The 71,895-nt window shown below is 45.0% G+C and overlaps 2 protein-coding genes across 2 annotated transcripts in view; one reads left to right on the top strand and one right to left on the bottom strand.

Moving 5' to 3' along the window:
- The first annotated feature begins 12,740 nt into the window (after positions 1-12,740).
- Positions 12,741-57,839, top strand: FNTB (farnesyltransferase, CAAX box, beta). The gene is made up of 12 exons (XM_056850863.1): positions 12,741-12,860; positions 22,983-23,047; positions 32,718-32,790; positions 33,452-33,543; positions 39,682-39,828; positions 48,077-48,160; positions 50,771-50,857; positions 51,039-51,168; positions 51,929-52,061; positions 53,859-53,970; positions 55,482-55,596; positions 57,425-57,839. The coding sequence occupies exons 1-12, from the start codon at positions 12,741-12,743 to the stop codon at positions 57,533-57,535; spliced, it is 1,269 nt and encodes a 422-aa protein (XP_056706841.1). The 3' UTR covers positions 57,536-57,839.
- Positions 57,840-66,968: 9,129 nt separating this feature from the next.
- The window catches only part of MAX (MYC associated factor X), a 21,540-nt gene continuing 16,613 nt past the window's right edge, over positions 66,969-71,895 (bottom strand). The window contains exons 3-4 of the mRNA XM_056851495.1: positions 70,057-70,180; positions 66,969-67,573 (exon numbers count right to left, since the gene is read on the bottom strand). Of these exons, the coding sequence (XP_056707473.1) occupies positions 67,386-67,573; positions 70,057-70,180 (312 nt within the window). The 3' untranslated portion in view covers positions 66,969-67,385. The remainder of the gene's footprint in view (positions 67,574-70,056; positions 70,181-71,895) is intronic.

The raw sequence follows: 71,895 nt of genomic DNA, 5'->3' as shown, positions 1-71,895 counted from the left end.
GAGATCAGTTCACCTGGAGGAAATGGCCGCTTTGGCTATAGGACCCTATGTGGCATTGAAGTCTCTCCCCTCTCCAAACCCCACCCTCCTCAGGCTCCACCTCAAATATCTCCAGGTATTTCCCAACCCGGAGCTAGCAACCCTACAGATGGATCAAGGAATTTCAAATACTTTTGTGCCTCAGTCCTTTGGTTTTAGAAATCAAAATAGGTTGTGCAAAATAAGGAGGAAAGTGCCTTTTATTAAGCCAATGCTTGTGGAAAAGGCAACCATTCTGAGTTACAAAGCATTTCCATCATTAGACAAACAGTACCCTGCAAGTAGAGAGCCCTGTGGCGCAGAGTGGTAAGCTGCAGTACTGCAGTCCAAGCTCTGCTCACAACCTGAGTTTGATCCCGACAGAAGTTGGTTTCAGGTAGCCGGCTCAAGGTTGACTCAGCCTTCCATCCTTCCGAGGTCGGTCAAATGAGTACCCAGCTTGCTGGGGGTAAAGGGAAGATGACTGAGGAAGGCACTGGCAAACCACCCCGTAAACAAAGTCTGGCTAGTAAACATGGGGCTGTGACATCACCCCATGGGTCAGGAATGACCCAGTGCTTGCACAGGGGACCTTTACCTTACCCTGCAAGTGGGAACCTGCAATGACTTGTGGGTGGCATCTCATTTCCTCCCCCCCCCACTATTTCCTCTTTCCCTTTCCTGAAAGCCCTCATAGCATCTCCAATTTCCTGCTTATTCTCTCCTTTCCGCCCAGTAGCCAACCTATCTTTACCTGCCCTTCTGTCTTCAGCTTTCCCTCCCGCCTCAGCCACCTTTACCTAGGAAAACTATGGCACAGTTGTGTGGTGCAAGGCACTGGGCTGGGCCCACTTGCATGGCAGGGAACCCTCAAAGACTCGTAGGGGGCACCTCATTTCCCTCAGTATCCTCCTCTCTGCACTAATTCCTCTTTCTCTCCTCCTGGCAACCACCATATCCTCTCCCCTTTCACCAACCTATTTTTCTCTGCCTCCCATTTCAGCTATATTTATTATTTATTTACTTCATTTCATCAACCAAAAGGGAGACTGCAGCCAAGAAATCAGAAGGAGATTGAGACTGGGAAGGGCAGCCATGAAGGAGCTAGAAAAGGATGTGTAAGGATGTGTCACTGGCCACCAAGATTAGATTAATTCATGCCATCGTATTCCCTATTACTATGTATGGGTGTGAAAGCTGGACAGTGAAGAAAGCTGATAGGAAGAAAATAGATTCCTTTGAAATGTGGTGTTGGAGGAGAGTGTTACAGATTCCGTGGACTGCCAAAAAAACAAATCAGTGGGTTCTAGATCAAACCAAGCTTGAACTGACCCTAGAAGCTAAAATGATTAAACTGAGGCTGTCGTATTTTGGTCACATCATGAGATGACAAGAGTCACTGGAAAAGACAGTCGTGCTAGGAAAAGTTGAGGGCAGCAGGAAAAGAGGAAGACCCAACAAGAGATGGACTGACTCAATAAAAGAAGCCACAGCCCTCAATTTGCAAGATCTGAACAAGGCTGTCAAAGATAGGACGTTTTGGAGGACTTTCATTCATAGGGTCGCCATGAGTCGGAAGCGACTTGATGGCACTACACACACACACATCATTTATACCCCATCTTTCTCGCAGTGGGGACCAAATTAGCTCGCACCATTCTCTTCTCTTCCTCTTTATCCTCACAACCATTCTGTGAGGTCAGTAAGGCTGAAAGTATGTGACTGGCACAACATTGCCTAGTTAGCTTCCATTGTAGACTGGTGATTTAAACCCAGTTCTCCCAGACCCTACTCTGAAGCTTGAACCACCATACTGGCTTTCATAGGGTGGCTGATATTGAACAGTAGCAAGCAGGCAGGCCTAGCTGAGTCATGTAGTCAGGTGGTATCAAGTCACCTATGGAAATTGCAGCCAGGCCTGGCCCCAATGAGTCCTCCCTCAAAGGCCAAAACAGCTGGAAAGGGCCCTCCCCCTGCCTTTTACTGACAGAAATCAAGCCTAGAGTGCTGTGATTGCTTACAACTGCCACTGAGGGTTTTAATTTTAATTTAATTTCCCTCCCCAAATGCTGCCCTTCCCAGATTCTACCCCCAAATCACAAGAAATTGCCCAACCTGGAGCTAGCCAGGCATGCTCCCAATGAGTCCTCCCGCAAAGGACACAACAGCCCTGGACAGGATGCTGCCTCCTCCCCCTGTATTTTACTCACAGAAAGGAATCCTGGAAAGGTTTGGTTGCCTTGCAGCAATCTCTGAGGGGATCCGTTTCTTAAAACTACGGGTGTTCCTTTCGTCATTTTTAAACCCCCAATGTATTTTTTTAGATTTGACATTTTTCTGCAAACCTGGGGCCTTTTTCAGGTTTATAGAAAGATCTGTCTTACCCATGCACACCTCCAATCACCAGATTTAAGTATCCTTACATTTGGCTGACTTGGCTATTCCTTTCCTTTTATCCCTTAGAAGCTCCTTGATCCATTATCTTGAGCAGCTTATATCTAGTGTCTGAGGGACATAAGGACTGAAACAAATCTTGCCACTGACAATGTAGCCTTGGGATCCCTATCGCTTAGTAAAAAAGGCATTATGTCAGACACAGAGGCATTAGATTTGTATGTTAAAAGGGGGGAAATATAATGTGATCGAAGTTCCTCATAAAAGCGGCATTCCAAGAGGGCATGAGCTAGTGAATCGACAGAGCCAGAAGAGCAAGGACAGATCCTGCCTGGATATGGTATATTCAAAATTCTGCCCTGCATAACCATAGAGGGTTTAGCATTCAATCTAGCTAAACAGAAGGCTCTAGAAAGATGAGTTGTCAAATAATATGTATAAGCAGGCAAACCACATGGTGGTGGTATTCCGAAGAACTGGGATGAACAAATGCAGTGGAGCACGAAAAGTAGTGCTGTTATAATCAAGCTCTTTAATGCGCTTTTTAATTTTGGTGAAAGCTTCAGTTTTCCCAAGATCTAATAACATATCCTGTGAGAAACCCAACAATGACAGTTTCTCATCTAAGATTGACTTGGCTATTATAATATACAAGGGACCTCCCTTGTATATTAAATGTGTATTTAAAAAAACCTCATTGGGGGAATCCCACCCTGTCCCAACTACTTACCAGCAGCCAGGCCTAAAGTGGCTCCCAGCACTATGGTGACAGCTGAGCCCAGAACAGCTCTCAGTGTCCACCCCCTGCCAGGCCTGGAGCAGTTTCCAGCGTCTGCTGCCACCAGGCCCAGAGCATGTGCAGACAACACTGTTTTTTAAATCAGGGGAAATTTAAATTTCCTTCCACATACATCATAAGTTCCCTCTCTCCACTACCTTATACTAGGTAATCATAACTAGTATGCAAGAGTGATGTAGTGGTTAAGAACATAAGAAAAGCCAGCCAGGCGCCTCTAGGAAGCCCACAAACAAGACAACTGCAGCAGCATTGTCCTGCCTGTGTTCCACAGCACCTAATACAATAGGCATGCTCCTCTAATCCTGGAGAGAATAGGTGTGCATCATGACTTGTATCCATGAATAGCCCTATTCTCCATGAACATGTCTGCTCCCCTCTGAAAGCCTTCCTTTAAAAAAATAGTTTTATTGAAATATGCAAAATATTACAGAATATACCAAAATATACAAAACATGCAAAAAAACATAGTATACAAAAAAGAAAGTGAAGAAATGAAAGAAAAAGTGTGTAGGGCCCCAGGCCCTCCTTGGCGCCCCCTTGGGGCGGCTTCCCGGCGGACCTCTGTTCTAACCGAGTTTCCTCGGCCTCAGACCACTCATTTGGAGATTCAGAGCTGTCGTCTCCGTCTGAGTCGGCCAGGGTTATGGGCCTCACGGAGGTTGCCCAGCCCTGGCTCGATCCTCCCCGGCCTCCACTCCCTTCTGTCTTATATAGGAGCTCTTCAAGCCCCACCCCCGCACTATATACAGATGGAGCTGGGACTTCTGGTAACCCCGCCCGTCTCCCCCTGTCACGCCCCCTTCCGGGACGGTTTCGCCCGCCGCTCAGCTGGCCGGCGGGCCACATGGAAGGTGCTGGCACTGGACCCCGCCCTCTGTAGGGCCCTTCCTGGCCCGTTCCTGGCCATTCTGGGGGTGGCGCGCTTGCCTCCCGAGTAGGCCCCCTGTGAGAAAGAGAGGAAGCGGCGGTAAATGGACAGACGGCCCCTCGCCTCTCCCAAGTCTCGCGCCACTCCCTCTTCCCCCTCTCGCCGGAGACGACGGCTGCGGTGGGGCCTTGTCTGCCTGGCTGTCAGCCCACCCCTCGCCGGGTGCCGACGGCGACGGGGTAAGTGGAGCCGGTGGGAGAGGGACCGCGACCGCCGCGGGTGTAGGCGTCGCGGGCATTGCGGGACACAGTTAAATATAAAACAATACAGAAACTGACTTCCAACTCTCCTCATACAGAACAGAATATTGTATATATTATTTCTTTTGTGAATAACACTTTAATTTTAACTGTTTTTACTTTAGTTATTATTTAGCTATTTTCGTCTTAGTGTACAATTTAGTAAGTTTAGGTTCTAAAACCTAGGGTCATTTTTCTATCCCTAAAATACTGATTTATATATACTGACCATACCTTCCAATCTATATTAAAGACAGAAACACAGCTATCTTTTATATATTTACTTAACTTGGTTGTCTTGGCCAACTCCATAACTTTCTGATGCCATTCATGCAATGTGGGTGTCAGGCTCAGGCATCTGCCCCTAGCATCCCATAAGCAAACTCAGCCAGGCAGGAGCAAAAAGACAGATTAAAGAACTGACTGCTTTACACGCAGGTAAGGCTAGTAATGGGGCAACATAGGTAGGTTACACGTTTAAAGGTAATCCAGGCTGTGAAAGTAAACATGGCGAAGCAGTCCCGAGATAAGCAGTTCCCAGGAAAGGGAGACTAAACACCAGCACAGCTGTGGCAAACAGGACGAACAAAACTGTACACAGATGCTACTGGCATGAGGACCAGGGCTTGACAATGGAGCCAGAAACTGGCCTAACTCATGTCAAGAGCCTTTACTCCTGGGGATGGGAGCGAGGCCTGACAGTGGGTATTTCTTCTGTTCTCCATTTTTTCATCCATATGATTCTTGCCACTGTTGTTAAATATCTAAAGATATCGCCCAACTGTTTTTCTAATGTCCTATCTAAGATATCCAGTAAATATATTTCTGGTTTAAGTGGGATTTTTACTCCAATAACTTTAGAGATTTCCTCATGAATACCTATCCAAATTTCTTTTTGCTTTACTACAACTCCACCATTGGTGGAAAAAGGTTCCCATATTACTTTGACATTTCCAACATTTCTCTATTCCCCTTCCATTCTTCTTCATCTTTGATATTTTAAAAAGTGTAAAATACCATCTGTAATGCATCTTATAATAGTTTTCTTTCATATAATAGCTAGATGAAAATTTGAGGCCCCTTCCCCATGTATATTGCCAATCTTCTAATTGAATATTATGTCCCAAATTTCTTGCCCATGACACCATAAATTCTTGAACAATCTCATTTTCTGTGTCTAATTTCAAACATTCCTCATACATCCTTCCAATTAAATGGTCATCTTTTAACAATTGATTTATTAATGTAGTTGATTTTAATTCAAATCCGTATTCTTTTTATCTTTAATATATCTGTCTCTTAGCTGGGCAAAAAGCCACCATTAGTTTAGCTTATCCTCTTTTACCAACATTTCCAATGTTTTTAATTTGTATACTATATCCTCCCTGCGGTTTCAAACAATGCCAACGGCTGTCCGGGCGTTATTGCCGAATTCCAAAAGACCAACATTTTTGCATCTGTGGAATATCTGCTTTAGAGGACTTATACTACTACTTACTTGAATGCCCTCTATATGTGGAACCCAGGGCTAAATTTCTTGCCGGGTTGGTTTCTGGCCTAAACACCTGTCCTAGAGCTGAGAAACTAGTATTTTTGTTAAAAGATACAAATGGGTTTGTCTCTTATAGGACTGCCCTGTAGACTCTGGCAGCAAAGAAAATAAGGGCCAATATGGCTGCTAAGGGAATAGATCCTCCAAGTTGATTTTAATGGTCGCTAGGTCTCATTGGCCGAATGGGACACCACCACAGTTTTTAGCTATTATTTTGTTGTTTTGTATGCATCGATTTAGCAAAGTTTTATTATGTATATTTATTATTAATCCAGTATGTTATTAATCTAATATTTTATTATGATTTTGTGGTATCCTTGATATGTTTGTAATGGCCTATAGCTAAATGCAAATAAAACCATTCATTCATTCAATACTACTCTATCCTTTTCAATAATTTCTGATAATAAATTCTTATATGTAAGCCAATGTTTTTCTGTGCCTATTCTACTCTTAAATAGAGCCTCATGTGGTGAAAGCCATAAGGGGATCTTATCCATTAATTTCTTTCTATATCTATTCCACACCTTACTTATTGCAAATTTCAATATATGATGACCAAATCTTTTATTTATTTTTTCTTTTCCATACCAAATATAAGCATGCCAACCAATTGTTATTCATTCCCCTTCTAATGTCAAGAGTTTTAAATTTCTTAATGCAATCCATTCTTTGGGTACTTTCAACCCTCCTCTGTCTTTACTATCGCAAAGGGTTTTCATCTTTATTCTTGCTTTCCGTCCTTGCCAAATAAAATTTGCAAGTTCTCTCTGCCAAATAATTAAAGGGCTATCTAAGTTTATGATGGGTATATTTTGAAAAAGAAATAATATTCTTGGCAATATATTCATCTTAATAACTGATATTCTGCCTAGTAATGATAAATTCAAATTTTTCCATTTCTTCATATCTTCTTATTTTTCTCCAAACAGTTTCATAATTATTACAGAAAAGTGTCAGATTAATATTTGTTATCGTAATTCGCAGCCATCACCACATCCTGGGGCAGGGAGTTCCACAATTTAATTATGCTTTGTTTGAAGAAATACTTCCTTTTATCTGTTTTGAATCTCTCACCCTCCAGCTTCAGCAGATGATCCCACCCACATTCTAGTATTATGAGGGAGAAAAGCTTCTCCCTGTCCACTCTTTCCATACCGTGCATAATTGTATAGACCTCTATCATGTCTCCCCTTAACTGCCTTCTTTCCAAGCTAAACAGCTAAGCGTTTTAACTGCTCTTCATAGGGCAGTTGCTCTAGCCCAGCGATGGCGAACCTTTTAGAGACCGAGTGCCCAAACTGCAACCCAAAACCCACTTATTTATTGCAAAATGCCAACACGGCAATTTAACCTGAATACGGTTGCTAACTCCAGGCCGGGAAATTCCTGGAGATCTGGGGGACAGTGGAGTTTGGGGAGGGAACTGATCTGTGTAGAGCGGCGGTTGGTTGTAATCCCGGGAGATTCCCAGGCCCCAACTGGAGGTTGGCAATCGTGTGTGTGTGTTAAGTGCCTATGAATCAAAGTCCTCCAAAAAGTCTATCTTTGGCAATCGTACCAGGGGAGGAATCCCTGCGACGGCAGGAAAGCAAGGGGACGTTGCTGTGTTACCTCAGGATCGCCCACTTACGGCAGCCTCGGGGAAGTTGGCCAGGCTGCACAAGCAGCAGCAGTTCTGGGTGAGAAGCGAGGGTGGAGGTTGCCCTGGCGGGACTCCTCCTCCGAGGGCAGGGCAGGGGCGGCACAGGCAGCCAGAGCCAGCTTCAGTCTCGCCACCGCTTGCGCCGTGCGGGACAGACGCTGAAGGCACAAAGCAGGAGCAGCGTGGCTGCTCCCGCTCGAGGAGAGTCCGGACAAGCTGCCAGCCATCCCGGCCGGTCCTGGCCCCTGGGGGGCAGCCGCAGCAAGGTTGCTCTGCACCGCCGAGGGGGAGAGAGAGGGAAGCTCGCAGGCGCCCCAGCGACGGTGAGAGGACCCGGGGAGCTCAACTTTCTCCCCCCCCCACCCCTCCCCTCATGGCTGCGAAAAGAAGGAGAGGAGAGAGGCTGCCCGGTGCAAGAGCCGGGGCTGCGGGCAGGGGTCGCCACCATGAGGCAGCTTGGGGGATCCCTCCCGCCACCTTTCCTGCTGCTGCTGCTGGGGCTGCTTTTCTGTGCTGGGGCGACAGCGCGTGTGCCCACAGAGAGGGCTCTACGTGCCCCCTCTGGCACGCATGCCATAGGTTCGCCACCACTGCCCCTTGATCATTTTGGTTGCTCTTTTCTGCACCTTCTCAAACTCTGCAATATCCTTTTTTAGGTGTGGTGACCAGAACTGTACACAGTATTCCAAGTGTGGTCTCACCCTAGATTTGTACAAGGGCAGTATCTTTGCCATCTGCCAGAATCCTAAACACACTTTACAGGGAATAAGCACCACTGAACCCAGTGGAATTTCTTCTAAGTACACATTCTTAGGATCATGCTATATAAGTTATCTGCATGGTAGACTGAGAGTTGTTTTCTCAAGGCTATGCAGCAAATCTGTAGCAAGATGAACACATTTCCCTGTTTGTTACAGAGTAATTTAACAACAACAGGACCCAAAACCAGGGCCAAACTAGTCCCACTGGCAGGACTAGAGGAAACACAGTTCTGTTTTCTATATAGGAAGCTCTATAACGACGTACACGTGCATTCCTTCTTGGAGTCTGTCAGTACTCACATTGGTTGCTATGGCAGGTCTCTATGACAGTGTCCTCATTTCCACTGTTCTCTGAGCTGCTCAATGTATACAAGCAGGTATTTACCTTTCTGCTTCAAGCAACATGGCATGTACACTAGTCCTAAGAAAATATACAGAGAATGTCAGCTCCTTGTGACTGACAGGGTGCAGGAGAACAAATGACACCACTCTTACATTGCTGCCCTAGTTTTGAATGGATTGTGTCAGATTGCTAAATGGGAAGGAATCAAAGTAGATGGGAACTGCCGTGATGATGGTAATACCTAATGCTTCAGTATGCTATGCACAGCCAGCACATAACCCTATTTATCCCAAGCATTCCAAGTCAACACTAGAAAAATACAGCTTCTTTGACTGAGAAAACTCTGAATGCATCTATTCAGACTGTGCCACAGTTCTTGAAGAAGCCAACTCGCTTCACACAGAAAATGGAGATAATAGAAATGTACTTTCACACAATATCTCAAGGCTCCCAGTTGAAAATGCTTACATTGAGCATTGTTATTATTGGCCATTGTGCATACAATCTGAGTGAGACATGATATAAAAAGTCGAACAGAAGACGCTGCTTTGTACACTCCTATATGCCCCAATCTCTGCTAAGGTAAACAGATTCTAACCTCCTCACCATGGTACGTGTCAGAACCTTGATAATTAGCATAGTATTTCAGGAAGGGTCTTGCTTTATCTCTGAAAATTCACGCAGGTTTTGTTAAAATATATACGGTGAGGTTTAAACTAGAAGTGAGGAGGACGATCAGATTTCTTGTTCACATGTTGGCAACACCATGTTTATAGGAGATGCATCCACTTTTTATACTTCAAGGGGCGCACAGATGAGGAGAGCTGAACACAATCCATTGCTGAGGCATTTTCCTTCCAGCTCAGCTCCAATACTGTTAGTGAAGTGGACTGGGAGGAAGAATACCTGAAGCAACAGAGTAATGGGGGTTAGGATTCAAAATACCTTGCCTTCAGCCATCTTGTAATAAGACTGCACTCATCCTACATAATATGCAAGTGAGACAGGCCCATGAATAAAGAAAGGTAACTATCCCATCATGTCTAATATCTTAGTTAACAGTACTTTAACTACTTATGGAACTGTAAGTTTCATGAGAAGACTGGTTGAAATTAATTATTTTTACCACTGACAGAATAAATACGGGAGACAGATTCTTCATGTTTAGATGAAAAAACCCCACCCTTGATTTACTAAATAATTTCACCTGGGGGAATTGACACAATGTCTACTGCCCACCACTGGCAAACCACCCCGTAAACCAAGTCTGCCTAGGAAACGTTGGGATGTGACGTCACCCCATAGGTCATGAATGACCCGGTGCTTGCACAGGGGACCTTTACCTACTGCCCACACTGTAAAGAGGGTTTACAAACTAATTTTAATTTCCTGATTATGAACAATAACAATGCACCATTGATTTTCAAATGAAATAGCAAACTCCTCTTCAGTGTAATTTTCTTGTTTCCCTCCTCCACTTTAGAGCAGTGAGTTGTCATTTTATTGTATCTGGATTATTTCATTTTGCTGCTTTTGAGAAGTGTATCAAGGTAATTTAAATTTTCAGGATACAACTCCACCCCTTACCATTTCCCAGTATGATTTCTCTCTCCTTTCTTGTGTTTTTCTTCTTAAGGCTGCACTCCTATGCATTGCATCCCAAATGAATTCAATGGAACTTACTTCTCAGTAAGTGTGGTAGATAGCATTGGGCTCCACATCTTCCCCTGATGGGAGATATTTCCTAGGTCTAAGAGTTGTGAGTTTCTATTAAAAGGAAGGTGCAGTTTGGTGGGAAGGATGTCTTTATGCTTTTTGATTTACAGCACAGTGTACACTTACCTAATATTGTGCTGCAGCTGAAATATTAATAGATCCCAGATCCAACTGATCTGTGTGTATCTTGCAACACAATCCTAAACACATCTGCTGTCCCATTGAATTCAACAGACCTTTCTTTCAGAAAAGTGAGCACAGAATTGCAGCCTAACTGCTGCTGGCTTAGTTTGGTAGGTCATTGTTCTTTCACTCCTGTTTGTGTAGATTTTCAACAACACATTTTCTTCTGTGTGCCTAAGAACTTCCCTTTCTCCTCTAACTTATGCTATGTTGTTTTATTTAAACAGCCAGTGTTGTATAGTGGTTAGAGTGTCAGTCTAGGATCTGGAAGACCCAGGTTGAAATCCTTACTCTTCTGCCATGGAAATCTGTTGAGTGACCTTGGATCAGTCAGACACTCTCAGCCTAACCTGCCTCACAGGTTTGTTATGAGGATAAAATAAAGGAGAAAAAAGGGGACCTCTGTCCCCATTTCGGAGAAAGGCAGGATCTAAATGAAGTAAATAGTTGCAAATCCTAAAAATGCAAAACAAGGCAACGAAAAAAGACTTGTTACAACACTAATTACATGCTAATAACTAAACATACATGAAGGACAAAATTCCTCTAGCACTTAAAAGCTAAAAAAAAGTCATATTGCAGCATAAGCTTTTGCAGGCTACCAGTAGGGTTGCCAACCTGCAGGTACTAGCTGGAGATCTGCTATTACAACTGATCTCCAGCAGATAGAGATCAGTTCACCTGGAGAAAATGGCTGCTTTGGCAATTGGGCTCTATGGCATTGAAGTCCCTCCCTAAACCCCGCCCTTCTCAGGCTCCACCCCCAAAATGTCCCGCCAGTGGCAAAGAGGGACCTGGCAACCCTAGCTACCAGCCTCCTTCCTAAGCAAACCTATTTGTTCAGGTAGTAGAAATCTAAGGTCAGCAGCACCCAATGTGTGGAAGATAAAAGAAGCACAATAAATTATAAGGCGAAAATTCACAGTGGGTCGCCGTGTTAGTCTGTTTGCAGTAGTCAAAAAGGGCAAGAGTCCAGTAGCACCTTAAAGACTAACAAAAATATTTTCTGGTAGGGTATGAGCTTTCGTGAGCCACAGCTCACTTCTTCAGATACAGCTAGAATGTGAATCCATCGGTCTTTAAGTAGAGGAGAGTGAATTCAGACAAGCATTAGTATGTAAATGTTACCAGTATGTAAATGTGAATAGCAGGCGTCATGGGATTAGGTGTGGTATGCAGGAGAGTCTGTGATGTCCAGGGGAAAGATGGGGGTGGGGAAATCAGCATTGGTAATGGGCCATGAATGCAAGGTCTTTATTCAGCCCAGGTAAATGCATTGACTTTAAGTTTGAATATCAACTGTAATTCAGCAGTTGCCCTTTTTGACTATTATAAGGGGAAAGTGTCAGAAAACCTTTTGAAGCCCTGCAAATCAAGGGCTGGCCACGGCTTGAAGAAAAAATGTGGCGACCTTTGAAGAGGGATTTATTTTACAGGTGAAACTTTCCATGGCATAGAGGAAAGTAATATCATCTGCTAAATAATATTCTGTTAAGGAGACATCTGTTGAAGAAGCAGGACGTTTTTTTCCTGCAGGTTGTTAGCAACCCTAAACACAGAAAGCACCGTAGTGGCAGAATACGCTGCAGTCTGCTAGGAAATCCTCAGCTTTGTAACGAAACGAACAAGATTTCCCCTAAGGGAGAAAACTTCCGTTACTCCACAGTTTCTACCTCAGCCCACCTGAGGTGATATTGTTAACAAGGTCAGTTTGCAGCACCGTCGTAAAGTGGCTCCCCCCCCTCCCCACCAGCAAGCGCCACGCTTGGCCGCAAGGGGGAGATGTGTTGCCCAGACGTTGAGGCCGCTCATCGTGGTCGGCTTAAGCCGCTCCGCAGAAAAACGGCTAAAAAGTAGTCAACCGCCTCCCCCGCCGCGCCGCTCATGAAACAGGGCAGCTTGTGGCGGGAAAGTAAGGAGTAATTGCGTCGCCAAGTCCTGAGGCGAAGCTCCACGGAGAGAGAGAAGACGAGCGCTTTACGGCGGCGGCGTCAGCGCGCCACTGACTCCCGCCCCCGCTCCAAGGCGCCTTTCGACCCGCTGGAGCGCGGAGGCGCTCTCGGAGGCTTCGTGTCCTCCCCGCGTTGCCGTAGCCGCGCCTTCGCCGCCGCTCCTCGGGCCGCCATTGGTCGCCGCGCGGATTGAGTGACGCTCCCTGAGTCATGGCGGCCTCCGCTGACACCGGCCCGGGCGCTGACGGGCGACGCCACTGCCGAGGCCGGGAAGCGGGCCGGGAGAGGCTGCAGGACGACGGCGTGCAGACCCTCACTTCGGTGGAGCAGGTGGGGCGGGGAGGCGCCGCCCCTGCTGGGCAGCGGGACTACAAGTCCCGTCGTGCACAGCGCATGCCAGGGACTGGGTGATGGGGGGGGTCGGTTGGTTACTCTAATCGGCAGGGAGTGATGCCCCGTTGCGTTGCACAGTCGTTGTGTGTGGTACCTTGGTAATTGTGCGTGCGGGGAAGGGGTGTAGGGGCGCTTTTGCTGTTGTTCTTCTTGTTCAGTTTATATTATCTCATCGTAGCCCACTTTCAGTAGGCACTTGGCTAAGAAAGTTCATGTGATAATAAGTTCATGTGATAATAAGATAAGATAATGTGATAATAAGATAATGTGATAATAAGATAATGTGATAATAAGATAATAAGTTCATGTGATAAGAAAGTTCATGTGATAATAAGCCAGGTCATTTCTTAAACATCACCGCGTTTCCCGCTTTCTTTTCCCATCGTTTTTGCCAGTTAGACATATCTGGAGTTACCAGGTTGCTCTCAAGGTGGAGCGAACTGTCTGTACATCCCGGATTATAGTTCTGTTGCATTAGAGCACTGGTTCCCCCAGGGGTCCACGAGAACTAAATTAAGGTCCCCGAAACAAAGTTATAAACCCATAATAAATTAATATTTTAATTAAAAGTTCTCTTATTATAAAATATATATATATTCAAATATTATTCTAAGTTTAATGTTTAACTAACAGTTATGATTAAAGTTTATTTTCAAATTCTCAGAATTTTTATTTTGAACCTCGGGGTCCCTGCACCAAACAAAAAAGTCCTAGTGGTCCCTGGTCAAAAAAAGATTGGGAACCACTGCATTAGAGGTTGTCTATTCCTGCCCAAGAAAATGTGTTCGAGAAGAGCTTTTCTTTGAGGAAAATATATCCTGATGTCTCCCAAACATATAACATTCTGAAACTGCTCTACCTTGTGGTCTACCTTCCGAGTTACTTGTTTGATAAGTGTTCAGAGGTTCTTAGGTACAAGTACATACATTCTGGTGCTGCAGGTAAGAAACAATGAATTAATGTACATACATAGAGATCCAAGATGTCTTTAACAGAAGTGCTGGCTGCTCTAAAATATTGTCGAAGGCTTTCACAGTCAGAGTTCATTGGTTCTTGTGGGTTATCCGGGCTGTGTAACCATGCTGTGTAACCGTGGCCTTGGTATTTTCTTTCCTGACGTTTCGCCAGCAGCTGTGGCAGGCATCTTCAGAGGAGTAACACTGAAGGACACTCTCTAGAGACGCTCTCTAGAGACACTGTCCTTCAGTGTTACTCCTCTGAAGATGCCTGCCACAGCTGAGGGCGAAACGTCAGGAAAGAAAATACCAAGGCCACGGTTACACAGCCCGGATAACCCACAAGAACCAGCTGGCTGCTCTCTTTGCCTTTATTCTACTATAAGTTTACTGCACCTTCCATGGAGCTTGCTTAGTTCCTTAGTACCAGAGCTAGCTGCTTTGTTTTTAGAGAAAGTTTCTAATTTTGTAAACAAAACAAAAAATACTCCTACAGTTGACTTCTCCCTTTGTGTCATTTTAGTAAAATGTATGGTTTTAAATGTGACTTTGATATCTTTTATTTTAGGCTGGAGGTGGTGCTGCACAAAACTTTATTTTTCTGAACTGTGTGTATGTTAAGTACCTTCAAGTTGCTTCCAACTTAGAATCATAGAGTTGGAAGGGACCACCAGGGAAATCTACTCCAACCTCCTGCACAATGCAGGAAAGTCCTCCCCCCCCCCCCGCACACCCAGTAACCCCTACTCCATGTCCAGAAGATGGCCAAGATGCCCTCCCTCTCATCATTTGCTTAAGGTCATAGAATCAGCATTGCTGACAGATGGCCATCTAACCTCTGCTTAAAAACCTCCAGGGAAGGAGAGGTTACCACTTCCCAAGGAAGCCTGTTCCACTGAGGAACCGCTTTAACTGTTAGAAAATTCTTCCTAATGTCTAGACAGAAACTCTTTTGATTTAATTTCAACCTGTTGGTTATGGTCCGACCTTCTGGAGCAACAGAAAACAACTCAGCACCATCCTCTATATGACAGCCCTTCAAGTACTTGAAGATGGATATCATATCAAATATTTCTCAACCACAATAAAAATGGTAAAGATAACATTCAAGACATTTTTTATTTTTTATTGTGGTTGAGAAATATTTGATCTCTGGTCCTTTTTCCTATTCCTGGAAGAGTAGGATCATGTGGTACACTAAAGCCACATCATTGTAAGGGTGGCACTGAAACAGTTGTCTCAGTCAGCAACCTGCATGTTGTGGGTCTTGTAAAGGTTATGGCATTGCCATTACTTGCTGTTCATAAGCAACTGAATCATGTATACCAAAAAGGTGAAGGGGGAAAAAAAAGAATAAAACTATAGAGGAACAAGGGAGAGTGGGGTAACAATAGGCATGGGGTCCCGGGGGGGGGGAGAAGGGGGAAGGCAAGTAGTTGGGTGGCCCTCAGTCTTTGGTGCAAGAAGTTGATATGTACATTTTTAAAAGTAAAACTGTTTGCATGTTGCAAACTGTTTGCATGTTGCAAACAAGGCTGGCTCCCCCTTTTTTCCAGAGTGTCCTTCTGTTTATATATTTATCCAGTACATTTTATCACATCCTATCTCCAAGAAGCTCAGGGGAGGAATACTCAGTTCTCCCTTCCCTATTTTATTCTCTGAGGGTTAAGTCTGAGTGTGTGACTGGCCTGCAGCCACACAGAGAGATTCATGGCAGTGTGGGGATTTGAACCAGGGTTGATACATAATCACTGCACCATGCCATACTGGCTGTAATGAGTGTGGTCCAAAGGATAATGTATGAAATTGAGGGACAGAGGGATGGTAAGTCAACTGGGCAGCTTCAGTTGTTCTAAGTGGGATATGGAGCAACTGCAAGCAAGGTTGTGATACTCTCTTCCTATCAATCATGTTTAATAAACAATGTTTTCAGCAAGTTGACCACTGAAACATTTCCATTAATAGGACATCAGTGTTCTTTCACAGATCATAATTGTCCCAACTCTGTAAATATTTTCTACTGTTGAAGTGGAAATATCTTCACTATAAAGTCTTAACCAAGTAACTTTCCCCATCCCCATAGGTGTTATTTCCTGCCACTAGTGGTACTGTACTTGATGATAAACATCCACTATTTTGGCTTCATGCCCTGACCTGGATGGCCCAGGCTAGCCTGATCTCGTCAGAACTCAGAAGCTAAGCAGGGTTAGCCCTGGTTAGTATTTGGATGGGAGACCACCAAGGAATACCAGCGTTGCTGTGCAGAGGAAGGCACTGGCAAACCACCTCTGTTAGTCTCTTGCCATGAAAACCCCAAAAAGGGGTCGCCATAAATCGGCTGCGACTTGAAGGCACTTTACACACACACATTTATGCTCCATAGGATTTATATTCCAAGACTGCTAGTCGTACAAATTCCAGCATATAATCTGGCATGTTTGAGGGGTTTTATGTACTAAATAGATGGCAAGACCCAACATTAACCACAACTTTATTTAATTTGGATTTTCTTGTAAATAATCAAACTCTTTAATCCCATAAATACTGCTTCCTGATTATTGAACTGTGATTGCTGCTAGTCCTTTAAAAAAAAAAACTGCTTCACAATCCAAACCTTGATACCCTGTGCATATCAATAAATGAGAGACTGGTTTTCTTTGCGTGAGATAACTGTATTTACCTTGTGTACTAAAGCAGTATTAAATTGTTGATTATTGTTATAGTGATGCCTTATATGCATCCAGGATACTTTTTGAACGGTCCCTCTAATCTAGTGGTGATATCATACTGGTTTGTTCCCTGTGAAGAATATTTCACTTTTAGGCCTGTAAACATAGGGAGCTGTAGGTTAGTTGGTAGCACACTTGTTTATCATATATAGACCCTCAAGGTCAGTTTCTGGCATTAAGCAAAGTCGGGCAGGGCTGGTCGACTAGGTGGGTGGTATTGTATTTTAAGTTGAAAGAATTGTGAAAATCTGTGTAGGTGGACCCACTGCTTATGATTATCAATACTGTAGATACTTTCAGCTAGGCATAGATAACCACTGTACTGCTATTTGTAATCTAATGTCTCAAATACATTTTCATCAACCCCTTCCTCCAAGGAGTTTAGGTATACATGGCTTTTTTTTGGCTTGTTTTATTCTTAGAACAGCCCAGTGAGGTAAATTTGTTTGTGCGTGTGTGATTAGTCCAGGGTCACCCAGTGACATCATGGCAGTGTGGTGATTTGAACCCAATTCTCCCCAGACCTAGTCCATTCAACACTCTAATTACTACACTTCACTGGCTCTCCTGTAGATATAATTACATCTTTATGACCACCAAGCGTACTGATAAATTGGGTACTTGAAAGCCTTCCCAAGCTGCAAGCCTCAAGTAATATATGAATATATGTATCTGTCCCTGTTGACTTGATTGGAGTAGACACTGCCTTTTCTGCTGTAATGAACACTTGCAGTGCTGTTTCCATCAAGATAGCATGTTTTGTTACTTTTCACAGGCAAGTTAGTTGATGCCCCATCTTGACTCAGTAAACCTTAGGGGTCAGGCTGTGAGTTTGTACTCAGAATACTTCCTAGCTTGCGTATACAAAGGTTCTGGAATATTGGCACATACTGTCAGGAGCAGGCCATGAGGATGGTATGTGGTAGTGCTGGTGTGCTGCTTCCAGGTGCTGTTGTGCTATTCTGTCCAAGGCCAGTCTATGCCCCGTGTTTAGTCTTCATAGATTCCCATAGTGTGGGAATCGTCAAGTGCTCCTTCCTGCCTGTTGGAGGGGGGGGGTTGCCTGGGTAACCGGTTATCTCCTTTTGCTCTCCCATATATGTGCCTTGCCTTGCCTTTGACCCTTACTAGTATCCTTTTGAATATGGCTTCTGAAATCTGTTGATTCTTCCCAATAAAACTGCTTTCGTGGATTTGCTGTCTGCTGAAGTCTGTTTATGGGTTTGCCGCAGGACTAGAGCTTACACATACTTCCAAATTAAGACAGCTCAAGGGTATGCGCATGCCCATGACACTGTATGTTTTTAGATTTTGATGCATGAATTCTGAGAAATTGCTCTAAATGGCTAGCTGAAATGCAGCTGTGTTTTCATTCATCTCCCATTGTGGCTGAGAAATTCCTGATGGATGAACACTGTGACAACTTTAGCCTGCAGTAAATTGATGTGTGGTTTCCAAGCATAAACAGATCCCTTTGAAATGGAGTGGTTGCTTTCCCAGTTCTGTTCCTGCCTGCCATATACACACGAAATAAAGTCCAACTGACAACTTTTTCCGAACAATGTTGTTAGCATAAATAGTTTCTCTACATGAGATTAGATTAACAGCACAGCTTAATTAGAACTGGAGCATGGATTGATTAGTGGTGTTTTATTACATCTTGGAGGTATGTAATTCAATGCAATACCAGTAGTGATAGGAAATAGCACCTGTGGGGCTTTCTTTCTAGGCTGGTTACATAAAACTTTACAACATACATATTTTCCACATCAACAGTGGAAATTGCTTGCTAGAGTTACAGGACTCAATTACAACCAGTGGAGGAACACCAGTTTCCTGTTAATGGAAATGCTTCCTGCCTTTAAAGCTCAGCGGGCTGGACAGTTTGAACAATTTTTTATTTTTGATACTGTATACAAGCATGTCCCATTCCATTGGAAAGGAGGTGCACCACAATCTTGGTCTTGATTGGTCCATTTGCCTAACAGCGATGCTCTGAGAGAAAATGACTTGCCCAAAGATGCCCAATTAGAGTTGATTTTATATGCACACACTTCCCATTCACTGCATTATCCTTTGGGTCACAGACATGGGGGAAGGCAACTCCTAAAGCTCTTTATTTATTTATTTTGTGATTTATAACCCGCCCTCCCCGGCCGAAGCTGGCTCAGAGCGGGTAACATCATATTAAAACATCACTACACCAACAATAAGAATCTAAATTTAAAACATCAAAATCCCAATTAAAACACAAAATTACAAAGTTTCAAATGGCACCTAACCATACTCGCATTGCTGGGTGTTTGCAGCAGGTTACCCCTCCGTTGATGATAACAATATAACAGGAAGGAGGGGCAATAGGGAGGCCAGCAGATTATATTTGTGGCTATCCTCAGCCGTAGGCCTGGCGGAATAGCTCTGTCTTGCAGGCCCTGCGGAACTCTTTAAGGTCCCGCAGGGCCCTGATGTCACCAGACAGAGCATTCCACCAAGCCCGTGCCAGGGCTGAAAAGGCCCTGGCTCTCGTGGAGGACAGCCGCACACTCTTAGGGCCAGGGACCACCAGTAAGTTGTTATCAGATGACCATAAAGATCTTCGGGGGGTATACCAGGAGAAGCGGTCCCGAAGGTACGAGGGTCCCAGGCCGTGTAAGGCTTTAAAAGTCAAAAACAGCACCTTGAACCTGATCCGATATTCCAGCTGGAGCCAGTGCAGTTGGCAGACCACTGTCTTTATATGTTCTCGGGGCGAGACCCCTGTAAGGAGTCTCGCCGCCGCATTCTGTACCAGCTGGAGCCACCGTATCAGTCTCGAGGGCAGCCCTACGTACAGCGAGTTACAGTAGTCTAGCCTAGAGGTGACCGTCGCATGGATCACCGTGGCTAGGTCAGGGCAGGAGAGATAGGGCACCAGCTGCTGGGCCCGGCGTAGATGGAAGAAAGCCGCCTTGACCACGGCTGTGACCTGGGCCTCCATAGACAAGGAGACATCCAGAATCACACCCGGTCTCTTGACGGTAGGTGCAGGTGTTAATGGCACACCTTCAAGAGCCGGGAGCTGGCATCCCACACCCAAGCCGCCCCAGCCTAGCCACAGGACCTCCGTCTTTGCTGGATTCAGCTTCAGCCGGCTTTTTCTCAACCAACCAGTCACAGCGTCCAAACACCCGGTCAGTGTGTCCAGGGCAGAGTCTGGATGGCCCTCCATGAGCAGGTAAAGCTGGGTGTCATCAGCATATTGATGACACCCCAGCCCGAAACTCCGAACTAGCTGGGCAAGGGGACGCATGTAGGTGTTAAACAACATAGGGGAGAGGATCGCTCCTTGAGGCACCCCACACACCAAAGGGTGCTGCTGCAACACCACCTCCCCCAGCGCCACCCTCTGTCCCCTACCTTGGAGAAAGGAGCGTAGCCATTGATGGGCTGTCAATGAGGAATTTTGCCAAATGCAAAGCACATGTGGCTGGCAAACAATTCTTTCTGTTAAAAAAAATCTTCAACATATTTAGGAAACAGTCTGAGGTTCTGTCACTGCTGACTTCACCACCTCCAGCTGTTAAGGCCAAAGTGTCTGAAATTATAATCAGCCGGTTGGACATGATTGCTGGTTGGATTTGAGTTGCTTTGCTGGAGGCCTGAGGCATCTCTGAGGAATCACTGCTCAGTATCTCTTTCCAGAATCTGACCTTTAATGGTGAAGAGAGCACTTGACAAATCGAAAGTGAGGTAAGTACTGGAGAGGAGGGCAGATAGGCAGAAATGTATCAATTGTGGCTTTGTTCCCTCAATTAAGTTGAGCTGTAGAATACGGATGTGAATGTAAACCTGGCTCTCCATCTTTCTCGTAGGAGCCCCAGAAGATCCATGTTGCATGAGCTGGCTGGAGGCTCTCATAAATATCCTTGTTCTTGACTGGCAATTTGTGGTTGCCTTCTGCTTACCCTGGGCTGGGTAAAGCAGGGTTGGCCCTTTAGGGTTTAAAGGTCATAACACCAGCACCAACTCTGTTCCATGGTCAGGGTGGAAGCTGGACTGAAATGGGTCTAGGATGGATGCTTCCTCCAGAAAAACCTGAAGTTGCTCGGCTGCCACTCTCTCAACTACCTTACCCAGGTACAAGAGGTTCGACACTGGGTGATAGTTGGCAAGATCCCTAGAGTCTAATGATGGTTTCTTTAAGAGCAGATGTACAAATATCTCTTTTAACCCCCCTGGAAAGGTCCCTGTATCAAAGGACATGTTGATGATCTCTCCCAGGGGGCCTTGACAAATCAGGAAGGGTATGGGTCCAAGAGGCAAGTGGTGGGCCTTACAACTGTCAGGATTCTGTCGACATTGTCCAAAGAAAGCCGGCTGAAGTGGCCAGTATCAAACCAGAAGCCAGGCAAGGGGCCTCCAGTTCCCTTACTGTATCAAAGTTGGCCGGGAGGTCAAGACGGAGCAACAAGATTTTATCATCATAAAAGCTCGAAAATGCCTCACAGCTATGTGCCAAATTAGTATTTAAATTTAGTAGTCCCTCTGATAGGGATGTTAAAGACCTAATAATCCTAAATAATTGTGCCAGGCAAGAGCTAGCGGATACAATGGCAGCTGCATGATATTCTTTTTTAGCAGCAGTTAGGATGCAAGCTATTTTTAGACAAGTTGTTACCAGTCACTGCATGGTTTTTTGGTGTTTGTTAAAGACTACCAAATACACAGAGTAAAACACTAAATTCTGGCCTACATTAAAGATAAGGGAAAACCATACCATAAATACAGTGTCAATCAGGATTTACATAAGCACATTTTTTTAGAACATGATGCAATAATAAGAACAAGCAGTAGTGGTCCAAGTTCTTTCTGGAGGGTTGGTTTCAGAAAGTGGTGTCAGGAGACCTCTGTTTGGCTATTGGACTAGAGGATCCTGCAAGTTACTATCTTATTTCCCATGTTGTTTAATATCTATATGAAACCTCTGGAAAGGGATCATCTGGGGATTTGCAGTCAGTTGTGATCAGTAAATGAACGATAGTTCTATCTCTTCTTTCCGTCAAAATCCAGAGAAGCTGTTGAAGAGTTCAACCAGTGTCTGGATGCTGGGAGGTACTGGAGGAGGACAAACAAAATTAAATTAAATGTGGACCTAATGGAGGTGCCTGTCAGTCAGGGTGCAGCTGAGCCAGGAACAGGCGTTCAACTTGTGCTGCATAGATTTGTACTCTCCCTGAAGGCACAAACTCCTAGGACAAATAACTGCCCAGGACTATTTTATTATAAGATTTATAGTATTTGCTCTTCCATAAAGCTAAGAGTACTTATTCAATAGAACAGAAAAATAAAATCATGTTTGCACAGCATCAAGTAACTTAGCGCCATCTCTCTTGTTCTCCTTTCTGTTTTCCAAGGCTACTGTAATAGTAATTGAGTAATTACATTGCTGTGAACACAGTAGAAAATTCTGAGGAACTGTATTTCTCAGTGTCTCATTCTGGAGGAAGATATATCTGGTTCTCTTTTCAGTGCTGATCCCTATTGGAAAACTGCTATCTTCCACTGCTGCTGCTGTTGGACACAAATTCATACTGGAGCATCAAAGATTGATTCTTGTTCTTCAAGAGAAGTGCTTTCAGTTTGACATATACAAGCTCTGGAGGCATATCCTCCCTGACTTATGCATATGTTCTATTTCGGTGCATGTCTTGACTTCTGCAGCGTTCACTCAAAGGATACTGGAACCGTACCCATACCATGGCAGGAACCATTCTCTGTGAGAACAGTGTATGGTTGTGCTGCAGGGGTGTGGGCCTGAAGATCTATGCCTTTCTTTAGGAATTCTTTCTGTGTTCCTGGTTGTGGGCTACAGGGATTGAACTAGGCCAGCTGCCATGTAGCTGTGTCCTGAGGAGATATTCTGTATTAAAGTAGCTATGATTCGGTAGCGCTCATGACCCATTGCTTTTTCAAGCTTCTTTGTTGATTAAAAAAAAATTGGAACAGCAGCAGCTCCCTTGCATTGCTGTCCGTTTAATAAGAATCTTGTGTATTATTTCATATTTATCCTACTATTCCTCCAGGGAGATCAAGGCAGTGTATGTGGTTCTCCACCTCCACTTCATAACAACCCTGAGAGGTAGGTTAGGCTGAGAGAAAATGGCTGACCCAAAATCACCCGGCAAGTTTCACAGAGTGGTGACTTGAACACATACCTTCCCAGTCCTAGTCAAATACTCTAACCATTATACCGCACTGGCAACACAGATATTTTTGCTGTTGACATGCTATCTAATACTGCTCCATTGTATTCTGGGGGCTGTTTATTAGAATTATTCAAATGTTAATGCATGATATTCTTTTTCTTTCCTTCACTTGTAACACATTCACTACAGACAAAGGTAGAGAGCATAGTCCAAGATGTCTTCAACGCTTACAAGACAAACCATCATGATTCACCGTAAGTGTGCCCCAGTTTTAAAATAACTACTATGAGATGTATATTTGTTTGAGCACTGATGTGTATATTTCATGGGTTTAAGTTCTAGAGATCTAGAACTTAAATGCTGTATGGTATCCTTTTCAGTCTTGCCTGTTTTGCCATTGCTTTATATGGGTGCTTGTGGTATTCTGAACTGTTCCTCTGAGTAAGGCAAGACATTAGGTTGATGAGTTTATGGCTGCATTCAGACTTTGCAAAGGAAAACAACAACATAGATTTGTCTCTGACAGACACAAACTCTATTGGTGCCATGCTTGTGTGCTCTTCTTGCTGCTCCCCCTCTCTCCTGCTCAAACTTCAGTTTTGAAAAATCTTGGTTTGGGAAGTCCCCAATCATGCTCCAATACTGGTTCCTTTGCAAAAAAACTTTGAATTTCCCGCTCTGAAGGAAGGGCATCTTGATCTTTGGGTGTTTCTCGCCCATTGCTAGGGGTAGGCAGGACTTAACTAACAAATTCCTGTCTCCTGGGCGAGGAACGCCTCCACTTCCAGTTCTTCTCCTGCCTTCGCTGGGGTAGAGCACGTGCAGCCATAGCTGCAATCTAGCATAGATAGTGAGGTGGATTAGGTTTTCCTTTTACCCTGTTTTCATATCCAGCTGTTCTCCCTCCTTCCCCCCCTCTTGTCTGGTACGTTTGTAGCTAATTTTAGTTCCTGGCTCAGCTGACTATCAGCTGAGCCGCGGGAGAAACTGCGGGGAAACTGCGGCAAACAAAATGGCTGCAGGAACAGATGCATCGGAAGAGATTGAGCTCCTTTCCGATGCAGACCAAGAATTGGCCTTTATATCGGCTCCCTCCGCTAGCCGCCCCGGCGGGCTATCGGAGAGGGAAGCAGGGAAGACTTCGCCGCCTTCTGGCACAGCCGGCAAAACGACTAAGAAAAATAAAACTAACAGCGGGAAGAAAAATGGCAGACGCAAGCGCCCGTTTAAGTAGAGTTCCGCTTCGACCTCTAAGTTCCCCGCTGGATCCTCTGTGGCGTCTTCGAAGGGGGAGCCTAAGAAGTCGTCGGAGGGTAACGTATTTCCCCCTTCTGATGAGGGGCCCCCCCTCTAAGAATCCTACCTTTGAGCAAGTGCATGATATGATTGAGGGATCCATGGAAAGGCATGATATGATTGAGGGATCCATGGAAAGGCATTTCCAGAGGCTGCAGGCTCTTATCCTTCCCCTCCAACAGAGTTACCCTCATCAAGGCTTCTTCCAACCTTATTCGCAGGGGGGCCCACTCAGTTTGGCTTCTTCCCCTAGGTCCGCTACCATTTCTGAACCCATCCAGAAGGAGCCTGGCTGCAGCCACATCACCCCCTCTAAGCAGTGGCTGACTAAGGCAGCCATGAAAGCAGGGCCATTTACTCAAGTGCAGTTCAATAGGGATGACAGGGCCTCTGTAGCTGATGATAAAGAGGAGGGAGAATTCGTGTCAGACGAAGAACTCCCTGTTATGCAGGAACAGCAGCCCAGGCTGTTCTGTCCTGATGATTTTCAAGCTTTTCTAGCCAAGGCTCTGTTTGTGTTAGACTTATCTGAGGAAGCTGATGCTTCGGAAGAATCTAAACCTAAATCCAGACGCAAAGGTTCTAAGGAATACTTTCCCCAATGTGATGTTCAAACTATTAAGGTTCCCTTACCGGAATACTTTGAGAAGGTTATTAGAGCGGAACGGGATAAACCCCTACATAATAAGCAGTTCTCTGGCAGTGCCAAGAAACTGTATGAGATGGCCTCATATGCTATAGATATGCTGGAGTTGCCCATGGTGGATGCTCCTATCTCCGCCCTTCAATCCTCTGACCTCCTAGCAGAGGATGGAGTGGGATTTATTAAAGATCAACTGGAAAGGAAAATGGAGTTTCTTTCCAAAAAGGTGCACAAGGCAGCGGCACTGTCTATTCAGGCCAACACCTCTATAGCTCTCATGGCTAAGGCTTCAAATGCTTGGATTAAGGAACTCTCTCAGCTTCTCCCCACTGCAGATAAAAAAATAGCAGAAGGCCTCTCTTGGATATTAAAGGCGTCTTCCTTCATGGCGGATGCATCTTTAGATGCGGTGATTTTCACTGCTAGAGCGGTGGCCTCTAATACAGCCATATGCAGGGCCTTATAGGTAAGACCATGGACAGCCGAGTACAGGTCCAAGACCATGTTAATGGCTTATCCCTACAAAGGTGGAAAGCTATTTGGAGAGAGGCTGGATAAGATGCTTTCTGAACTTAAGGATAAGAATAAGGCGATTCTTAAGTCCCATAGAAAGGAACCCCGCTTTGGTCATTACTCTCAGCCCTTTTGATCCTACCATACCTTATCTAGGTTCAGACAGGATCAGAGACGCCCACACTGGTCGTCTCAGAGAGGGTCCTTTCGACGTTTTAAACGATTCAATCGCTCTTCCCAGCAAGTTCTCCAAAGGGAACAAACAGTGATGCCAGGGCCCCAGTGGTGGGGGGAAGGTTACAACTTTTCCTTCCACAATGGCACCACTCCCAGACGGATGCCTGGGTACTACAACTGATTCAACAGGAATACCTAATAAAATTTCATCGCAAGCCCCCAAATCGATTCATTGCCTCTCCAGGCTACTGCAGTGCCGTGAAACATCAAAGAACTATGAAAGCCATCTCTCATCTGCTCCAAATTGGGGCCATAGAGGAAGTTCCTGTACTGGAACATCTCCAAGGGGTTTATTCCACCTTTTTCCACAGTCCCCAAAAAGAATGGGGACTGGAGAGCTATCCTGGACTTCAAATTCCTCAATCGCTTTGTTCAGGCCAAGCACTTCCGTATGGAGACTGAGAACCATCGTAGAGGCATTGAGTCCAAACTCCTTTATGACTTCCATAGACCTTACCGAGGCCTACATGCACATCCCCATTCATCCATCCCACCGCAGCTTCCTGGGATTCAGTTATATGGACCTTCATTTACAGTCCAGGCCAATGCCCTTCGGCCTGACATCTTATCCCAGAGTTTTTTCCAAAATAATGGTGGCCATCGTGGCGTTGCTGAGAAAGGAGGGGATCCAACTGCATCCCTACCTAGACGACCTTCTCATCTGTGCTCCCTCAGATGAATTGGCCCTAATGCACACCAGCCGGGTCATCTCGACTCTCAAGATAAACGGTTACCTTATAAACCAGACCAAAAGCCTTTTAATCCTGACGCAGAGGATCAAGCACCTGGGAGTGATCATAGACTCCACTACCAACTCAGTGTATCTTTCAACAGACAAGGCTCGCAAGATTGTAGCCGTGGCCAAATCTGCAGTACAATCATCTCGACATCGACTCATGACTCTGTCAAGGCTCCTAGGCCTCATGGTGTCTTCTCTAGGCCTGATTACCTGAGCGCGATTTCACTCCCGACCTCTTCAAGCAGTGCTGTGTCCCTTTCAACTGTTATCACACACAAGATAGACAAGACCTTCTCCTTGGACCCGGTGGCCAGGGTGAGTCTTTCCTGGTGGACCAACGTCACCAACCTAACTGCAGGTCAATCGTATCTACACGATCAGCCAATTCAGGTGTTCACAGACGCCAGCCTCGAGAGCTGGGGAGCCATGGTGGAAGGCTCCTTCGCTCAAGGGGTATGGAGTCAGCCAGAATCTTCCCTCCACATCAGTCTCCTCGAACTCAGGGCAGTGCGCCTAGCTCTCCTCAAATTCCACGACCTGCTTCAAAACAAACATGTCCTCATAAGGGCAGACGATGTGGGCCTTGGTTGCCACATTAACAAGCAGGGTGGGTCTTGCTCCTCTCGCCTATATCAGGAAGCTGTGGTCATTTTGCTCTGGGACAAAAAACACCTTCTGTCTCTGAGGGAAGAGCATGTCGGGCATCTTCAACACCCAGGCGGACTGGCTAACCCGGCAGACTCTTCAGGAATGGATGCTGACTGCCTCGCACGCAGGTGAGGCCACTAATGGGGTCTATGCAGGTAGGTTACAGTATAAAGCATTCTAGGCAAAAAAGTGAAACAATGTGAAACCACAGTGCAGTAACTACGAGATAACGGTTCCCAGAGAATCGAAGACATAACACGGGCACATCTGTGATAAACAGGAGAATCGAAACAGTACACAGGATTTGCAGCATGAGAACAAAACCTTGACCAGCAGCCAGAATCTGGCCTTGACAGGAAGCCAGTCTCTGGCCTGCAATTGCCAAACCCCTACTCCAAAGGTAGCAAAGACCTGACACTTACCTAGCCAGTGGTCTCCAGGTCCCGAATGGTATCACGGCCCATTCATTGCGGAGCGCGGCCACCTCGGCCGCCTTTTTCATACAAGCCTCGTCTGAAGAGATATGCAAGGCTGCTACTTGGTCCAATGTGACCACCTTCATTAGACATTATCGGATCAATACCTTGGCATTTGGCAGACGCGTCCTACAACACATGGTGGAAGATGATGAGGATTAAATTTCCCACCCGTTACATCATTGCTCTTGGATATCCCAAAGATCAAGATGCCCTTCCTTCAGAGCGGGAAAGGTGCATTGTTTACTCACCGAGAAGGCCTTTCCACCTTGAAATAGAAGGGCATCTTGCCCACCCAGAGATGGAAGCATCATCTTCCAAGGGTGGACGGATGCACACCAGACTGACATACAGATCCGATTGACCTCATAGTATTTAGTAATCTTTGACTGGTTCTACGTTTTATTGTTCAGTTGACTGTTTGTTGTACTCCTTGTTTTGTGAGTGCACTTTCCCTGTCTCTCGAGCTCGCTGTAGAATAACTGGAAGTGGCGGCGAGGTTCCTCGCCCAGGAGACAGGAAGTTGTTAGTTAAGTCCTGCCTACCCCTAGCAATGGGCGAGAAACACCCAAAGATCAAGATGCCCTTCCAATTCAGAGCGGAAAGGATCTTCTCGGTGAGTAAACAATGTACCTTTCTCCCCTGCCCAGTTTAGAATCCTCGTTTGTGTGTGTGTGAGGAACAAACTCCCATTTGCCCAGGAACTTGCATTCAGAGATTACAAAAGACTGGGAAAACTGAAATTCTGAGCATGGAAGCTTTCCGTTGCGCTTTGTCTGCGATGAGAGGAGCAGTGGGAATGTGTAGTATGACAACAAGCTCTGTTGACGCCCCTCACGGACAAACCTGTTTCTCATGACATCCGAATGTGGCCTGTGTGTGCAGTTGCCTTTTGTCCTCTTCATGTCCACCAGTTTCCGTAATCTCATTGCAAAAGGCTGACTTTCTGTCTTTTACTTTAGCCACCACCACTTTGAGTGTGCCTTTATGTACAGTTGTACCTTTCCAGGAGCTTTGCACAGGAATTGGGTTTATTTCTTGTCTTTTTAATTCTGCTTTCCTGGCTGTCTGCCCCAACCCTTTCCTGTTCCCCTTTACTATGTCAATATAGTATAGATCAGGGGTCTCAAAACTGCGGCTCCAGAGCCGCATGCGGCTCTTTGGCCTGTTGAGTGCGGCTCTCCGAACTTGGTTCGGAGCCCCTGCTCTTGCGCCCACTTGCGCCGGCAGCCGGGCTGCAGAGCCGGCGCACCTGAGAAAGAGTGAGAGCGGGCGAGCTGGCGCGCTGTATCTCCCTCCCCCCCGCCATGGAGAATGGCCGGGTCCCCCTTTCCCTTGCCCTCAGTGGTTGGGAGGCTAAAGCCTCCCCTCCCCTCTAGCCGCACAATTGCTGGGCAGGCGGCTCAGCGGTTCCTGGCCCCCCTGCCTATAAGCTGTTTGGCGGGGCGGGCTTCCTTTGTAGACCTGGCCTCCTGCTGAGTCCCATTGGGAGGCCATGTCTACCCACTGGCTTTCTTGGCGGTAGACCTGGACTCCGAGGAGGGGAAAAAGTCCCCCTTCAGAGGCCTGGTCTACCAATTGGCTTCTATGGGCCTCCGGAGGCCAGGTCTACTGCCAAGAAAGCCAATGGGTAGACCTAGCCTCCCAATGGGACTCAGCCAGAGGCCAGGTCTACCAATAGGCTTTTATGGCGGTAGACCAGGCCTCCAGATGAGGACTCCGGACGGGGAGGGGGAAATGGCAGGGACTTACAATTTAATTTTTATCAATAAACAAGATCACTATTAAGTATGATATCAAGTTTTATTCAGTGTACCTATAGTTTAATTAAGACTTAAAACTTTAATTAAAGTTTATTAAGTTAATAAACAGTGTACCTACCTATATAGTTTAAGTTTAAGAAATTTGGCTCTCAAAAGAAATCTCAATCGTTGTACTGTTGATATTTGGCTCTTTTGACTAATGAGTTTGCCGACCCCTGACCTAGTACAGCAATCTCTAAAGAGCTACTTAGGCTCATGAATTAAGGGAAGGTCTGTGGCTCAGTGGGAGAACACCTGCCCAGTATGCAGAAAGTCCCAGATTCAGTGCCTGCCATCTCCAGTTAAAAGGATCAGGTAGGAGGTTATGTGAATGACCTCCACCAGAGACCCTGGAGAGCTGCTGCTACCAGTCAAAGAGAATACTAATCTTGACTGTCAAATGACAGCTTCATACATGTTCATGAAAGGAGCTTGCTCCAGCCCCAATAAAGAAGTATTTTTCCTTTGAACACCTAACCCCCCATAATATACACAAAGTGCTGTTGAAATCTTTCAGTTTCAAAAGCTGTTTGCCTGGCAGCATGGGAAGCTCCCCTTCAGTCATCCTCTCAGGGCCTCTTGCAGGTGCTTCACTTAGCTGTTACCAGAAGAAGGGCTTTCTTAGTGACAGCCCCTACCCTGTGGAATAGACTCTTTGATGACACTCATGCCCTTGCAGGACTTGCTTAGTTTCCACAAGGCCTGTAAGGACAAATTGTTCTGGTTGGTCTTTGGAGGTTAACCAGATGCTCTGGGCTGGTATGACAGTAGTATGGTGCTGAGTCAAATATTTTAATATTTTATATGTATTCAATTTTGTTGGATTTTAATTTAACTATTATGATGTTGTGTTAAGTGTTGTTAAGTCACCACGAGATCCCTTGGATGAGTGGGGACTAAAAGCTAATAAACAAATGTATTTCCTGTGGTTGTGTGAAATCTCCAGTGAAGGTTCTGCCACAGAGGTGATCACATAAATTTTAAAATATCCCCCTGTGTTTCATGAAACCTAGAAGCAGCAATCATTATTTCGGAGACAGGGGTAAAGCAATTCCCTTTTTAAAACTCCTTTCCAATGTCAATTATACTGATCAGTCAAAGCCTGAGAAAAAGATACCCCCGGAAAAATCTTACAGGGCAGCCCTTCACACCATCCCATATCCTGTCCCTTGTTGTGATCACCCCAATACCTCATGATCTGCTAAAAGGACTGTGTTGTCCACCTGTTTGTACATCACCTGTTCTGGAATTAGCATGACAGAATGGAGAAGATTAGTCTGCTTTTACCATTTTCAACCAGCCACCATGGCTCTTATTAATATGGTTCTATAATCATGAAGGCTAGAAACCTCCTGTTTTATTAAATTAATGAAAATTAAGACTCATCAGACACAGAACCTCAGAATCATATTCTTAGCTATCAAAGAAATAGACAGCCAACCAGAACAATGTAGTAGATTACTGGGTAACTGGTACCTAAAGCTCTTATGAAAAGCACTCATGTACTTCAAAAATATGTTTTAAGTTGTAGGAGCAGAGGTAGGGCAAGTAAAACACGCAGCTTTACAAAGACTTTACAATTGTGAGGAGAGATTATCTATACCAGGAGTCGGCAAACTCATTAGTCAAAAGAGCCAAATATCAACAGTACAATGATTGAGATTTCTTTTGAGAGCCAAATTTCCTAAACTTAAACTATATAGGTAGGTACACTGTTTATTAACTTAATAAACTTTAATTAAAGTTTTAAGTCTTAATTAAACTATAGGTACACTGAATAAAACTTGATATCATACTTAATAATGATCTTATTTATTGATACAAATTAAATTGTAAGTAAGGTATCCATAAGTAAGGTATCCATAAAATTAAATCATGACAATGACTGACAAACACTTAATGTGAACAATGGCCTTGCATCTCCATGGAAAGTTTGGGTAAGTCAGGTTTGTATTTCAGCTAGAGCACAGCTAGTCCCCAAGATGTCACGATGTCTATTAATGTTCTAAATAGCATAAATTGAAACAAAGTCAGCTCTCTCACTTGAAGAAGAATACTTCTAAAAACAAGCTCTGCAAATTTAATGTATATAAAACACTGGATTAAGGGTTGCTTTTCCCAAATCTAATAATTAAGAACCCTATGATGGTCAGTACAGTCACTCAAACACCAGGCCGTATACTAGCAAAATCGCGGGCCGCGGACAATCTCTCAGATTTGCAAAGTGCAACAAATACAATTTGGGGGAAGGGGGGGGGGACAACTCGGCTGCGAAATTCAAACGGATGAAGGCCGTTACAACATAAGAAAAGCCAAGCTGGATCAGGCCAAGGCCCATCAAGTCCAACAGTCCGTTCACACAGTGGCCAACCGGGGTCCTCTAGGTAGCCCACAAACAAGACGACTGCAGCAGCACCATCCTGCCACAGCACCCAATATAATAGGCATGCTCCTCTGATCTTGGAGAGAATAGGCGTGCATCATGATCCCCAAATCCTCTCACTCCTCCACTTAAGTTTGCCAGTTTATCAGCCCTCCCTCCATTTTGGGTGCCTGCCAGAATGTGGTGGTGGTGGAGGACAAGCGGCGGCTCAGCTCTGCCGTGTGCCTCCCGGAGGTGGTGGGGCACAGCAGCGGTGGGGCACCGTCGGGGCCTGCTTAGGTGGCCCAGAACGGGCTGGTGCCCCGCTGTGTGCTTTTCCCTCACACACACACAGGGCCGCACATGTGGCCCTGCAGCCTGGTGCAACCGGGCAGAAGCCTTCGGCACTCGCTCTCCAGCCATGCACGGCCCCCGGGAAGCCCAGAAAAGGCCGCGGGAGGGGGGAAAGGGGCCCTTTCACTGGAGCTGCCGAGGAATGAACCTGGGACTGTCTGCATGTCAAGCAGATGCTCTACCACTGAGCCACACGGCGTCCCAGGCAAGCACGGCGTCCCATTCACTCTTCGCCAAGCAGAGAGGAGGCGCTCAGTGAGCCCCGGCTCCTGCCCATTCCTTCCGCTGCCAGGCCCCGAGGAGCCCTCCGCCCCCCTCTCCGACCTAAACGCACCTCCGCCCGCCAACCACCTTCTGCCGGCCGCCTCCCACCCTGGCAGGGCACGATCCCCGCGCGCACATGCAGCAGCTGACAATCCCCCCCAGCCAGACCCTCCGGCGCACGCGCCTACCCTCCCAGCAGTGTGGCGCAGTCCACAGCCCGCCGCGCACCCGTGGGGGGGGGACACGCCTCACCACGCACCCGCCTGCAGCCGCCTCCGCTTGGCTGGCGGATCAACAAGGGTGGGGGACCGCGCCGCACCAGCCTCCTTCTCCCTCCGCCACCTCCCAGCTGCCTCGGCTTGGGTCCCACCACTCGCCAGCCCGGGTCCGCCCTGTGCCCCACCACAGCCCCTCCCCAGCCCCCTTCCTAGATCCCCCCCACCCTCTGGCCGCGTGTCAGGTTGTTTGTGCGAGAGCCGCACGCAAGGAGCCAAAGAGCCGCATGCGGCTCGCGAGCTGCAGTTTGCCAACCTGTGACCTAGATAATTTTGCAAATTTGACCAATCATCATGTTTTTATCTGCCTCTCAGGTTTGTTTTGCAGCGGGAAAAGCACTTCCACTATCTGAAGAGAGGGCTGAGGCAACTGACAGATGCTTATGAGGTAATTCCTATAGGCTTGAGGTATTTTCCCCCCTGCTGTTTTATTCCCATGGTTGTGTTAGTTGAGTAGTTTATTGGTTTCTAATCACAACTTGGCTGCAGGAAAAGATAACATTCGAGGTTTACTTTGCTCTCTCCCAGCTTTCAAGATTTTTTTTCCCTCAGGAATTTGAAGTATCAAAGCACTTGCACTTAGTGAGGAGCCATTTTATGGGCATTATAAGCAAGTGGTGTCTTCCTAGTCTTGCTAATCTCTTATCCTATTCTCATTTCACTCACAATGCATTTCTAAGGAGAGTTACTTCAGTCTAAGCCCATTGAAATGAGTGGGCTTAGACTGGAGTAACTCTCCTTAGGAATGCACTGTTATAGTCGGATTCAAAGCTCCGTTGAAGCGATACCAGTGTCCTTTGATTTATCCATGAAATTATAAACAGAAAGATAAAGGTAATTTAGCAGCTGAACAGAAATCCCCTTCATAGCCTTGCACCCTTTCACCTTCTAGACCTCCTGTGTTCTTCCCAGTAATTCTGTTCTGATATGTCGCTTGCATGGGGGGGGCAGGGGGTTCCTTTCCGCCTGCCATGGTATAATGCATACAGACTTGCCAGCTGGGTTATACGGTCATGGTTCTGAACAGCCGCTGCTTTCTTCCTTTGCAGTGTCTGGATGCCAGCCGCCCATGGCTGTGCTACTGGATCCTGCACAGTCTGGAACTGCTGGAGGAGCCCATCCCGGACTCTATAGCTTCAGAGTAAGTTTTTTGTTGTTGACCATTTTGACCTCTAATGGCTTCTTCCAACTATGGCAAAATGCAGGATTGGTAATATGGAGCAGAATGTGACCCTTGAGAATCTGAGTTTTTTCTTTCTCCTTAAAAAAAAAGTAATTCCTAACCTTTATAGTTGCTGTGAGAAAGTTGAGAATTGTGTTGATACCAGGGCCAGATTAAGTCATACTGAGGCATTAAGATTTGTAAAATTTAAGAGGCCCTATAGCATTACAAAAAAGGGCAATTTAGTAGTGAGAGGGGATTCCCCCTAAACATTAGGAAGAACTTTCTGATGGTGAGGGCTGTACGATGGTGGAATGCGCTGCCTCAGAGGGTGGTGGAGTCCCCGTCTTTGGAGGTCTTTAAGCAGAGGCTGGATGTCCATCTGTCGGGAGTGCTTGGATTGTGGGATCCTGCATGGCGGGGGGAGGGTTGGGATCACTGGGGATGTGGGTGAGGGAGGTAGTTGTTAATTTCCTGCATTGTGCAGGGGGTTGGGCTAGATGACCCTGGTGGTCCCTTCCAACGCTATGATTCTATGATTGTAGTTAGAGGTCTCTCATAAACTGAGACCCTAAACTGCAGATTGCTTAGTTTGTGCATAAATCCAGTTCTGGCAGGGGAAGATTCAGAAATCAGAGGGCTTTGAAATCTGAGCCCTTCATGGCTCTCTGTTTTATGAAGAAACTTGTCTAGAGTACTGGAGATAAATTCAGAACTTGGTGTTCACATGAGAGGAAGTGGAACAAAGTGTAGCCTGAAATAATTTGTCCTGCTTCACAATTTCTGCCTACAAAATACATTAGGAATTGTCTCCCAGAAGTCCTCATTATCTGTGTGTAGTGTGTGGCTCTCTGGGCTGACGTCCCAGCATCCTTGTATGATGCATAAGAATGTTCTGATGTGTTTGAAACACAACAGTGCATTGTCTCATTCATCCTGCTCCAACAATAACCTCTCAATAGTTATTTCCCTGGGTGGAGGCTTTTGGTGCGTCTTATGATCTGCATAAATGGTGGTGGTAAGGGACCCTGTTTCAGCCTCTGTGGAAAAGAAACCAATTCCTTGTTGGGCAGAAAACCTGCATGTGTAGGAAGGGAGGTGGTGGTGGGGAGAGCAGACAAGTAAAGCTTTTTCTGTTTGAGAAACACACTTTAGTTGCAAAATGATTTTGTGATTAGAGTGATTCTGCAGGGAAAAACTAAGGAGGCCGGGGTTGTTTTGTGAGTCAGGGAGAGACCTCATGGGGAATGGGAAAGCAGGAGTGGTGTTAAAATGCAACAGAGACATAGCATCCTGCCTAGGAGAAACTGCAAGGGAAGCTGAGAATTCTGCACCAAAAAAGACTAGTTGGTTTTTCCTTTCATCGGACCTTCCCTTAAAAACAAAGCATGCAGAATGGGTGAGGTGGTATCTAATAATTGTTGCTTAGAAGTGTTGTTGATTTTTCACATCTAGAAGTGTTTTCCAGTTGTAAGAAAATTGACCTTTGGAAGAAGTTCCAAGTTGATAGCTGCTTTGCTGTGTTTCTTGTTTTAAGCGAATGACTGATGATCAGGGCTTTCCCACCACTAGGCTTTTCTTCACTTCTGTGTTAAGGAAAGGCATGAGATTTGTGGCTAGTTCATGTGTGGCTCATAGGCATGCCCACATTTTGCTGCATGTATGTGTGCTGAAAAATAGTGATTCACAATCAGTCTTATTGCCCAATGGTTGGACAGAAATTTTCAGTCCTACCTCCTCAGCTGTAGGGTAGATATCCTTCCAGTGCCACTTCTACCTGTTTTATGGAGCCAAAATGGCCACAAATCCCCAGACTTAATAACTTTAAAAAAAATTGTTTCTGTCTCTGAGTCTTTTGAATTATATTCCGGCATAAGATGAGCTCTGCTTAACTGCAGTAGGCCTTGAGGTTGCGGAAGCAAGGATCAGTACAGCCAGGCCTGCGGAACTCAGGAGGGGAGATTATTTCCAGACCAAATGTAGCAGCAGAAGAGTTGGTTTTTATACCCTACTTTTTTTCTAAGGAGTCTCAAAGCAGTTCACAGTCGCCTTCCCTTCCCCTCCCCACAACAGACACCTTGTTAGGTAGGAGAGGCTGAGAGAGTTCTGAGAGAACTGCGACTGGCCAAAGGTCACCCATCAGGCTTCATATAGAGAAGGGGGAATTGAACCCAGTTCTCTAGATTAGAGTCTGTTTCTCTTAACCACACTGGCTGATATAAAGCTTTCTTTGCTACTGTATAATAAAAGGGCAGGATTCATTAATATCCCTAAGCTCTTTACAGAGATAGTCTAGTTCAACCCTGCACCATTCAAAGTGGGTAGGGTAATCCCTGCCCAAGTTTCCATTTTTCCACCTGCGGTGCCTCCATTTGATCTGGATAAATCTGTCTCTAGTCTTATAAACTAACTTGAGAATGATTACCTAACTGCACATGTTATCCAGTTCATTCTGTGGGTTGGGTTGGATCCTATATGCCACAAGCATAAGGTACTAAAGGAAGTGACTTTTACCATTCTTCTCTTGGCCTACAGCCCACTGTGAATGCCGAAAAGGCAATGCTGAAAGTTGGGGGAACCACATGGGCAAAACAGGTTGTGTGTGTATGTGTGGGATAATTCCACCTGCTTCTTCCGTGAGCAGTCTTGTACTGGCATAGAGCAGGCAAATTTCAACTTCATTCTCTCCTCACTGCAACCGATTATGTTGCATGCATTTTTGTCCACAATGGGCCTACCAGTCTCCAGTACTGGCACTCATGGGAAGCTGTTGAGAGAAGAAGGTGGGAAAAATCCAGCTCCACCAGCCCCTTATGTGGGCATTGCATAGGCTCCAACCCAGTGAAGTTTAGAATAACAGAACATGCCAGTTTGCATCCCCGAAATGTTAACTGTCAAACAAGCCGCCATCTTAGGAAGACTTTCCTGAGCCCCCATTTTGATGAGGGATCATTTGTCAGGTGTTTGAGGTGGAGGGGGCTAACAAGCAAACTAGCTGCAAGGGCCACTTGTGTAGGCGGCTTCTAAAATGTCTAGTAATTCATCAAGAAAAAGCATGTATTTACACTGGTTTAAAAACTTTCAAATAATCTCTGACACAGAGATCCCAGAAGAAGTAAAAAAAGTATTGCCCCCCTTTAAGTATCTTAAAATCAAAGATTACTTAGTACAATTAATTGTAAGTACAGTTAATACCTAGAACTCTTAATGAATATGAACAATTATTGAAATCAGATAAAATTTCTGTAAGTAAGGTATATGGAATATTAGTACAGAAGAATAGGACAATTAATCCCCCTTTTCAAGAGAAATGGAATAAAAAATTAGGTTATGATTTGGATGAAAAAAATGGAACTTTATACTCACAAAAGGTTTAAATTTTACAATAAGTCTTGCATTTAGAGAAAATTTATTTAAGATGACACATATGTGGCATCTTTCCCCAAGCAGAGTTCAAAAAATGTGCAACTTGGATAATTTTTTTTAGTAAAGGTTGGTATTGTGATTCAGCTGGTGCAGATTTTCTACACATGTGGTGGAGCTGCAGTAGAGCCCAAACATATTGGATGAAAGTGATTGAAATCATATCCAGCGGCCTTGAAATTGTTATTCCAGCAAGACCAGAAACAATTTTATTAAATTATTTTCCAGATAAACCAAAGATTATTCAAGTTATGTTTTTCCATATCCTAACAGTTGCAAGAACAAATCTTGCGAGATATTGGAAAAGCAAAAAACTCCCAGATTTAAATAATTGGCTTGATTCATTCATAAACCTTTAATGGCATATAAATTGTTACAATTGATACGAACAATGGTCATAAATCTTAAAACCGATAAGATAAAATCATAGCCAGTAACATCAGATATCAGAGGTTATACGTTTTTGGACATTTAGCACTTCTACTAAAAAATTGGCGACATCCACAGTAACCTCTGGAACTGAATCATTCATTAAAAATTGACATTTAACTTTATTAGACAGGTAAAACTTGGGATGTAACCAGTTTTTTAACCATTTTCTACGAGGTATTGGCTTGATAAGGTTAAAGAAACCTATGCTCTAATTAAGTTGACATATTATAATAATGACAAAAATACAGAAGAACTGGACGCTCGCTGCAATGTAACAATTTCAGAGATGGAAAAAACACTCCAATGTGTAAATCGCAGTGAGGGAGGGAAGTGACAATCATGCGGATTTTAGATAAATAGATAGTGCTTGGTTCACTATTATGAATATTTTAGTTATATTAGCAGCACGGTCTTAGTTTCTTCTCAAGAATTTGTATTAGGAGTATTTTAGTAATGTTATATTTCCATTTTCTTTTGTTGTTGTAGTTCGGTTGTAGTTCTGTTTTCCTTTGTTGTTGTGTTCTCATTTTCTCTTAATAATTTTTTTTTAAAAAGCAAAAAAAAAAGCATGCAAACAGATGCTATAAAATACTTTGTGTGTATTGGTGTAGAAAAGGGACAGAATGGTGGAAAATGGAGGGACATTTTACCAAAAAGAAAAAGCTTCTGTACTATATTATTATTGGTAGAAGTATGTGCTGGTAAGACTCAAAAACTTGTCATTGGTGAGAAGATGCTTTTTAATATCAATATGTGTCCCCTCGCCCAGCTAGTCAGGAGTTTCAGGCTGGGGTGTCTTCAATACGCAGATGACACCCAGCTGTATCTGTTGATGGACAACTTCCTGGATGCCGTCCCAGAAGATCTGGCCAGGTGTCTGGAGGCTGTAATAGGATGGTTGAAGCAAAGTTGCCTGAAGTTGAACCCATTGAAGACAGTGGTCATGTGGCTGGGCTGGAGCAGCTTGGCTCGGGGGATCCTGCTCTCCACTTTTGACGGTGTGCAGCTGGTATTGGCTCTTACCATCAATAATTTCGGTGTACCTTGGATACCTGCCTTTCGTTGGAGGTCCAGGTTGCAAATATGGCTTAGGCAGCATTTTTTCATGTTCCCCAAGTCCGACAGCTGGCCCACTAGCTTTCCTGTGCTGACCTGGCCACAGTGATCCATGCAGCGGGCACCTCTAGACTGGACTACTGTAACTCTCTCTAAGCAGGGCTGCCCTTTAGGTTGCTCCAGAAGCTTCAACTGGTCCAGAATGCAGTGGCACAGGTCCTAACTGCGACCCCTAGAGGGCACATATTCAACCTGTGCTCCGCCAGCTGCACTAGTTCCAGATTGAATACTGGATCAAGGTCAGGGTTCTGGTGCTTACTTTCAATGTCCTAAACGGTCTGGGACCTTTGTATCTGCACGGCCGCCTTTCCCGATATACCCCTCAGAGAGCCTTATGCTCTTCAGGGAACAACTTATTTTTGCTCCCTGGCCCCTGAACTATCTGGCTGTCCTCAATCAGGGCCAGGGCTTTTTCGGCTATGGCCCCAGCTAGTGGAACAATCTGTCAAATGAGACCTGCAGGACTTATTCTGCAGGGCCTATTAGACGGAGTTGTTCCACCAGGCATATGGTTGAGGCAGCAATGGTTAATAGAGCAGCTTGGCCTCGATTATCCCTGAACGCTGTCTCCACTCCCTTGAAGACTGTCATCAGATTAGATCACTGTGGCCCTCTGCTTAGGACTCTGATGGGCTCTCCCTCACCTTAGGAGAACGTTTTTATTGCAGGAAGTGAAATTAGATGGCCTTCTTAACTGGATGTCTTTTAATCCTGTGTTTTAACCTGTGCTTTAATTATTGTATACATATGCTGTTGGAAGGCAACACAAGCCCAACTTGGGTTGGGAAGAGGGGGATATAAATTGAATCAAATAACTAAATTAAAAAATAAGATCTTTATGCAAGATGAAAGGTTACTGCCAATTACTTTTGAATGCAAATTATGTAGTGGTTAAAAGTTACCCCTGTACATATTATATGGCAATGGAATATAATACCACTGGTGGGTGGTTGGAGATGATAAAAGCTTTTTGTTGTTGTTGTTGAGATATTTTTAGTGGGGGGTGCATCATTTGGAAAGGCCCTAAATAAGTACTGTTGGCTCTGGATATGCATATAGAAGCAGCCCTAAGACCAAAATGATGTTGAAAGAATGTTTAATGCTTGTTTAATGCTAACCTTCCTTTGGTCTCTCCTTTGTGCCCAGTGTGTGCCAATTTCTGAGCCGCTGCCAGAGCCCAAGAGGAGGCTTTGGAGGGGGACCAGGCCAGCACCCACATCTTGCTCCAACATATGCTGCTATCAATGCTCTTTGCATCATTGGCACTGAAGAGGCATACAACGTTATTAACAGGTATAGGGTGGAGCCCCATGGACCTTTGCTTTGAGACAAGATGCTGGATACTTAAAGCATCCCTGTCAGATCTCTGTTAAATCCTATTCTTCAACCTTCCCATTTGTTGAGGAGAGGGAGGACAGTTGATAAACTGGCAGGATGCCAGAAGGGACTTTTCCATAATGTGATATGTACACCTCAGACCACTTCCTTGGTTTGTTTCCATGCAGCTTCCTAATGCTCCCTGGAGGATTAGTTGAAGCCCCAGTTTGATCTAGGGTTCCCACTATTGAGAGATTTTGGGGGCAGCGCTTGGGGAGAACGGAGTTTGGGGAGGATGTGGCATGACTTCCAGGTGACAATCTAGGCTGCCTTTCCTAATCTATATGGTCATAGAGACTAGGGGAAATTCCTGGAGTGTCACTATGTGGAGGCTATTTTCCCCACACTCTGTAGTTCCTTAGGGGTGGGAAATTGGGGTTGGGGGCAGGTAATTCCTGATCTGGGTGGATAAATGGGAGGACTAATCTGATCCCAAGTGGCAGAGCCTCTCACAATGGAGACTTTTGACTCCCCCCCCCCCCCGAAAAAACACCTATGCTCGTGCAAACTCGTAAGAACTTGGTTTGTCAGACCCCTCACTGAAGATGAAGCTAACTGGGGAGTAAATACCTTCTGTAGCCTGTATGGTTCTATGCTTGTGTGGAGGGAACAGTCTCAAACTAGCAGGATAGTAGAAATGGAAGGGAGCTCTCTTCTCTACCCACTGGCAATGGATGAATCAGGAAGTTTGGGCCTGCTCATTCAGAGATAGCTCCTCCCTGAACAAGGAGAGCAAAAGTCTTATCTGGTGAACAACACTCCCACCTCTGTTTGTGCTGCCACCTCTGGGTGTATATGGCATCCCTTTCTGTTCAGCACTAGTGAAAGTGTTACCGTGCTCCAGAGGACCAGCCAGTGGGGCTGCCTCTTGGAACTGGGCATTCCCAGCATATGGCTAATGGGGCAGTACTTGTGTCCTCCTCGCATGATCCAGCTTGAGTCTAAGGATATAAGGTGGAATAGAAATGTTATAAATAAAAAAAAATATCCAAGTGGAAAAAGGAAAAGGAGTAGCTTCATGTTGCAGGCTGTTTTATGATGCCTATAACTTCTAATAAGCAGACAACAGTTTTAACATACAGCATCCACCTAAAAACAGGTTACCATGCAAACATCCCCCCCCCCAAAAAAAAAGATGGATTGCACTGCTGGAGAAAACATAAGAAGGTGTTGTGTTGAAGGGTTTAGAGGAAGAACATAAGAAAGGCCCTGCTGGATCAGACCAAGGCCCATCAAGTCCAGCAGTCTGTTCACACAGTGGCCAACCAGGTGCCTCTAGGAAGCCACTAACAAGACAAGTGCAGCAGCACCATCCTGCCTGTGTTCCACTGCACCCAAAATAATAGGCATGTTCCTCTGATACTAGAGAGAATAGGTATGCAGCATGACTAGTATCCATTCTAACTAACAGCCATGAATACCCCTCTCCATGAATATGTCCACTCCCCTCTTAAAGCCCTCCACGCTGGCAGCCATCACCACATCCTGGGGCAGAGAGTTTCACAATTTAACTATGCGTTGTGTGAAAAAATACTTCCTTTTATCTGTTTTGAATCTCTCGCCCTCCAGCTTTAGCAGATGACCCCATGTTCTAGTATTATGGGAGAGGGAGAAAAACTTCTCCCTGTCCACTCTCTCCAAACCATGCATAATTTTATAGACCTCTATCATGTCTCCCCTCAGCCGCCTTCTTTCCAAGCTAAACAGCCCTAAGCGTCTTAACCGCTCCCCATAGGACAGTTGCTCTAGTCCCCTAATCATTTTGGTTGCTCTTTTCTGCACCTTCTCAAGCTCTGTAATATCCTTTTTTAGGTGTGACCAGAACTGTACACAGTATTCCAAGTGTGGTCTCACCATAGATTTGTTCAAGGGCCGTATGATATCAGCAGTTTTATTCTCTATTCCTCGTCTAATTATGGCCAGCATGGAATTTGCCTTTTTTACACTGGGTTGACATCTTCATTGGGCTATCCACTACCACCCCAAGATCCCTTTCTTGGTCTGTTGCTGCCAGCACAGATCCCATCAGTGTATATGTGAAGTTGGGATTTTTTGTCCCAATATGCATCACTTTACACTTACTCACATTGAATCTCATTTGCCATTTTAATGCCCATTCTTCCAGTATGCAGAGATCCTTCTGGAGCTCTTCACAGTCTGATTTTGTTTTAACCACCCTAAATAATTTGGTGTCATCTGCAAACTTGGCTTTCTCACTGTTTAACCCCAACTCCAGGTCATTGATGAACAGGTTCATTTTCATTTCATTAACCTTTATTGACATACCAAAAGACAGAGATAAAAAACAACAACAATATACCTCCAAAGGGCAATACATATAAGTTACAAGTCGGGTTAATAAAACTTTTCTTGTTCTTTAAGAACTCCTGTAAGAAATTCTGCCACAGTAGCCGTAATTTTAGGATAATGATCACTCAAAAGAAATTTGCATTTCACTTCATTTCTCTTGTACTGGAGCAAAGTAAATAGCAGTTTATCCCGCAGAGTCACATAGAAGGGGCAATCTAAAAGGATGTGGTCAATTGTATCCATCAAATTTAAACCACATGTGCATAGGCATTCATGTCTAGGGATCTGAAGGTATCTGCCTAAGCATGCTAGATGGGAATGCTTTAACCCTAGCTAATAGAAAAGTGCGGCGTTGAGAAGGTATCTCTAGGTTATCTAGATACCTAGCCATTTTACCCGATCCATTATTAAGGCCTAGGGCCACCGGAGAACAGATGTGGGGAAGAGCTGGGTTAAAATTCTGCAATTCTACATCAAGGAGACGTTGCTTGATTCTTTTAAAGATGTAAGATTCATTGGCCAGAGCAAGATTATCTAAATCAATTCCAATTTGGCAGAGTCTAGATCTAATCAATATGTCCCATGAGAAATAATGAAGTTCACTTTTCAAAAGATATAAAAGGGAACCTGGCTCAGTTTGAAAATATAATTTGAGCCAATATCTTACTGTTTGAATCCAGGCTTTGGTGGCAATCAAGTTTTGCCCGGTTTCAAGACAATTTGTAAAATATGAAACAAATATTTGTCTAAGAAATATGGCTTGGATGTTCTCCACTTCTTGATTAAGAGTTCCAAGCCATAAGGGAACACCAAACAGAAGTTGGGGGAATATTTTCAAATTCAGGATTTTGATCACTGCAGGAACACACTACCCTTCGCGTAGAAAAATTGCTTGAGTTGATTTAAGGAAATCCTGGTGGCTTTAATAGTATTTTGTCGATGTATAGACCAACTGAGATTATAGTTATAAGTAATTCCCAAATACTTATAGCTTTTAACTTGTTCGATTGAATCCTTCCCAATATGCCATTTGTATAAGGACCATTTTTTGGAAAATACCACTACTTTTGATTTGGAGGAATTAATAGAAAGTAAATTTGAATGGCAATAATTATTAAAAGCATCTAGATATCGTTGGAGGCCTACTTTGGTGAAAGAAAGAATGACGGTATCGTCTGCATAAAGAAGTAGAGGTAAAGACTGGGACCCTAATGTAGGTGGGTGACCATTAACTGAACCCAATGACTTCACTAGATCAGAAGTAATTTCTTTAAAAGTATTAGCAGCCTGGGGTCAATTCCTAGATTTGACAATTTGTCCCACAGTTTCTCTCTAGAAATAGAGTCAAAAGCACTTTTTAGATCTATGAATGCTGCAAACAGTCCCCCCCCCCCATCTTCGTGTATTTTTCCACAAGAAAGGATAAAACGAGACAGTGATCTAAATGATGAACAAATTGAAAAGCTCCGGTCCCAACACAGATCCCTGAGCCACATCAGCTCCCCCCTCCTCAGACACATCGACATGGCCCACTGGATTAAACTTTTTACCATGAACAACCTGAAATGGGCTGAACCCTGTGGATTGGTGAACCGCATTATTGTAAGCATACTCGGCAAAAGGCAACAGGTTTACCCAGTCATCCTGATGGTAATTGACATAACAGCGCAAATAACATTCCAATACCGCATTCACCCGTTTGGTTTGACCATCCGTTTGGGGATGGAAGGCACTAGATAGTCCCTGTTCCACTCCAACCAGTTTGAGGAAAGCTTTCCAGAATTTGGCCACAAAATTTGAACCCCTGTCCGTGACCACCTTGCGCGGGAAGGAATGGAGACGGAAGACATGTGACACAAAGAGGCGAGCCAATTTCGGAGCAGAAGGGATACCTGCGCAGGGCACAAGATGCACCTGTTTTGAAAACAGATAGGTAATCACTCACAGTACAGTCTTCCCCCCACTAGGGGGTAAATCCGTCATGAAATCCATTGCAATCACCTCCCAAGGCTTAGAGGGGGTCTCTAACGGTTGCAAAAGTCCGGGCGGTTTTCCCTGCGCCCGATTGGCCGCTGCACAGATGGGGCAGCTGCGGATGAAGGAGTCCACATCTGATCGCATGCCCGCCCACCAAAATTGCCTCCTAAGTAAATGCAACGTTTTAAGGAAACCGAAATGTCCGGCAGTCTTGGCACCATGAACCAAACCTAAAACCTCCCCCCGCAACACCTTTGGCACATACAGTTTAGAATCCTTGTACCAAAATTCCCCGCGTTTAACTAGAGAATCTGGAAGGGTCTGCGAGGAAAGTTCCGCTTAATAACTATGAAGAAGAGTGTCTCTAAAGGACTCGGACAGACCTTCCACCCCCTCTGGAGTAGTGCCAGTGGGCAGCTGGACCGGGGACGGAGTTGATACCAGAGTAGGGGGCGGCTGAACAGGGTGCTCGGGTCCCCGTGCCTCGGGAGACATGGTTGTAGACTGCTCCGAGGGAGGAGGAAGCGGGATGGGTGGTGTCACTGGCTCGTCCGGGCGCAGGGCATCCGTCCCCTCCGGAAGCGGTAGCTCCGGGGAGTGAGTCTGAGAACGGGTTTGCACAGCCAGAGTGGATACTAGACCCCGTTGGGCAGTGGTGAAGAGCGACTCTTTGGGTCGGTCAACTTTGGTGGGATATTGGGGAAGTCTAGAAAGGGCGTCAGCCAGTAGATTTTGCTTCCCTGGTACATGCTTCAGAATGAATCGGAATTGGGCAAAGAAGTCCGCCCAGCGCACTTGTTTTGCAGACAGTGTGCAGGCCTCCATTAGGGCGACCAGATTTTTGTGATCGGACCACACTTCAAAAGGCACCGTGGATCCCTGCAAAAACTGTCTCCACACTGTCAAGGCATGTTTTACAGCAACTGCTTCCTTTTCCCAAATCGCCCAATTGAGTTCGGATTGGGTAAATTTTTTGGAAAAACAAGTGCACGGACGCAGGTGTCCATCCTCCCCCCGTTGCAGAAGTGCACCCCCCATTGCTACGTCGGAAGTGTCTACGTGAACTATGAACGGTTGAGTGCAGTCGGGGTGTTGCAAGACTGGCTCGGACGTAAAGAGCTGCTTTAGAGTATCGAAGGCGGCTTGACACTGGGGGGTCCACTCCACCCGGGCGTTGGGTAAAGTGGCCGAATCCCCCCTCCCCTTAGTCTTAAGGAGATCTGTGATGGGCAGAGCAATCTGAGCGAAATGAGGGAGGAACGCCCTGTAAAAATTTGCAAACCCAAGGAATCTTTGGACTTGTTTGCGAGTAGAGGGTGGTTCCCAACTGAGCACAGCTCGCACCTTTTCTGGATCCATAGTCAGTCCTTGGTGCGAGACGACATAGCCTAAGAAGGTCAATTGCTTCTTGTGAAAGTCGCACTTAGAAAGTTTGGCATAGAGCTGATGATCTCTAAGACGTTGCAATACCTCTCTCTTGTCAGAGGTTCGTCCCCCTCTCGAATTCTGACTCTGTAATAAGCCTCGACTAAATCCAACTTAGTGAAAATGTGTCCTTCCTTCAATTGTCCCAAGAGATCAGAAATGAGGGGGATGGGGTAGGCATTCGTTTGAGTAACAGTATTGAGTTTCCGGAAGTCAATACACAAACGCAAATCCCCCGTTTTTTTCCGCACGAAAAAGGCTGGGGCTGAGCAGGGCGCGGTGGACGGTTGGATGAAACCACGAGCCAAGTTTTTGTCTAAAAACTCATGGAGCACCGTTCGTTCCGTAGGGCTCATTGGGTAAATCTTACTTTTTGGCAGTTTTCCATCCCCCACCACCTCAATAGCACAATCAGTCCAGCGGTGGGGAGGTAAACATCACACTCCTGCACATTGAATACATCCGCAAAGTCCTGATAGTCGGTTGGCAAGTGGTCTGGACCGGAGGGGTCCGAGGCAAGAGCAGGGGTTGGCGTGATTATAGTTTTAACAGCCATGTCATGTCGGTGTAATTCACACAAAGGGCTATTGAACATTAAAGTTCTAGCGCCCCAGTCTATGGCGGGGCTGTGTCCTTTGGGCCAATTCGCTCCCAACACCACCGCATATCTAACATTAGGTACAATAGTAAGGTTGATCTGTTCCCAGTGGTGGCCAATTCCCATTGCCACCCCATCAGTGCGACGATCTACCGGGGGCCCCTTGAAGTCACTGCCGTCCATCTGGGCGAATTGGACCGGAGCAGGCAGAGGGACTGACTTCACCTGGAGTGCCTTAAAAGTGGTTTCGTTTATTAACGAGCGGGCACACCAGAGTGAAATTAAGGCTTTCACTTGTAATTGAGGACCTTTTCTATAATGTTGTAATATGACATTTACATACACAGTCTCTTCCACTTCGCTCACCATGAAGGGGGCTTTGGGTCTTGCCCCGGGCTTCGCAGGAACACCTGCGGGGGTCTGCGGCATTGCCTCCTCTACCGCAGACCCAGTCCGTTTTTGGGCGGTTCGAGGGGAGACCCCAGATAAAGGGCAGGGGAGTTCCAGTGGTCACCCTCCTCGGAGGAAGCGGAGCTGATCTCTCCAGGGGTAGTAATTGTAATCCTGGACCCCGACGGGTCCGCTGGCAAAGGGTCCGTCGTCACCTCTCCTGCAAGCAGAGCTGGGGATGCTTTTCGTCTTGGAGCGACGCTTCGCCCGACCGCAGTGCCTCTCCCTCGAGCACGTATGCAAATCTCCCGTTTTTTTCGCACAAAAGGAATCTGTGAAGGACTCTATGAAGTCTAAACACGGGGCACAGACTGACCTTGGAGAGAACTGCAAAACAGCACCTGGGAGCACAACCATGAACTGTCTTCATGGCTCCTGACATGGCTCCTACCCTCAGTGAGATGGCCTCCTTCCCCAAGGGCTCCATCATCCGTGACTGGCAGGTTGCCGTTACCTTGGGACTGGGATGTGACTATTTCATCCCTGGAGTCCTTAGTCACCTCTCTCTCTGCCTGCCTCAGCTCCTCCAGTTGAGCTACCTTGGCCTCGAGGAAGTGAACTCGCTTCCTGAGAGCCAGGAACTCCCTGCACCAAGCACACACCAACGACTTCTGTCCAGCAGGCAGATAATCATACATATGACACTCCATGCAGTACACTGGATAGCCCCCCTGCTGGCTTTCGACCTTCATAACTGTTATTTTATTAATTAATTAATTATTATATTATTCTTTGGTGTTGTAACCCTGCCCTTTACTCTCTTGCACTCTTCCTGTACCAAATAAGAACTGAGTGCCGAAGTTCCTTGCCCTGCAGCTGTCTGCTGCTAATTCACATAGATATTCAAGTTACTCGGTACTCCAACCGGATGGAGAGAGTTACTCTGCCAAGATAAAAAGATTTTATACTCACCTACAGATCCCCAGTCACGATCCACAGGCTAAGAGCCTCAGGCGAGCAGGAGCCTTGGAATTTAAATGCACACAGCCCCCACCTCTCAGACACAAGCTCCAATCACAACAACCCCACTTAACAAGGGAACAATCAAGCTTTCAGGCAGCAATCAACCTTAATCACCCACTGGCACAACAATCACAACCCTCTCCCAGCAAACCTCAATTAAATCCTCAGTTTAGTTAGGCTTCCCAGCGTTTTAAAGAAGGCAAAGTTTAAACTCACCCCTGCCTGTAGTCCCCAGCTCAGCTGAATCAAAATGCAGAGAGAAGTACAACTTCCTGATTCTGAGAGTGGGCAAACAATGACAAGTTACCCAAAGAAGCCATGTGATTCTGGCTGGATATTAAAATCCCATCCTCTGAGTTCAGTTTAGTTTCTCTTCTCCCTCCCCACCCACCCCCATAAGAGGGGGAGTACTCATTGCTCTGCTTTGATTTTGACTTCCAGGGAGAAGCTTCTGGAGTACCTGTATTCCCTAAAGCAGTTTGACGGCTCCTTCATCATGCACATAGGAGGGGAAGTGGATGTCCGGTATGTTGGCAACATTCAAAGATGTCTCGGAACAAGGCAGAACGGGAGTCTGAGGGTTTTAGGAGATTCTGCCAGCATTGGCAGTCACTGATTGGTCTGCTGGAATAGTCAATCTTGTTTTGACATTGTGCAGTTCAACTTGAGGGAAGTTTTTGATTTTAAAAATGAGGAAGATTATGAATATGTTTATCTGTGCTTAAATAGAACCTCCTCAGCATTGCAAGTTATGTTGAACAAGCAGCAATATGAAAGAACTTGCAGGGGGGCATCTCATTTCCCCCTCCCCACTATTTCCTCATTCCTTTCCCTGAAAGCCCCCTTATCCTCATTTTTTCCCCTGCTTCCTTCTCTTTTCCCCACCCAACAGCAAACCTACCTTTATCTGCCCCTCTGAAGCTATAGTAGGGCACCCTCAAGGACTTGTAGGGTGACACATCACTTTCCCCTCTGTTCCCCTCCCCTCATTATTTCCTTTTCCCCTGCCTCATTCTCGCCTTCTCAGCAGTTCACCAACATGCCTTATATCTGCTTCCCATCTTCAGCTACATTTATTATTTATTTACTTCATTTATACATTGCCTTTCTCCTCAGTGGGGACCAAAACAGCTTCCATCATTCTCCTCTCCTCCTTTTTATCCTCATAACAACCATGTGAAGTAGGTTAGGCTGAAAGTATTTGACTAGCCCAACACCACCTAGTGGCCTTCTATGGCAGATTGTTTTGAACCTATATTATTTATTTATTTCATTTACACTCCACCTTTCTCCACAGTAGGGACCAAAGAATCTTACATTATTCTCCTCCCCCCCCCTTTTTACCCTCACAACAATCCTGTGAGGTAGGCTAGGCTGAAAGTATGTGACAGGCCCCAAATCACCCAGTGAGCGTCCATAGCAAGAGGGGGATTTGAACCTGAGTCTCGCAAACTCTGCTCTGAAGGTCTAACCAGTACACCACCCTGGCTTTCATAGTAGCAAGCAGCCAGGCCTAGTTGAGTCAAGCAAGTCAGGCGGTATCAAGTCACCCAGAGGTTGCTTCCACGCATAGGGTTGCCAACGTCCAGGTGGGACCTGGAGATCCCTGGAATTACAACTGAGCTCCAGACAACCGAGATCTGTCCCACTGGCTGCTTTGGAGGATGGGGGATATGGCAGTATACCCTGCTGAGGCCTCTTCCCTCCTTAAACCCTACCCTTCTCAGACTCCACCACAAAATCTCCAGGAGTTTCCCAACCTGAAGCTGGCAACCCTAGGCCTGCCCCAGTAAGTCCTCCCTCAAAAGCCAAAATAGGCCTGGAAAGGGCCCTCCCCCCGCCTTTTTACTTGCAGAAACCCAGTCTGGAAAGCTTTGGTTGCCTAGAAAGGCCACTGAGGGAATCAGTTTTTTTAGATTTCACATTTTTCTGCCAACCTGGGGCATTGTTCAGATTTGCAGAAAGATCTGTCTTGCCCATTCACAGCCCCAAAGATCTGGCTGACTTTGCTATTAGAATATAAGATGATTGTGATATTGCTAAATTTCCTCACAAGGTGGCAGAAAGGGACAATCCTTGGCCAAGGTTTAAATAAGAGATACTCCTTGGTTTTGGATCAACTACACATGTGGTCAGAACTAGTTTTCGTGCAGCAATAAGACTGAACAGTAGCTTGCCTCTTCAGCGGTAGGAACCACTGTAATAAAAACAGCAAGCTTTGGCTGGACATACACTGAAGAAATTTTTTTGGTGCCCTTTGTCTTTCCAAGGGAAAATGTGAAAGATGTCTTTTCCATCTAAATTAACAATGTGTGTGTGTGTGTTAAGTGCCGTCAAGTCGCTTCCGACTCATGGCGACCCTATGAATGAAAGTCCTCCAAAATGTCCTATCTTTGATAACAATACAGAATTGATATTAGTAACAATACAGAATTGATATTAGTAACCTACGAATATACCAATCATTTGGAACATCAACCTGATGATTGGATGGTTTCAATGCAGGAGTGGATATATTGGGAAAAGGTTTCTGAATGTGGCTCCTAGTGTAACTTAGACTCTTCCACAGTCATGTTCTCAGTTCTTTCTCTCCTCTTGGACCAAAACTTTGCATTCCTTCGCGACTTGCTGGTTGAGTACACTGAGCAAATACTGCTTTTGGGAGAGAGGGAATTGCAAAATATAATGGCTCGGATCCTATGATGTTTCCTTGCCACTTTTTTCTGTCCATTATAGAGGCTTTCCTTCACTGCTGCACTCATTTCTTCTGCTGCTATCACTTTTGAATGTGCAAAATCAGTGTTTCACAAGGAGGCTGATGCATGTGGAAGTCCTAGTGAAAGAGGAAGCAAGGGCTGTAGCAGAGAAAAACTCTCTGCTGCGGCTAGAGAGAAGCACAAAGGGGAACAATGTCGTAGGGTCCAAACTGTTGAACTAGAAATTGAAACTGAGCCCTGCGTGTGTGAGTACTGGTTGATCCACGTGGCCTGTGCTCTACACCCCGGCTGGTTTGCAGACTATAGGTTTGTATAGTTCACTGTTGTGGAACCAGCTACCTGCTCCCACGAGAGCAGTAGGTCATTTGTATCCTTTCACTATCTGTAGAAATTTAAATAGTCTCATATTTAATCTCAGGAGTGCCTATTGTGCTGCATCGGTGGCTTCTCTTACCAACATTATCACACCAACACTTTTTGAAGGGACAGCAGAGTGGATAGCAAGGTAAGAAAATCTTCTCTTTGGATTGCCTTGTGAAATTGGAGGCTCCTTGGGCTACTGAGCTTGACTATGCCAATCTGCTAGAAGTAGGAGTATGGTGGATAAAAGGTATTTATTATATGGCTGTCTTGAGGACGAGAATGTAGAGCCGGACTTTTCCTGTATGTATTTGTTTTTTAATTAGGTGTCAGAACTGGGAAGGTGGGATTGGAGGAGTCCCTGGCATGGAGGCCCACGGCGGATACACGTTTTGTGGATTGGCAGCACTGGTCATCCTGAAGAAGGAACACGTATTGAATCTGAAAAGTTTATTAGTAAGTAACCATTTGTCACCGGTTTGTTTAGCTTCTTTGACTTGTCTACATTATAATTCTAGGAGACCATGATGACTATCACAATACCAGAACTTTGGTGCACTTTATGAGCCAGCTAGATTTCTGGTAGCCAGGACTGGGATGTCCTTCAGTCCAGAGCCTTTCTTAATTACCCTCCACCAATTTAGAAACATCCCCTTCTATGTCTAACTGCACACTTAAATCATGTGTACAAGACCACTCCTTTGTGCTGTGCATTAATACCATTTAGGAAAAAAGCAAAAATGAAAAATCCCCAGGCTTTCCCCATAATCATATGAGAATACTTTACTAGCTGAGGACTGAGTTGCAGTTTTGAGCATCATTTAATTATTTTATTTACAATGGAAAATGTATTTTTGTCTGCAGCAGGAAACCAGGACATCTTATTTACTCATTCACCAATCAATCTCCTTATTCTTTTTTTAAAATAACTATCTTACGGCCACAGTGCTAGTCTGCCAGTATTTTACATCCAGATTTTATATGGATCTTTGACTTCACCATTCTCTTCTCCCAGTACTCATTTGTGAGTTTTCTTCCATTTATTTTCTGAAAACCACATTGTGCATGTCAGTATGGGTAAACTGGTCTTGGGTCAAACCATACTCTAAGGCATGTGTCAAGGAGCCGCAATTGTAGTGGACACATGCAAAGGAACCACAGACCTGTAGTGACTCTTGACTGAATTGTAATGAGGGTTGTTTTCTCTTTCTGCCAGCACTGGGTTACAAGCCGCCAGATGCGCTTTGAAGGAGGCTTTCAGGGCCGCTGTAACAAGCTGGTGGATGGCTGCTACTCATTCTGGCAGGCTGGCTTGCTACCTCTCCTCCATCGAGCACTGCACTCCAGAGGTGAATCTGAGCATCATCGACTTCCCCGTTTCCTCAAATGTGCTCTAACTTTCCCCCCAAGCTGGTAGACGTGCAGGGTTGCTTGAAGCAGAGTGTGGTCACAAGACACAGGTTGAGTGTTTTTAATTATAGATCCTGTATTCTCTGAGCCTGTATGTATGAATTAATAAATATTACCTTTTCAGTTTTATAGCAGAACCGTGAGGGACCCAATGAAATTAATGTACTGTAGGTTTCAAAATAAGATAGCAAGAGGGGACCTATGAAAAATCCAGGGTGTGTGGTGTACCTCCTACCTTGAACTCCTTCCTTTCCCTCCCACCCCCAACTGTCCTTGCTTCCTTCCCTCTTCACCTCCACCTCTTCCTCCCTTTATCCTTCTGCAACTTCTGCTGTGACTCAAGAGTTCTGCTGTCACTTTGCAGAGCCCATGGGCAACAGTTCAGCTGCACTCTGAGAACACGATGCAGTTGATACCTTAGAGATGCCTCTTTTCCAGTGGCTCTGTGGAATTGGTGATCCAGGAGACTGGGTAGGGCCAAGTGAGCACAGGCTTGGGGCCAGCACCTTCAGGTTATCCTTTGTGCTGTGGATATTCCCTGACAGCATGAGAGAAGCATGCATACAACCCCAGATAGGTTGGTTGGAATGGGTGTCATTCCAACCCTATTGGTTGCTTGAGCAAGGTAGGGCATTAGTCAGCCTGTCTTGCCCAGCCCCCTCCCCATTTGCAGTCCTCCACATCTGGGCACAGAGGATTATAGATGGGATGATATTTTTAGCAGAATACATTGTTGATCTGTGGAGCTGTTACCTAACAGGAGTAGCAGTACACAACTACTGTAAAGAACTGTGAAAAAATATGATTATGAATAGTTGTTAGGCAAGCTGCTCAAGACATCTGTATGTACAGAGTGTCCCTAATGCTGTGGATTGCAGGGTACTCTTGGTACCCTGTGATATTAAAATGTTTGGAAATGTCTGGATCTGCCCACTGTCAGAGGGTCAATTTAAAATGATTGGTATGTTTAACCCCCTTCCCATTTACCATGTGGGCTTGCATTCGGCCAGCATTATGCTTAAACCAGGTTACTGGTTCCTTTGGGCGCAGTATTGGCACATCAGCACAGCATGCATCATTACCGTGCATTCACATGCCCGGTGTCACCTTCAAATTGGGCCTTAAGAGGCGGAATAATAAATTGGATGAACTTGTAGCTCCATGCAGGAAATAAAGAATAAATTTTCATAGTGTTCATATGAATAGAAGCTTCTGTCTTCCTGTTGAGGCTGTTGCTGATGGAATGGGTCCTTTCAGCACTCCCTCTCCCCACAATGAGAGAGCTGCCACTGTTTTGTTCTCCTCTCTGCCCTTGTACCAATCTTGCATTTTCTCCCTAGGGTTACGGAGCAGGGAGACTGCCTGGCAGTGAGAAAGCAAGGCCAGTGAGTGGCCAGTGCTGCTTTGTCCTTGCAAGGACATTTAGATATTTATGTCCTGCTTTGTCCCAGTGGGGACCCTGCGAGGTAGATTAGGCAGAGAGAGAGACTGGCCCAGGGTCACCCAGCAGGATTCCCTGGCGAAGTGGGTATTTGAACCTGAGTTTTCCAGATCCTAGTCCAACACTGTAAGCACTACATTCATGCTGGTGAGGGAGGTTTGGAAAGAGGTACTGCAACACCATGTTCCTATGAAGCTTAACTGCCCTGTTCTCCTATTGGCCTGTTGTGCTGGTGCCACCTTAGCTGTTCTTCCAGTGGGCGGTTCAACACTCCCTGTGGTTTTGTTCCTCCTAGGTGAACCTGCCCTCAGTATGACACACTGGATGCTTGACCAGCAAGCGCTGCAGGAATACATCCTGCTATGCTGCCAGTGTCCTGCAGGGGGTCTCTTGGACAAACCTGGCAAGTAAGTGTCTTCAGGCATTGGCTGATTCTTTATTGTCGTCTTTCTTGCTGTGGAAAGGTCACTATAATCACACACCGTAATCCACATGCAGCAGAGAGCATACATGAATGGGGTGACATTTACAAGCATTTCAACAGCAGAATCTATTAGGATCTCCAGAGTCCATGCTCTGAAGATGTTGCTGGTATTGATTTGAATAATTAATAGAGTCTGGGAAACCTTTGGCATGAATGATGACGGCAGAACAACCATGGAGAAGAAGAGGAGCAGACAGCTGGAACCAATCCCTTGCTCAGGCTGTGTGTTGAGAATAGCTGAATTAGGCATGTTTCTTTGTTTGCATAATGTATTCTGCCTATTGGTCATGGTGGTGATGGAAAGTGCCGTCAAGACACAGTTACATATGGTTTCAAGGCAAGAGACATTCAGAGGTGGTTTGCCACTGCCTGCCTCCGCGTGGGCTGAGAGAACTGTGACTGGCCCAAGGTCACCCAGCAGGCTTCATATACAAAAGGGGGAATCGAACCTGATTCTTCAGATTAGAGTCCGCTGCTCTTAACCAATACACCATGCTGGCTCTGGGGAGAAGTAATCAGCTATGTAGGATATGGGAGCCCTGCCCCAACCAAATATCTTCAGCATTTTCACTAGATATTGAGTGTGCACCTTAAAGCCTATCTGCATAGCTATGAGGTCTGTGTGTGTTTGTAAAAAGTGCTGTCAAGTCGCAGCCAATTTATGGTGATCCCAGCAAGGGGCTTTCAAGGCAGTTGAGAAGCAAAGGTGGTTTGCCATTGCCTTCCTCTGCAGAGTCTTCCTTGGTGGCCTCTCTTCCAAGTACCAACCCTGCTTAGCTTCCAAGATCTGATGAGATTGAGTAATACCATACCACCATCTCTCCTACACCCTGAGGTCTGGGAGCTCGCCTTTTTTTTTAAAAAAAATTATTCTCTGGGTACTGAATTTGAATATAAAATTCTGCAGCTTTTCTGCTCTTGTTCAGAATCATGAAATATATGTGAATATATGAAGCTACTTTACAGTGAGCTAGACCATATAAGATTATATATGGACTAATATAGTATTATTTGCTTTGATGGGTAACAGGGTCTCTGGTAAAGAAAGGCCATTATCTCCATAAAAATCTTGACTCCTGGTTTCAACCTTCAAGTCCATTTTCCCCAGGGAGTTAGACCTGCTGATCGTTTCTGCTGAGAGAAGGGGTGGGGGAATTTTTGGTGACCACCCCTTAGCAGACCTCCCACACTCCCTCATTTTCTCTAGAAGCAATGTCTTGTGGGGGGGGGGGATTTTGGGCTTCAGAGAAGCTGCACCCCATCCATCGATATTTTTGATGGACTCTGTTCCAGTATTTGCAGGAGGGATGTGCTTTGCTGTGGGGAAGTCAGAGGGGAAGGCAGCTTTTCAGCGAGAGTGCAGGTGGCTGTCTAAATGGGACAACGCTCTGTTTCTGACTTGTCTCAGTTCTGAGCATCTTTCTACCCTTCTAGGTCACGGGACTTTTACCATACTTGCTACTGCCTGAGTGGGCTCTCGATAGCACAACACTTTGGCAGTGGGGACCTCCTCCATGAAGTCGTGCTAGGAGTGCCAGAGAACCGGCTGGTAAGCTGTGCCTGGTTGAGTGGGACTGTTCCTTTGCTTGTAGGCATAGCCTCCTGGCAGGCATTCTCTCTGAACACCTATTTTCTGGCATTTCTTCCCATAGAATTGATTGGGGATATTCACTTGAATAAAGGGGGAATTGGGAATAGTAGTTATCAACCAAGGTTGTGTGCGGGAGAGTAGGTTTTATCCCTCCATTACTGCAATGAGGACAAAATTATACATTCTATATAGTTTTGTAATTATTTTCCCCCATTTTATTTTAACAGAATTCATCCTGGTGGTAAACTTTCCCTAGTGGAGGGGGCAGTTTTGTTTTGTTTTGAAAGCTGGGGAACATAATCACAGAACTACACCATGCATTGGTGGGAACATGTGCAGATAGCTCATGTTTTTCTATCTGCTATAACAATGGCAAATGAATTTCATTTGCTTTGATGGCAGAAAATAACAGAATGGCTCATGGGGGTGATCTCTTTCCATGCCAGTGAGCCTTGTCACCTTCTTTCTTACCAGTTGTAGTGCCTCTCATTGCCTCCAATGTGTCAGTATTTTTCAGGCAGTGCCTCTGTTGCTTAAGAGGAGATGTGGGGGGGTAGGTGTAAGGCAGGGACACAGGTGCTCAGCTTGGGGCAGCAATCCATCGACATCATAAAAGCCCTTCTCACAGTGGCTTTCCAGAGCCAGCAGTAGACCTGAAAAAATAATTGTCCTGTGCAGCCCTGCCTCCTTAATGGAAGAAGTGGAAATGGCTGGTCCTGCTGTTCAATGGTATTTCACTAGTGAACTGTGCCAGTAATTGGGCATAAATCTTCTGTCTGGTGTAAGCATCTGATGCCACACAGTGGCCACATTTGACCAAGTCATGCCACTGAAACACACTTTTTAATTTCAGACAATAGGGTTTTGTTTGTGGGGAGAGGGGAGGGCAAAATTCACAGCAGCAGGAAGAATAGAAACTCCAGATATTTGGGGTAGGAAGGCAGTGGGGATAATGGAGATGAATACTGTGATGAAAGACAGCTATTTGGCACTGCTCAACTGCCTCATCCTCCAGGCATGAGAGAGTCCACACAAGCTTTCTCTTGTTTTCTGAGCTTCCAGCTTCCATGACCTACCCACTTCCAAACCTTTTCTAATAGCCCGCCATGACTGAGATGTGCTATTTATTAGCAAAATATGTGTAGACAGTATCTTGAGATGGCCAATTCTGAGCCCGGTTTCCTAGCTGTGCATTAACGTTAACCAGTAAAGGTTGCAATTCTCTCTGTGCATCTTCCTCTGGGCATAGAGTAGGGGTCACTGGAGGAGTGGGGGAAGGGAGGTTGTTGTGAATTTCCTGCATTGTGCAGGGGGTTGGACTAGATGACCCTTGAGATCCCTTCCAGCTCTAGTTTCCTTACTTGTCTCATGGGGATATTTTTGCCTCAGTGCCATCTTCATTATTTAGTTCACTTGTTCCACTAACACCATGCTCTTCTCCTGTAGAAGTAGGAGCAGCTTACTTACAATCTAACCAGGGCTATGTGCATTCCTTGTTTCCACAGCATTCAGGATTCTTGGCTTCTAATTGTAAAGACTAGAGCTTTTTACATCTACAAATATTAGTTTTCAACCATTTGGATACTGTTTAGTCTAAGCAGCTAGAGCAGTGTTGGGCAAGACTTCAGTATTCTGCACTGATGTGTATACTCAACAAAAGTGAAATTTATGCAAAAAATCTGTGTAACACTGGTTGAGTGCTAGATCTGGCTGTTGCTGTCCGCCTGAGGAGGTAGAGGGGCACAGGGTTTGAGCTTTCCTCTTTGTTCCCCTCTCTCCAAAACAGCGGCCTACACATCCTGTATACAACATCTCCCCTGAGAAAGTGGTGCAAGCCGCAATGTACTTTCTGAAGAAGGCTGTTCCGAATAGAGAAGAAGAGACTTCTGCTAATTAAGAGGGACTGCTGCCCTTGTTCGACGCTACACGATGCATCTTCCTCCCATCCAGTGCATGGCGGTGCAAAACGTCATGGCCATCCTGGAGCCCATCCACAGAATTAACTTTCCTGATCTCACAAAACTGGGCTTGACTTTGTATGTGTGTGTCTTTTGCGAGAGCTCTGCTAGCCATACCAAAAACAAGCAGTGTCGAGTACCTAGTAACAGATTGGCTGCGTGGTGGTGTATGGTTAGACGTGCTGGTTGCTCTCTAGCAGGTGTGGTTTTGGTTTCCAAACCAATGAGCATGTTCATATTTTTAGCGTCTGGCAAACCACCCCTAATGTTTGCACTTGCACTATGCTAAGCCTCTTAGGAAGGCAGCTGCTCTCGTATACTGGCCTGCCTGCAGGGGATGCCCTGACCTGGACCCCTTTTAGACAATATGAGTTTTGTCCATTATACACTCCTTGCAGTATTTCAAGCACTACAGGCCAGGTGCTGAGATCCTAGCTTATCAAAAGAAGAGTGTTCCAAACCAACAGGTCAGAAATAAACAAGTTACACAGAATAGTAGATGTATATGAGCTGCTGGGACCCTATTGGAAGAGCGTTCTTTCCCACAATATTAAATGGTGTCTAGAAGCCCTTTTCTGGCTCTGAATGAAGGCCTAAACTCTTTCCCTTGCAAATTAATAGCCTGCCCAGAGGAGAACTGACAACATTGTTTGTGCATTTTATTAAAAATATACTAATTCCTTTCTTAGCGCCTTGTCCAGTCTTGTATCTGTTCACAAAACTGCTCAATCCAAACATACTTAAGAAAGACTTCAATTCTTAAGGGTTGCCAGGGAGGCCACTTGGGCCTGACCTACAGATGGAGACGGTTATGCTGTTGCTGTGCTGTATTTACCTGTGTAAGCGGGGAAACATTTAATATGATCCCTCCTCTGCATCTTGGGGTATGTATTGGTTACTTTGGAAGAGATTTTGATAAACTTGATTGTTCACAGGAAACAAATCCAGGATACTTCTTGCATCTGCTGCTGAAGTTACCAGATCTGATGCAGCACTCAGACTCAGGATAATATGTAATTTGAGATTGTTGAGGGAAAATGAATGAAATATGTATGAATAATGTATATTAAGTAATTCCTAAAGCAAAACTTCATTGTTTCCTTGTTGGGCATCTAAGGAGAGCTAGCATGGTGGTGTGGGTAAGAGTGGTGGTTTGGAGCGGCGGACTCTAATCTGGAGAACCAGGTTTGATTCTCCACTCCTCCACATGAGAGGTGGACGCTAATCTGGTGAACCGGGTTGGTTTCCCCACTTCTACATGAAGCCAGCTGGGTGACCTTGGGCTAGTCACCGCTCTCTTAGAGCTCTCTCAGCCGAACCTACCTCACAGGGTGTCTGTTGTGGAGAGGGGAAGGGAAAATGGTTGTAAGCCAGTTTGATTCTTCCATAAGAGGTAGAGAAAGTCAGCATAAAAACCTCCTCCTCCTCTAATGGTAACCAGTCCTTCTGTTGCCTAAGAAAGTCTGCTGTACCTTCTAAATTCGAGATGTCACTTACGCTACCTGGATAATGCTCTTCTATCAGGAGATGGTTTGCACCTCTCTAAGGTGGGTAAAAATGTGTTTGGCCACAGCCTTGCAAGCCTGATAAGGAGAGATTTAAACTAAATCTTCCGGGGGAGTGAGACGTAAATTTAAAGCCTCAAGTGAGGACAATAACTGCAAATATAGATATGAACGGTTTGCAGAGGGTAGCACATACGCAAGGAAAGACGGTTCAAAAACTCATCAGTGGGAGGGAGACAATCTTAAATAAGCTGCCAAGAAGAAGGACCTGTGGTCTAAGGTGTGTCTACACTAATGCACAGAGCATGGGAAATAAGCAAGATGAACTAGAACTTTTAATAGCAAAAAGCAAATATGATATAATAGGCATTACGGAAACCTGGTGGGACGAATCTCATGATTGGAATGTATTAATTGAATGGTATAACCTATTTCAGAGAAATAGACCAAATCAGAAGGGGGGAGGGGTAGCATTATACATTAGGGATGATTACACCTGCGAGGAGATGCAGGACTTAAACACTGGAACCCAGCTTGAAACCATCTGGGTAAAAATTAAGGGAGAGAAAAATAGTGATGTCATTGTGGGGGTATATTATGGACCCCCAAGCCAAACTGAAGAGTTAGATGATGCTTTCCCTTGCAGACAACTTCATAGTCCAAAAAGTGGAAGAAGCGACAAGGGGAACAGCCCTTTTGGATCTGATCTTAACCAATAATGATGACTTGGTTTATAGGGTAGAAGGAGTGGGATCTTTAGGTGGGAGTGACCATGTTCTCCTTGAGTTTGTTATACAGCAGAAAGGAGAAGCAAGAAATAGTCAAACATGTACTCTAGACTTTAAGAAAGCTGATTTCAATAAATTTAGGGAACTACTGGGTGAGATCCCGTGGGTGAGAATATTGAATGAGAAGGGAGTACATGAAGGATGGGAAATTCTTAAAAGGGAGATATTGAAGGCGCAGTTTCAATCAATTTTCACGAGGAGAAAAAAAGGTAGAGGTTTGAAGAGACCAGGGTGGATGACTAAAGAACTTTTGGTTGAGATAGATTTTAAGAAGGGCGTGTACAAGAAATGGAAAAAGGGAGAAATCAACAAAGAGGAATTCAAACAAGTAGCCAGCACATGTAGGGAGAAAGTCAGGAACGCTAAAGTGCAGAATGAGCTCCGGCTAGCCAGGGAAGTTAAAAACAACAAAAAAGGGTTTTTTGGTTATGTCCATAACAAAAGGAAGCTCAAGGTAACGATCGGGTCATTGCGTGGAGAGGATGGTGAGTTATTAACGGGAGGCAGAAAAGGCAGAATTACTTCTTTTTTGTCTCAGTCTTCTCCCAAAAGGGGAATAGTGCTCAACCTGGGAATAATGGAGCAGAGGATGCAATAGGGGAATTACAGCATAGTATAGACGCTGAGATCGTACGGGAATACCTGGCTACTCTTAATGAATTCAAGTCTCCGGGGCCGGACAAACTGCATCCAAGGGTGTTAAAAGAACTGGCTGAAGTGATTTCAGAACCACTGGCAATAATCTGAGAATTCATGGAGAACAGGAGAAATTCCAGCAGACTGGAGGAGGGCAAATGTGGTCCCCATCTTTAAAAAGGAAGGGGGGAAGAAATCCCAAACAATTATCGCCCAGTCAGCCTGACATCAATACCAGGTAAAATACGAGAGCAGATAATTAAACAGACGGTCTGTAAGCACTTAGAAAGAAATGCCGTGATCACTGACAGTCAACATGGGTTTCTCAAAAACAGGTCATGCCAAATTAATCTCATATCTTTTTTTGAAAGAGTGACAAGTAGGGTAGATGAAGGGAATGCTGCAGATGTAGTGTACCTTGATTTCAGTAAAGCCTTTGATAAAGTCCCCCATGATCTTGAAACAAAGCTAGTAAAATGTGGGCTGGACACACATTAATGGCACAACTTCATCCTAGAGAGGAGTGACCAGTGGGGTCTGTCCTGGGACCGGTACTATTTAATATTTTTATAAAAAATGATGGAATAGAGAGCATGCTAATCAAATTTGCAGATGACACCAAGTTAGGAGGGGTAGTCAATACCCCGGAGGGTAGGGTCAGAGTTCAGAATGACCTCGATAGACTGGAGAGCTGGGCCATAAGCAATAAAATGGATTTCAATAGGGAGAAGTGTAAAGTACTTCACCTAGGCAGAAACAACATAAGGCACAGGTACAGGATGGGAGAGAGTTGGCTTGACAACAGTACATGTGAAAGAGATCTGGGAGTCTTAGTGGACCACGAACTGAACATGAGTCAACAGTGTGATATGGCGGCTAAGAAGCCCAATGCAATTCTGGGCTGCATCAATAGGAGTATTGTGTCTAGATCAAGGGAAGTAATACTACCACTGTATTCTGCATTGGTCAGACCTCACTTGGAATACTGTGTCCAGTTTTGGGCTCCACAATTTAAGAAGGATGTTGAGAAGTTGGAGCGTGTCCAGAATGATCAGAGGTCTGGAATCCATGCCTTGTGAGGAGAGACTTAAGGAGTTGGGTTTGTTTAGTTTGGAGAAGAGAAGGTTGAGGGGAGACATGATAGCCATGTTTAAATATTTGAAGGGATGTCATGTTGATGAGGGAACTAGCTTGTTCTCTGTTGCTCCAGAGACTAGGACATGGAGTAATGGATTTAAACTAATAGAAAAGCGATTCCACCTCAACGTTAGGAATAACTTTCTGATGGTGAGGGCTGTTCAATGGTAGAATGTGCTGCCTCGGAGGGTGGTGGAGTCCCCATCTTTGGAGGTCTTTAAGCAGAGGCTAGATGGCCATCTGTCAGGAGTGCTTTGATTGTGGGATCCTGCATGGCTGGGGGAGAGTTGGGGTCACTGGGTTTGTGGGGAGAGGTAGTTGTTAATTTCCTGCATTGTGCAGGGGGTTGGGCTAGATGACCCTGGTGGTCCCTTCCAACTCTGATTCTATGAAACTTCATGATAAGTAACCAAGGTCCCGATCTTGGCCGTCCACCACCTGTCTGCGCAGAGTAAATGATTTCAAACGCTGGTGCACTCCATCCTGTAGAAAGGCTAGGATGTGAGCTACCCCTGGAGATAAAGAATCCACTAACTTCCTCCAGCACCACCTAACAAACACGTTCCAGGAAGTATATATTCTTGTGGAAGATCTGTGAGCTTCAATAATGGTATTTACTACCTCTGAAGTGTTACCTTGATCTATAAGCCTCTGCCTCTCAAGAGCCAGGCGGTCAGCTTGAAGCAGCCTGGATCCGGTGTGTCAGAGGACCCTGAGGTAGTAAGTCCCGAGAGAGAGGAAGTGGCCACAGTTCGATGATCGAAAGCTCTGTCAATGCAGGATACCAAGGTCTTCAGGGCCAACCCAGCACCACTAAGAAGACTAGTGCCCCTTCTTTGTGTATCTTTCTGATGACTCTTGGGAGAATAGGCAGGGAGGGAAGGCATAGAGAAGACCTCGTGGCCATGGAGACAGCAGGGCATCTCTCCCCTCTGCTGTCTGCTGCTGGTATCTTGTGTAAAACCTTGTGAGCTGATGACTGGTGCTGGACGCAAAAAGATCCACTATTGGCATCCCAAAGCGGTCGCAGATTTGCTGGAATACTGTGTCGGACAACGACCACTTGCCTTCATCGACCGACTTGTGGCTCAGCCAGTTTGCCTGATTGTCAAGCACCCCTTGAATGTGCTCTGCTTTGAGAGACTTGAGATGCCATGCCACCTCCTGATGTAGTCTGGAAGATCTGAACCCTCCGTTTGTTGCTGTTTGCCTTTGTGGAAATGTTGTCTATGTGCACAAGCACATGGCACTCCTTCAGTCTGCTCTGAAAATGGATTAGGGCCTTCCAGACAGCTCTGATCTCCAAGATGTTTATGTGCCAGGTCTTCTCCTGTTGGGACCAGATCCCTTGTGCTGACTGATCCAATAACATGGCTCCCCAGCCTTCCGGGCTGGCATCTGTAAAGACTTGGAGATCCTCATGGATGAACTCCAGCCCCTTGTTGAGATTTTGAGTCTTGGCTCACTAACGGAGTCTCCTTTTCACCTTTGGATTAATTGATATGGAACAGGCCTCCTTTAATACTATCTGTGGTTGGAAGGGCCAGAGGTGCAGAGGTGTGGCATGAAAATATGCCCAGGCAACGCAGTTGAGACAGGAGATCATTAGCCCCAGTACGTGTCAAGGACATTAGCAGGGAGGATCGGGCCCTGGACTCCTCTCTGGCCAAGGTGGCTACCTTGGCTGCTTTGTCATAGGATAAAATAACCTTGTTGCTTGTTGAATCTAGTATCACTCCTAGATGCAGGAGTCTTTGCTTTGGTTTCAGGTTGCTTTCCCCCCAATTTATTAGATAGCCATGCAATGTCAATGCTTGGACCACTCTCTGAGTGTGCTCCCTGGCCAGGAAGTCGGATGGGGCCAAGATGAGAATACCATCCAAATACAGGAAAACTTGTAATCCCTCTTGATGGACAGATGCAATAAGGGTCACCAGTAATATAGAGGCCCTTGCAAAGATGGATGCAGTAGCAGAAGCCTGAATTGCTAGTGCTGTGGCCTCATGCATCTTTTTGCAGGTAAAGCCTGCTTTCCTGTCCAAGGGATCCCTAATTGACCCCATGCCATCCTCTGATACCAGTTCAGAAGTGTGCAATGCCGCTATTGGGGCACTTGTAGTAGTTCCATAGCATGCGGGGCCAAATTATAGAATTTTTTAATGTTTGGGGGAAATTGTCTGTTTGCAGCCGGCTTTTCCCATTCAGCCATAAGAAGCTTCTCAAAATATTCTGGGAAGGGGACCATGGTGTTGTGGACTGTGCACAGCTACTAGTCAGATTTGCACTCCCTGATGAGGCAGGAGGAGAAACTGAGGGGACGATTCCCGCCTAGCAACAGGAAGCAGAAATTCCTTCCTGCCTCCCTGGGCATGCAGTGAGAATCACCCAAGCTTTCTCAAGATGCGCTTTCCTCAGGGGGAGAATGGGGCTTCTTGAGGCAAAACTCACACAGTTTTAGTTGAATCCTACAACCCAGTGGCGCTGATGGATGCACCTCCCTCTCCAGCAGCCCCTTGAGACCTGATGCATGGAATCTTGGATGGACAAAATTTCACAGACAGCTTCCTCTGAAGAAGAGAAGTTTGGTGTATTGCTTTCCTACTGGTACAATTTGTTGATGCAAGAGGCTCCATTAGTACAAAGGGAAAATGGGGTGATATGATCCAGTCTTCCACAGCAGTACCCCAAAGTATTTTTCTGTATCTGAGCATTAGCTTTTTGGTCATCAGACTACTGAGGGAAGAAGGAACGATTCATACATTCTCCCTCTTTTAAATCATTTTTATATAGGTATCTATCACAACATGTCTATACTTATATAGCAGCAAGCCTTCTAAAAATTCTACAACAGGATGGGAAGCAGCTTCCATGTAGCCAGCGATGGGCAAGACTTTGAAAAGCAACCGAGCTTCCTATCCACTGGTCCAAAATTACAGGAGTGAGGGAGTCCTCCACTAAAAAAATGGCACAGCGAATTCTAATTGTTAGAAGCCTGTGGCATAAGAAAAGACTAAGTCAGCAACTCAAATGTATACAGGATCAGTAACACTGTTTACATGCCTAGGTTTTACCACCTCATCTTGGGTTTGCTCAGCATGGTCTCCTACAATCTATCACACATCAGTAACAACTGCAATAAGGTAAGTTCTCATCTCTCGCTACCTGAGGAATTTACCATGGCTTTGTTTCTATGCGGCATCTTTTGTTGAAAGTTGGACAAGAAAATACATTCTAATTATCTCATATTGCTTTAACCTCAGCCCCTTTCAAATTACCATAATAATAAACCGGATGTCATCTATTATTGGCCTGAATCCAAGTAAAGCGATACAGGGACAGTCTTTCATACAACTTGTTTCAATCTATGAGCCATTTCTAAAGCTCTCTGGCCGTTTCAAACAGTGCCACTATTATTTTCCTGCCTGGCGTTCTTTTTCAGCGACAGGCATGTCGATGGTGCTGCTATAGCACTATAATGCAAATCTTAGAACGTTTTTTTAAAAAGTTGAAAAAGAACAAGCGGGAAAAATAGTGGTCTTTTCAGAAATGCAAGAAAGAACTGAAAAAGGGAGAAAGTTGTTTTCATAAAAATGGCTGAGCCCTGGAAAGCCACTGAGACACAAGCAGCTTTGTTCGAAAAGGTAAAAAAAAATCTGTTAGCAGCCAGGAGCCAAAACAGTTGTGTCTGAACTGACACACACAAAAAAATCCATTGGCAACTGGCTGCTCAAATGGATTAGAAGGGCAGTGTGAAAGGGGCCTTCATGTTTACCTCAATTTTTCCTGTGCATGTGTGGCTTTTGCTATCAATTGTGCAATCCCAAGGAAGGAAATGTAAGAGAAGCACAGGGCCCGGAACAGCTGCAATTCAGATGCTTAATAAGATTAGAAATTAGGAACTACTTTCACTTCCTGAAATATTACCAGTTAAAATATTTTAGTGAAAATCATGTACCAATAAGGTACCTGCCCTTATGTTTCTAAAGAACCATTCCAAAACATGTTTGTTCTGTCAGAGGTAACAGAAATGCACTCAAGGTAGGGCCATATAGGTTGACAGGTTGCAACAACAGACAGGACTCCTTTAATATCTGTATTATTTCTTGCATGATAAGCTCTGGTTCTTCAAAACTACAAGACCCCCACCATCCTTTCCATATGATCAGTTTGTGTGTGTGTGAAGTGCCGTCAAGTCGCTTCCAACTCCTGGTGACCCTGTGAATCAACATCCTCCAAAATGTTGCTCAGGTCTTGCAAATTGAGGGCTGTGGCTTCCTTTTTTTATGATCAGTTTAGTACAGTACTAATTTTCTTCTTCTGAGTCTGAACACAGCCCTCTGGGCTTATCAAAACAAAGCTCCAATACACTTTCTGTTGTTGTTCACATGAGTAGTTCCTCCTTTACACACCTCAATTCAAGATATATCTCTTGGTATTGGCTACTGATGAATCAATATGTCACATAACTTAAAGAGAAATACAGCATTTTGTATCTAGAATAAGTGTAAGCTTAGGCAATATCTATTCTTTAGCCGGTAAACAAGTTCACCCTGCCTGCCAGCACTGCAACTACTGGCACAGGTTTAAACGGGGGGGGGGGGGCTTGCTCTTACTCCCAGACCTGGACTTAGTTGTGTTTTGGAGACATCTTGTTCGTAGGAGACAGTGTAGTCCCAAAAAGAAACCACTAACACTTACAAGGATAAAATATTTTTATTTATAGTCTTATAGTAAAGGGAAGCCTTAACTTGCAAGACAATTCTTGGGCAGTATGTACAACATACTTCAGTTCCATGGAATAGACTCACACCTGGACAGAGACCAAGCTACACTTGTATACACTAAATTCAGAAAACATCACAAACAAGAGTGGAAAGAAGACAAAAATATAAGGACACACACATGCACGCACACACACACACGCACATACCAAGGCCTTTGCTCACTCACAGCCTGTGCCCCTTTAACTCATATGGGTAACTGGCCCATTTGCTGGAGGGCAAGAGGTCCATGCTTTGATGCAGTAATTAGTACCAAGTAACAAAGCTTATGGTGTATTTACATTTAAAAAGCTGGCTCTATTTCTGAGAAACTGATAGGGAATTCATGGTACAAATCTGTAGCTTCATGTCACCAATGTCCATAGCAGGAGGAAGAACCTGACCAGATTGAGTTTCCCTAAGAGGAAATAAATACCAATTTATCACCTGCCAAAATACAAAAGAAAACCCATCTCCCCGAATCCTGCACCACCGTTTCAGGAAAGAATAAAAACAAATGCTTCTGTGCATAACTTCTCTCCCCCACCCAAGATTCTTCAGGGAGACATTTGGCCTTGTTGACATAAATAGAAATATTCTGATCAATGCAACAGAGTGAGTGGTGCAGCTCTAGTGGACAAATGGAGCAGTCATTGTCCTCACACAGCCCAGGCAATCACAGGCTATCGTCAGTTCATCAGATAGCCTGAACATTCCTGGCACTAGAAACTTGCAGCCACAGGGCAGGACGAGCAAGACAGGGCTACATCCTGCTCCAAGCCATGGCTGATGTCTTCCAGAGGATAAGCTGCCAAGCCAGAGGTTTGGATTAACTCAAAAGGGGGGGTCAGTAAAGGACAAGAAACTGGGGAAGCTGCAGTCCAAGAGCCTCTACTAAAGAAGGAAATGAAAGTCCTTAAGCAGCCAGCAAGTGTCTAATGGCAGCAGGAACAGAGACCTCTTCTAGCTGGCCTCCATGCGAAGCTTCTTCCGGCTCTGAGGCTCTTCCAGCTCGGACTCTGAGCTGGAGTCAGAGCCTCCATCAAAGGCGGAGATGGTGCTGCCCTTAGGATTGGTGTACAGGCTGTTGTCGGAAGAGGAATAGTTGGCCTGCAGCTGAGCACTTGATCTTGCCTTTTCCAGTGCACGAACTAAAATGCAAGACCATGGAAATATGGATGGGGAAAAAGGCAAACATTATACACAGAACAGTGACATAGAGCACGCTAAACTGTTATCACCTGGCTAATTCAGGAACAATGAAGTACATTTTGTGAACACTTTTCTTACAAAATCAGACCCCCCAAAATGGGAGATTATCACTATAAGATATTTTTCAGGATTATCAGTAAAATTGTTAACTGCATTATAAGAACTTAAGTTGAGCCTGCTGGATCAGACAGTCTGTCTAGTCCAGCATCTTGTTTCATCCTGCCTCCCAGCTCTGGTATTCAAAAGTTTGCTGCCTCTGCATGTGGAAGTTTCCTTTACTCACTATGGCTGGTAGCCATTGATGGACCTCTCATCCATGAATCCGTCCAACTACCTTTTAAAGCATCTGTAGTCATGATCATCACTACATCTACTGGCAAAGAATTCCACAGTTTAATTACTCATTGAGTAAAGGAGAATTTACTTTTGCCTGTTTTGAACCTATTTCCCAACAACTTCACTGGGTGCCCCCAAATTCTAGTATTACGGGAGAGGAAAAAGTTCATCTCCACTTTCTCCACCCTATGCATAATATTATAAACCTCAATCATGTCCACCCCACAGCTGTCTTTTTTTCTAGTAAAAAGTCCGAGATGCTCCAACTCCAACCCTTTCCTCTACTTTCTCCAGCTCTAAAGGTAAAGGTCCCCTGTGCAAGCACTGGGTCATTCCTGACCCATGGGGTGACATAACATCCCGACATTTCCTAGGCAGACTTTGTTTACGGGGTGGTTTGCCAGTGCCTTCCTCAGTCATCTCCCCTTTACCCCCAGCAAGCTGGGTACTCATTTTACCGACCTCGGAAGGATGGAAGGCTGAGTCAACCTTGAGCTGGCAACCTGAAACCGACTTCCGTCGGGATCAAACTCAGGTCGTGAGCAGAGCTTTCAACTGCAATACTGCAGCTTACCACGCTGTGCCAAACCACTCCGTAAAGAAAGTCTGCCATGGGGTTGCTCCAGCTCTACACCATCCTTTTTGAGATACAGCAACCAGAACTGCACAGTATTACAAATGAGGCTGCATTGTGTCTCTATATAAGGCCATTTGCCATTTTATTCTCAATCTCTTTCCTAATAATCTCCAGCATGGTTTGCCTTTTTCACCACTACTACATATTGAGTTTACATTTTCATTGAGCTTTGTGCCATAACCACACGATCTCTTACAATCTTAGTCTGAGCCAGTTCACAACCCATCTGAATATATTTTAAATTACGATATTTGCTCCAATGTATGCTTGAACTAAATTTGCTATGTTGCTCAGTTGTCCACTCATCCAATTTAGAGACAGCCCCCTGAAGCTCTTCACAATCCGGACTTGGTGTTCAGAACCCTGAATAATTTGGTATCATCTGCAAACTTGGGCACTATACAGCTCACCCCCAATTCCAAATGCTTTATGAACAAATGAAATAGTATCAATTCTTGTGGGAACCCACTGTTCCCTCCATTCTGAGAGTTGTCTATTTATTCCTACTATGCTTCCTTCCATTTAACCAATTTTTAACTGGCTGGCTGGCAGTGGGATCAGGAGGCAATGGGCAGAAGCCATCCCATAACCTTCTGCTACGCTACTTACTGCCAGCACTTCAGGGGCTCGCCTTACATTGTCTGGGTCAAGAACCAACTAAATATGCCAAGGATGAGAAGTGCTGCTGGTAGGCACATGTTCCAGGATTACTTAACCCAATCTAGTCTGGATAGACCCTGAGAATGGTCCAGTAGCACATGATGTTGTTCCACTGCTTGAGTTAAGCCTACCTGGATGGGAAACCACATGGCAACTATATGCACGTCACTCAGTTCTTTGGAATACATATATGATAAATAGCCAGCACTAGTATATCCTGCATCTTACATTAATACATCCTTAAAGTGACAATTCAAGGAGTCATTTTACATACCCTGCCCCGATGGCCAGAAAGCAAGCAGACCCGAGTAATCCTTCAAGTATAGTAAAGCTCATGTCCCCATAACCCAGCACCAATCGTTGGCAGCTATTATTTCTCTCCGGTGAACAGAAAGTTACCAGTCTGTTTTATTGTGCCACAAGTCTCCTGTCTGGTAATTAGAGGCCTTATGGTTATGCAATGCTTGGCCAATCAAAATTATTTCTCCACAACCAACATCCTGGGTCGAAGTCCTGAAGCTTAGGCAAAGGTAGAAGAGAACTTTCACAGTAAAAGCTTGTGCTGTTTGGAGACTGGGTTTAACTGATCTGAGGGGCCCATGACATACTACAAGCACATAAAGTCCTGAGTATCACAGTTTTACTGATTGTGGAAAAAGATTTATGGGCTCCACAGACTTTGATCATTAGGCAGCCAACACAGAAAAATAAATATAGCCGAGTGCTTTACTATAAGATGGTCCAATTCAGAACATGGCATATAAAGAACTCCACTTCAGCCCCACTCACCTTGCTGTTCCAATAGGGCATTCTGGCGCTTTAGGTCATCGATGTCCTGCTGGTGTGTGTGGTTTTTTCGGCGCATGTACTGGATGTACTCTGTGGCTTTATCTAGGATTTGGGCCCGGGATGCCTGTTGCAATAGTAGGAAAAAAAACACCAGATAAAGTCCTAGCTCACAGAGGCAGCTAGGTCAACTCTCCTTTCTGTAGGGAGACCAGGGATTAAATTCTTCAACTTAGCTCTTTTCTGATGCACTCAAGCAAAAAATTAATTAAGACAAGGATGTTGAGACCCAGGATCTGTTCTTTAAGTGTGTTCTAGCGCTGTAGTCAGCTCGATTTTATAGAAACAACATCAAGCTTCAGTGCTACATAGTATTTGATGCAGCAACTGGATCACTCCCTGTATCTGTAATGGCAAGCAACTCCCCTCCACTCTCCCAAGAACTCCTTCAGCAAAGTATAGACTGCATACTGCTATTCAGCACACAGAAAATTTCCTAATATTGTTTTTCATCTTAGAGATAAAACTAAATGCAAATTAGTTCCATATGTCACCAGAGACTGAACTTAATGTCCCAGGGCTAGCAGATCCTAAGAATACTCATAAAGGAATTAAGCTAGGAGTTAGTCTTATATGTTTTCTCAACAACTGGGACAATGCAGGACAGACTAGTGTACTTAATAGTAGAACATGGTTATATGGCAAGTTATTTACTTACCTGTTCCCCTGTAAAATACTTGTATTTGTGAAATGCTTTTGAAATATACTAGTTTGCACAGCAACATGCCTTCTGTACTGAAATCATGTTGGGGAGACTCATGGCATGGAAATTATTACGGAATTCAATGATCAAGAATTACAGTTAGGAAGGAAGAGATGCATAGATTGGAGGCATTTTGAAATTCTTCATTACTGCCAACTTGAGACAAACCTGTACTACTGAGGATGATTCCAGGCTGTGTTGCCTAAAGGACAGGTTGGAGCCACTTATTTTTATTGGGCCCAGCTTCCCCTTCTGCAGATGGAGTAGAATTTGTTATAGCACATGAAGCTGTGAAACCTGAACAAGCAGAAAGGACTAGGGGCCCTTAGTGGAACAGTTGTGCATACACATGGGGGAGAGCAGAGTATTTACACTGTTCCAGAATAGCAGAGATAGGGTTGGTAAGTCAAGCAGCCCTGAGTCTTCTGTTAGAGAAAGGCAAGTTGAAAATGTCCTAAATAAATATAAATACATATATAAGCCTCACCTACACAGCCCCTGTAAAAAAACTGCTTTAACATAACACTGGTGGATTATTTTATCTTTCATTAACAGAAGCGTTTCTTTACATAAGCCTTATTATACAGTTAAATTTTACTTTCATTTTCAAGTTACAAATATCAAAGGCAGGTTTATAGTGGCCACATAAGAACTGTTATACATACATTCATTAAAAACAAAGTATAAACTATATTTTGGATTTATCATTTACCCCAAGATATTCCACTTTTTAATTATAACATCTAAAGACAGAACTGTGTACTCTTGGTTCTTAACAGAAGCATTAAGCAAGCAAAAAATTATAGGTTTCAGTCTTGGCTCATCTGGCAACATGGTAACAGAACATCTGTTCTGATGTGATAAACAGATCAAGAGTATCTAAGAAGTTGATACTATTTGTTCTATACTGTCAAGAAACATGGCCAACAATGAATTCCAAGCAAATCATTAGCTTCACAGAAATCTACATAGCTCTGTTTTTTAACTCAGCTTTCATTTTATGATGACTGGCATTTGCCATTGCCTAAAATGACCTTTTCCTTAGGAAACGTCCCATCACAGCTACCAATCACATTACT

This window comes from Euleptes europaea, chromosome 6 (genome assembly GCF_029931775.1).
Source record: "Euleptes europaea isolate rEulEur1 chromosome 6, rEulEur1.hap1, whole genome shotgun sequence".
NCBI classification, from domain to species: domain Eukaryota; kingdom Metazoa; phylum Chordata; class Lepidosauria; order Squamata; family Sphaerodactylidae; genus Euleptes; species Euleptes europaea.
This window is presented reverse-complemented; position numbering and strand designations above follow the sequence as displayed.

Coding starts and splice junctions, on each gene's coding strand:
- FNTB (XM_056850863.1), top strand. CDS start 12,741: ATGGCGGCCTCCGCTGACACCGGCCCGGGCGCTGACGGGCGACGCCAC. Junction 12,861..22,982: donor CCCTCACTTCGGTGGAGCAG/GTGGGGCGGGGA, acceptor CATTCACTACAG/ACAAAGGTAGAGAGCATAGT. Junction 23,048..32,717: donor ACAAACCATCATGATTCACC/GTAAGTGTGCCC, acceptor TCTGCCTCTCAG/GTTTGTTTTGCAGCGGGAAA.